The 58,115-nt window shown below is 39.0% G+C and overlaps 3 protein-coding genes and 1 long non-coding RNA gene across 6 annotated transcripts; 2 read left to right on the plus strand and 2 right to left on the minus strand.

Moving 5' to 3' along the window:
* Positions 1–428: 428 nt before the first annotated feature.
* Positions 429–23,405, plus strand: DYNC2LI1 (dynein cytoplasmic 2 light intermediate chain 1). 3 transcript variants are annotated; one of them, XR_006165054.1, is made up of 14 exons: positions 429–738; positions 1,432–1,549; positions 2,825–2,859; positions 3,249–3,318; positions 4,290–4,390; positions 6,568–6,754; positions 9,333–9,401; positions 10,795–10,872; positions 12,144–12,220; positions 12,571–12,641; positions 13,093–13,190; positions 14,909–15,001; positions 22,006–22,156; positions 22,793–22,870. XR_006165054.1 is itself a non-coding variant. In XM_042789764.1 (13 exons), the coding sequence occupies exons 1-13, from the start codon at positions 725–727 to the stop codon at positions 22,865–22,867; spliced, it is 1,086 nt and encodes a 361-aa protein (XP_042645698.1). In that variant the 5' UTR covers positions 429–724; the 3' UTR covers positions 22,868–23,405. The 3 variants fall into 3 exon arrangements, 2 of the variants coding, with proteins under 2 accessions (XP_042645698.1, XP_042645699.1); XM_042789764.1 differs by lacking the exon at positions 22,006–22,156 and having other exon boundaries at positions 22,793–23,405; XM_042789765.1 differs by lacking the exon at positions 22,006–22,156 and having other exon boundaries at positions 4,302–4,390; positions 22,793–23,405.
* Positions 10,569–13,072, minus strand: LOC122153190. Its single transcript, XR_006165055.1, has 3 exons — positions 12,923–13,072; positions 11,628–11,720; positions 10,569–10,588 (listed from the first exon to the last, which is right to left on the minus strand). It is a non-coding gene; the product is annotated as an uncharacterized LOC122153190 (long non-coding RNA).
* Positions 23,406–25,083: 1,678 nt separating the features above from the next.
* Positions 25,084–41,822, minus strand: ABCG5 (ATP binding cassette subfamily G member 5). The gene is made up of 13 exons (XM_009969228.3): positions 41,664–41,822; positions 40,882–41,003; positions 40,312–40,448; positions 39,996–40,094; positions 38,898–39,030; positions 37,375–37,514; positions 36,099–36,228; positions 33,206–33,419; positions 32,815–33,020; positions 31,789–31,927; positions 28,233–28,418; positions 26,430–26,542; positions 25,084–25,280 (listed from the first exon to the last, which is right to left on the minus strand). The coding sequence occupies exons 1-13, from the start codon at positions 41,783–41,785 to the stop codon at positions 25,084–25,086; spliced, it is 1,938 nt and encodes a 645-aa protein (XP_009967530.3). The 5' UTR covers positions 41,786–41,822.
* A 424-nt stretch (positions 41,823–42,246) lies between these two features.
* Positions 42,247–55,920, plus strand: ABCG8 (ATP binding cassette subfamily G member 8). The gene is made up of 13 exons (XM_032989434.2): positions 42,247–42,318; positions 43,746–43,844; positions 44,603–44,759; positions 46,686–46,924; positions 47,335–47,467; positions 49,191–49,460; positions 51,379–51,544; positions 51,631–51,723; positions 52,585–52,784; positions 52,911–52,987; positions 54,342–54,609; positions 55,180–55,307; positions 55,783–55,920. The coding sequence occupies exons 1-13, from the start codon at positions 42,247–42,249 to the stop codon at positions 55,918–55,920; spliced, it is 2,040 nt and encodes a 679-aa protein (XP_032845325.2).
* The last annotated feature ends 2,195 nt before the right edge of the window (positions 55,921–58,115 follow it).

Raw genomic sequence — 58,115 nt, forward strand, 5'->3', positions numbered from 1 at the left:
CAGGCCCCGTCTTCTGTTTGTTACAGCATCTTACTTTTAGTTACATTTAGAATAGTTGATTTGTATGCCCAAGTAGCTACCAAATAATTACACTTACTTTTTTATGCAGTTCACTTGTCAGGGGGTGGGAACTACCTCAGGTCTTCTGTCACTCCCTCTGCTCTTAACAAAGCTACCTTGGGGCCCATGAGCTTGAGCTTATGTTTAAGTGCAATTAAGCCTCTGTACCAATGCTTAAGGCTGAGATGAAATAAAAGACTCCTGCCATTTATGACTTGTTTATTCATCCCTGGCTTTCTCCACAGCTGAAGTATTTTGTCTCCTCACAAGGGCTACAGTCGAGGTCCTCCAAGGACCCAGCAACTCCATCACCCCCTCACATCAGCCCCTCTCACTCTGCTAAAAAGGCGGGGCGCCATTTTCAGCACCCGAAACAACAGAGGCAGCTACGGGTCCCACGAACAACTCCGGGTTCCCGCGGGCGGCCGCGGGGCTTTACCTCAGGGGCGCCGTGGCCCCCGAGGCAGCGGGGCCCGCCGCAGCACGGAGAACCGGCGGGGCCGCTCCGGCCCGCAGGGCGCGCTGAGGCGAGCACGGCGCCGGGCGGGGAGGCGGGACGAAGCCGCCGCCGTCCTCTCCGCCACCCCCCGCGGAACTACACCGCCCAGCGCGCCCTGCGCGGTTCCCGTGGCGACGGGGAGCCAGGCCTGGGCCCCGAGGAGCGATGCCCAAGGCCAGGTAATGGGGAGCCCTGCCCGGGCTCGGGGAGGGCGCTTTGTCCCCGCTGCTGTGGGGGGAAGGAGCCGGCGGGCGGGGAGGACAGCGTGGGGGGGGGGATGGGAGAAAGGCCTAAAAGGGGCCGTTTCGGCCTCCGTCCTCTAAAACGAGCGAGGATGGCGGTGCGAGGGGCCGGCTGCTCCTGTTAGGGAGCCCGTAGAAAGGGGGAGGCCCGAGCCACTTCCGCCGCCCCGCAGGTGCCCATGGGGGGAGCCGGGGACGGGGCAGCCCTCGTTGCCCCGAGCAGTGGCTTCCCCGGGACGCCGAGGGCAGGACCTGAGCCCTCCCCAGCCCGCCGACCCCTCACCGGTGCCGGCGTCCGGGAGCTCCCCACGCCCGAGACTGCCAGCCTGAGCGGCAGGGTCCCGTGGGAAGCCTTCATCGTTAGAAAACCTTTGAAAGGTCCCCTAAACGTACGCAGAAGAAAGCCTCCCGCCACACAGGTGTTTCCTCACAAACAGCTGTTGGGGTTACCGGAGTTATTTTACTTAACCTGGTTTTGTTAGAAGTACTTCGACAAGCAGAGGGAATGTGATCTGAAATAATAATAAACCACGATACCCTTCATTTATCCATGTGGGTATTTTCAGGAATTACGGTGTAGGGTTCACTGTTTTTCTCTAATAACACTCCTATTTTGGTTTTCCTAACTAGTGATACTTTATGGGATCTTGCTATAGCTGAAGTGGAGAAGAGAGAAAACCCTGATGACGATGGCAAGCGTGTGGAAGTTTGGGAAAAATCAGTATTATTTATGGGAAGCAAAACTGGGGTAACGCTAAATATTGTACAATTCTGTGTTTTTCAAACATTGGGAAAATATCTGATATTTTCTGATACTAAGGTCTACTTAATTTTTCTAAAGACAAAAATATGTCATGTTCTGATTTCACAGAGTGGGCGTTCTGGAGTGTGGACCAGTTAGACATTAGTACAATTCAGAAGTTCAAGTTTATGGTTTGGAGAGTTGAAACTTCAACCATTGTTATCAATGATGTGCTAATTCTTTGAGGTTTGGCTTCATTATTTTTTGGAAAAAAAACACAAAAAAACAAAACCCAACCAACCAAACAAACAAAAAAAAACCAAACACAAACAAAAAACACCTCATGGAAATAATTGTTTGACATGCCAAATTTCCCTTTGTAAAGGTTTAACTGATAACAGTACAATTTAAGTGCACTGATACCAGTTTTGTTGTAGCTAGAGGCCTTGACATCCTGCTATGAATTGTGTCTCTGTTATGTCAGACCTGTTTGAACATGCCTTATCAGTGATTGCAAACTCATGATTCCAAATGCCTAAGGTTGTTTTAACTCATTGCCCACAAAGTCTGGTCACTAGTAATTTCATATTTTTCTTCTGTTAGCATTTATTTGTAAAGTAAATAAAGAAATACTTGCCTCTCTGACCAATTAAGTCACATATTTAAGAATACAATTTTTATTTTAGAAGGATTGGTATATGTGCATTCTCTTAGCAATTTTAAAAATACCTTTTTCAGAGAAAATACAGTGGCTTTTCAGGTTTACCTGTAATTCACTGATTTTTGAGATAGGAAAGGACACAGGAGTAAGCTGTAGAAGTGTTAGCTCCTCTACTGTGGTATGGTACTCAGTGTCTGACTTTCAGCAGTGTAAAGACATACTTTTTGCATGTTTGTTTGTATTTTAAGCATTCTTTTTATGTTATCAGTAATAATTAATTCCAGCAGAACCCAAGTATTACATAAATGGATTATTAATAATTAAAAATGTTAAATAGTTTGAGCTGTTCACGTTGATCAGTAATGACTAATTTTAAGCACACTATTAATATTACTGTATTTGCCATCTCTATTAGTTCATAATTATAATAACGGTAGTGTAACTTGATTCTGACAGAAAGTTGGCAGTTAAGTTTCCACTATAAAGCTACAAACAATTATGTGAGTTTACACTTTTCTAGGACTTTAATATTGTAATGATAAATGAGTGAGTTTCATTTCATGATACAACTTTTATGCTTTAATGACAGTACAGTAGGGTTCTTTGTTTTTAATTTCCAGGGAAAGACCACTATTATACTGAGATGTCTTGACAGGTACGTGTTAAATTTTTAAAAGTAGTTTTCATCTGTGGATTAGAATCTTACATAAATAGTTAAATTGTGTGATAATTCATAATATAGGTATAAAGATGTTGTATTCTGTGACCAGTTGATCATTTATGGATAAACTTATTTCCCTTCATTATTACCTGTCCCTGGACCCCTTCAGTTCTTCTCCAGTATTAGAGAGCTTAAATGCCCACCTATCCAGATTGGTGCTTCTCCTGTCTTCAGCAGCTGAGGCCTGTTGTTTTAAAGTGTCCTCTCTGCACTGCTGTTTCTAAACCAGATTCTCAACTGACTGATAAATACAATTTAGTAAGTGTAGAATTACCTTTCCATATTTAGAGGATCTTGACAAAATTATTTTTTTCCTTGCATAGGGAAGAGATTGCAAAGCCAACGTTAGCCTTGGAATATACTTTTGGAAGAAAGGCAAGGAGACACAATGCAGTAAGTATCTGGGAAGTGTAGTTTACTATATCTTTATATATGTGTATACACACACATAAAAATGTGTTTTATTTTTATGTATAAAAATCTTATTTTTTTAGCGTATTGTTTGTGAAACAAAAATAATTTTTATTATAATTTTATTTAAATTAGCTTTATTTTTAATTTGAATCTGTAATATGTTTTTCCCTCTCACTAAAGCACAGTAGATCAGAGATAACACAAAGCAGTCAAGATTCATCTATTAAAAACTACTTTCTTTGTTGTGTTTGAGTGTTCTTGGTTTCACATTGTAACATAGTATGTATGCCTTTAGCTTTGTCTTTAAATGCAAAATTACTACAAACTGGTGAAGATACTTTACAGCCAGTTTTGTGAGAGAAGCAGTCATCTCAGAGGATGTGAAATCATAATTAAATTTTTGGGTTATGTGTCCACATCACTAAATTTTGCACTGCAGATTATGCTAACAGAAATATTGAACCCATTCCTATTGCAGCACACCACTGCCCAGCAGCAGCAGTAACTACTGCTGCAGTTAACTGCTGTTTCTATTACCAAAGCAGGGAGTGGAAAATCTGAAAGATAAAAATCACTTAAAACTTTTCCCAGAAACTAAATACAAAGGTAGAGATTCATTACTTCTCCAGTTGCAAACGTAAAAAGCCTTAGTCTTGAACTGCAATAAACAAAAAGGGAAGAGAACATGATTTTTCTTGTTTATCATTAATCATGCTGCTTCCTGACTTTTTCACTTTACCATAGTCATTTATCAAGACAGTTATAGGCATGCCAGGAGTCTTTAAGTGTTGCATGGGATTTCTTGAACATGGGGAGGTTTTTTATTTGGTTTTGTTTTTCAGAAAATACTAGTGAAATAATATATGTTCTTCTGAGTCACATGCATGAGAAACAGTTTACCAGATAAAGATCTTTTCTTGGTGTTGCCTGGAAGTACACGTTTCTAACAGACTCTTTTACAGCCTAAAGATATAGCTCATTTTTGGGAACTAGGTGGTGGAACTTCATTACTGGAACTGATTCGAATACCAATCACTAGCAACAACATAAGGTAAGTGACTAATATCACAATTCTGAAGTTAATTTCAGCTTTCCTTCAAACATAACTGTATCTCTAGACCTTTTATTGTGGAAAACTCTTTCAAAATAGAAGATAGAACATTTACGATTTTTTTTTTTCTTAAAAAGTCATTGTAATACCACTGATACTTTGCCTTGACCTTCCTTTTCATAGTTTTCATGGTTCTCTTCTAATAAGCCAAGTTCTTGACAATCTCCAACAAGAGAAGGTGTTAACACGAAGGAAACAGGTTGGCCTTAAGTAGGTAGAACAAGGAATACAGAAAAAGAGAAGACATAGTATCTTCATGCTTACTGAAAGAACAAAAAAAGCAACTTGGGAGCATACGAAAAATAAAATGGTGCTTCCCACTTCTGTATGCAAATATAGTGCAAACATAGATGCTGTCTCTGTGAGGGCAGTATTTTAGGGTGAAAAGACAAAAAAACTGAAAAAAATCTCTGGATTTTTTGGGACGTGAAGTGACCATCTGATGAGAAGAAGATCATACAAGAGAGATGATGTTTCTGAGAGGAACTAAAACTATTGAAATGATTTGAAGACAAAAGGAAACAGGAATTTAGACATAATTAAGAGAATGTAGTGAGAAAAATCTATAAAAGTGATGGAATAGCATAGGAAAAAGAAATGCATGAAGAAATGAGAGGATGATAGAGGGTGTGTTTTATGTTTTTTTTTTCTGGTAGGGAAGGTGGAGTTGAAAGTAGAAAAGGATCAAAAGATAGGTTTTATGTTATGATGCATTGCTTTATTTCTTTGGTAGTGAGCTTTAACTTCTGTGGAAAAAAAGAAATTGAAAAAGGAGGGATACAGTTTTTATCATGTACATTTGCTACTGCTTTGGCTATTGAGATATTGCCATTATTTAGTGAGAGGCTAAGAAGGAATAACAAAACCCCCACCTCTGGCATTTGAAGCTTTTTGCTTCTATAAGAGCTTGGGGGGCGGGGTGGAAATCAACTATAATTTTTCAGCTATTGTCTAAATGAACTTAACTGAGCTTCACCTCCATCAGTCTTTTCTCCCCTTTTTACTGATAAGGAATCTTCTGATTTGGATGACCCTAAGATTCTCTGATGGGACAGCAACATTGCTCTGTAAGAACACTTCTGTTCATAAGGCAGTATTTTAACATGCTAGTCAAAAATCCTATCATTTCAACTTAAGTGCAAGTGCTTTTCACTGGTTTTCTCATCTGTCTGTAGTCAAGCAATTTGCTTATTTAAAAGTTCCATGAACTATATCTTTCACTAAGACTTTTCACCGTATTTTTTTCACCACGACATTTTGAAGTGAAATTGGACGTTCCCTTTGCTTTGTTGTCTTTCTAATACCACTCTGTTCTGGAATCCCTTTTTTCAAGTCAAGATGGAATATGAAGGAGTGACTGCATCCATTCAAATGGCTGCTTTTGCAATGTTCTTTACAGTTGCACTTCAATGCAGTTAGAGTTTTGGGAGGCAGGGTTTTGGAAGGGAGAGGATTTTGTGTAAAACATATCTCATCATAATCCACCTTTAAAACCTGGTAATTGCTAAGTATGTGTTAAGTACTCTCACTTCCATTATTCTTTCAGAAGACTTTCTTATACACCCATTTGAGGTTCCAGCTCATTGGCACAGCCCATGGCACAGAATATCAACCTTAACCATTTTTTTTCCATTTCATATTACAAAAGAAGAATGAAGGTATAGAACTTTCTAATACATTAACATTAGAAAAGATCCTAACCATTTGCTAACATTGCTTCATCAGGGATTGTAAAGTTATAAGATGGCAGGGGTACATAATTGTAGAAGTGCCCAGTAATAAAGAAAGAAGGAGCTAAATGGGCTCAGGATATTTGCATATTTTACTGCTTTGAAACAAAGTCTCCAGAAACAAAGTTTGATGTCCACAGTCTGTCCAAAATCTCCAGCGGAAAGTTGCCAAAGTAATAGTTCTGAACGAGAGACATGGGAAGGGTTTCTTCAGAGCTGAGAGTATTCCTTAAAGCCATCTTCTTTTGCTGTCACATTTAATTCTATCTTAGCATTTGTATTTTCACATTTGTTGATTTCAGCATTTGTACTACAAGTATGGTTGTATAAGAAAATGTCGATTGTCTCATGTGCTAAAGATCTGACCAAATAATGCCTTTTTAATAGGTCATTCGCTGTAGTTCTTGTACTGGATCTCTCCAGACCTAATGAACTCTGGACTACTATGGAGAAGCTTTTGCAGGTCACCAGGAACCACGTGAACAAAATTTTAACCAAACTTGAAAAGACAAATCCTGAAGTAGCTACTGAAATTAAACAGAGGATACAGAAGAGTCTGCAGAGGGATCATCCAGTAAGTTACTTCTAATATTTTCTCCAGATGTCACAGGCCTCTATACAGTTAAAGATAATGCTTTTGAAAATCATAAACAACTCTTTTAGATTTTTATGCATGACTGAAAATCCATTTGATGTAGATGAACCTGTTCACTGGAAAATTATAGCAATTTAATAAAAATTCAATAAGAGCAGAAACAAGGAAAGAAGGTTTCTTATATCTTTTTGTTAGATATCTAATGTGATTGTTATGGCATGTTACACCAATCAAAAGAAATAGTTTTAGAGTAGCAGTTTGCTTTTTTCCCCCCCTCATCTTTTTAAAATGAAGATGAAAACTAGAATGTACAAAAGTCATCTAGCAAGAGACTAGCTGAAGGTACAAATTTAAGCAAAGAATATAGTTATAACAGCCATCAACATGACTGTATACTTTGCATTTATTTAAATGTCTATCACAAACTCAATACCTTTTGATAATCTGACAACTAATTAAATTACAAAGTTTCAGAAATGTTAACATCAGTCCTTTAAACATAATTGCTAACTAAATCTCTGGCAAAGCTAAACTAGATTATGCACAATAGAAATGAAAAGTCATTGTGCGTTAAACCTCTACAAATGTTGTGTGTATATAATGCATAAATAAGTATTCAACAATCCAAAGACTTGGCACTTAAATCTAGTTACTGTAACTTCTGTAAAATGCCGCAATACAGCAAATAATGCTGTAGTTCAAAAATTTAAAAGCAGAATTTAAGAGAAAGCAACACATGTAACACTTGGTAGATTTAGAGTATAGGGTTTGAGATCTGCTGGATTATGATTTTGTTTTTTACTTTGAGAAGGTAATTCACAAAAAGAAAATGCCTACAAGCCCACTTGGCAATAAATCATGACCACAGTGTCAAGTTTACATGTAGGGCTTACATATCAGAAAACTGCAAGCTTTTCTCAATAAGTAAAAAGAATAATGCCATTAATTGTTAAGACAGGAAGGCTCGTTATACTTGCCCTGTAGGGAACACAGTTATACCTTCTAAACTAGAATTTCTATTCAGCTTTCATTATCAAAACCAGAAAGGATGCAAACAAAATGTTATGTTACTCCTTGGTTCTCTTTTTACTTTCATCATTGCTGAAGAAAAAATTACATCAGTTTTGTGAGAGGAAATACTATCTTTTATAATCAGTGACAGGTTATGTAGATTTTTATTTCTCTCCATAGCTAAACATATTTGTATGATAAACAGGAATTGATGAGGTTGGGTTTTTTTTGTTTTGTTTTGGGTTTGTTTTTTTTTTTAGGGATTCAATATATTCCATTGATCTGGATAAAGAATTACTGGCTATGATGTTAAAGCATGAGTATATCAGTTTGCAGACTTTGTTTAAAAAGGCTGGATGCACCTCAAGTAGTCCATAGTAAAAACTTAATTCCATAGTCAAAAGATGAATAGGGTTCAGTATGCCAGTTTTAATGTTTCTGATGTTATCCTGAATTATTTTAGTTAAGAAACTAAAACTGATTTTTTCAGTTCTGTATTCTATACACCCGGTTTTAAGTTACGATCTTGCTCAAAGCTTTCACCTTCACAGAGTATGAGTGAAGCCATTTTTTTCATCTCAAAGTAGAGGATTTTCTGTATGTGCAGCTTCCTGCTAATATACTGACTGTCATTTAACCTGTATGTGAAATAACTGTTCCCTTCTAATACTGGTTAAGTCAAACTCTGCTACAACACTTCTCTTTTCCACTCCGCTGCAACCGAAGCAGCTTGACTAAGTAATTGCGTGAACACAGGGGGATTGTCTCATTTCATATGGACTAGAGGAAAACCTTCCCAATAACTTGAGAATTACTGAAATGTACTTAGTAAAACTTTTATCAGAAGTTAGCTATCTAACAGTTAAATCTACAGCCCCAGAGCCATTTTTATCCATTGGTATTGATTTGCATTTTCATGGTGGTTAGGTGACGCTTCCTCTTTCTGCTGATATCAAATATGTGAAAATCACATTAAATATTTTTTAAGAGTGTGAAAAATGTGATGTGCAGAGGAGAAATGTGTGACACAAGCAAATCATTCAGCTTAATTTTCTTGAGCTTTTGTCTGTATTACTTTAGATATGATGCAAGGAGGGGAAATGTGCTAAAAAGCCAGTGCTACTAATCCAGTCTGGCGGTTGTTCTGTGGATATATGAGGTTTTTCCTCCCTTCCCTTCCCATCTAATGTTGGAGCTGGAGTGTATAGTGCAAGAACCCTTTTATGCCAGTTAGTGTTCTGACTGCTCAGAGGGATTATTTCCTGACCATTTATGAAGAAAATGAGAAAACTGTAGAATACGGCATGGTATTCTCATCCGAAATCTGAAACACAGCACTATGACAGCTGTCGGGGAGAAATTTAACTCTATCCCAGTCAAAACCAGGATAATATTGCATTAAAGTATATCCATCTAACTTAAGGTTTTGAAAAAACAGAGCCTGTCGCCTGTGACTAAATTTTAACCCCTTTCACTTGAAACCCCTTCAGTTGAAATCTTCTATAATTTCCTTATATTGCTTAACTGTCATGTATCTGTTTAACAGGATTATGAGTTAATTGATCCTTTTCCAATACCCCTGGTGATAATTGGAAGCAAATACGATATTTTTCATGTAAGTAATACTTAATTATTTTTTCTTAACAATTAAAAGATTCCTGGTAGAGATTCTATATACTAAAATCTTGGTAATCTAATAGTAAACATTTGAACAAAAGTATAGCCAGTCAACCTTCTACCAAAAAGAAACCTTTCCATCCAGTAGCATTATGGAGGGCATACTGGCATTCCTTCACAAAACACTCCCAAACTGATGATTTTTGAGATGTGATTGGAAAATGTTGAGATATAAGTTGCTGCAGACCAGCGATGAAAGCAAGAAAACATGACATTGATGTCTGTCTTTTATAACGAGACAAACCCTGCTACATGCATCCCTTCTGACAGCAGCTGTAAGTTTATGGCAGTGAGAGGGGGACATCTCAAGTCAGTTGGTCAGATTTTTTGATAGCTGTGGCAGCATGATCAGTAAACTATCATTTCAGTCTGGAACTTTTTTGCAAAGTGCTTCTTACTCGTCTACAAAAACTTAATTGTATCTTTTAGGGGGGAGAGGAAAGAAATGTCATAGTACTGCTGGATTCTTTCCTAGGACATTAAAAATCCAAGCAAATGTTTAGTCGTTTTTCAAGCAGCACTTGATCGTGAGAAACTAGAACAATATGTTTGATTTTTAGCTGCCATGGTGGCAGCCTGTGCCTCTCTGGATGACTACATAGTGCACTGATACTTGGCTGACTCTTAGTTACTTAATTTAATTAATTCTTAGTTACTTAATTCTTTATTAATAAGGTACTGTGCTTTCTTTCATAACAAGGCTTTATGCTGAGCCACGACTTCTTTAAAAATCAGTGACTCTCGTGCAATGAGCACAGAATAACAGCCTAATTCCTTTGAGGTCTATGGACAGACTCCTTCAGGCTTCACTGGGACCAGGTTTTCATCCACCTTATCCAGGGAAGGCCATCTGTATGATGTTATATTAAAGAAACATTGATGAGAAGGTATTTTTATGCACCTTTCAAATCTTTCAGGCATTAGAGTTCAGAGAGCGTATACCCAAAGGTTTACTGAAAGGTAAATATTTTCACAAAAAGAAAAGAAATCCTTATTCCTCTAGTAAGCAATATTTCTACTTCTAAAAATTTAAACCAAAATGAAACAAGTTAATTGAAAATTGAATACACATTCCCAATTAAGAAACTTTTTCTGGACTAATGTATTTCCCGAATTAGGCTCCATCTGTAAAAAAGAAACAAAAGAGAAATTGTGACATTTCAGAGTAGGCTGTTACTGATTCTGTCTTAAGATATAATTATGCTGACAGCTGAAAGCCTCATATATTGTAGCCTAAGTTCATTGCAGCTTATACAAAAAATGAAGAATTCTAGTTGTAATATTTTGGTTTTTGTTTCTTATGTATATGTTCCAACATCCTTTTTTTTCAGGAGTTTGACTCTGAAATGAGGAAAGTAATAAGCAAGACACTTCGATTTGTTTCACATTATTATGGAGCATCATTAGTGGTGTGTATATTCACTTTCTAACTAAGGATAGAGATGATGAACAATATTTGTGTTACAAAAGAATATTGTTTAAAAAAATAGAAATGTAAAATTCCTGGAGGAAATGGGTTTTAATTAGTTTTACAGTCGCTTTCTTCATGAGCTAACTTGTCAGCTGGGTTACAGGTATTGGCAGGGGATGAATGGATATACCTTGTGAACAAACAAACTACATAATTCCCAGTATCAGCAAAAACTAAATAAAAATAGTTACCTGTTGGCCCACTCAGTTCCCACATTCAGTTCACTGTGTGTCTGGCAAATTTTTTTTTGTACAAAGAAGGAGGACAGTCAAAAGTGATTGCCCTAGATAGAATTAGGGAACTGCCTTTTTGGTAGAAGCATGAATTTAGGTCTAGTGACCTGGATTTAGTAGATTTAAAAACTTAGATCCAAGGGCTCATCTTCACAGTAGTTTAAGTACACCAGATTACCACACTTACAGTGGGGAAGAATAAAGGCTGGCATTTTTTTACAGTAATGAGTAGGAACTGCCAATCATGAGGACAGTGAAGTATTTATGTGGGTATATAAATTGCTTTGAGTTTGGCAGATCATCTTCTGATTAAAGGCAGAAACATGCATTCTCAGGTTCACAGCCCAAAAAAGCTGCCTCTTGGGTTCTCTCTACATCACATGGTTCTAATTGTATCAACCCTCATTTATGTAATAAATATTATTAAATAGTATCTTATTTTGATTACCAAACAACTTACGTTTGCTTTAAATTGTTATAATCACGAGTCCTTTTGCATCCATGTAAAATTGTACAGCCTCGATACTTTGACATGATGATTCACCTTCTGTAACTGAGAATACAGATGCCTTAATTAAAAAAAAAACCAAAACAAAAAAACCTCAAACCACTATTTAAGCATTATTGTAATTAAAAATGAAAAACTAGGAGCCTAAAACTCTTTGGCTGCTAAATCCTGATTGCCATGGAAATGTGTGGGGGGAAACTTAATTTCCCTCAGTGCGGATTTGGCTTATTTCTCAAAGACATGAATCTGTTACGATACAAAAATCTTTCTTGATACATATATTCACTGACAAACACATTCATGTTTTGGAGGGGGAGATTTTTATTCTAAAAAATTCCGTGAAGATATACCAAATTTACTGAGGTCAGGAATTAGCTAGGCTCTAGCTGAAATCCTCTATATAGATGACATAATGTAATATTTCTGTGATGGAAGATCATAATGTATATTTTTTTCTGATTCATTTAGTTTACTAGTAAATCTGAGGCTCTCCTGCTGAAAGCCCGTGCTCTCATTAATCACTTGGCATTTGGCTGTGATAAAAGGTAACATAATTATTGTCCAACTATTAAATATCTTGTGTAGAGTCTAAAAGTACTTAAAATATTTTCATCACCAAAACATTTTTTTTTTTCTTAAATATCATCTCTGAAAGATTCTTGTTCAAGGTTGACTCCTGTGTCTCCGCTGCCTATCTCTGCACAGGACAGTGATAACTCCTTGGTTCTGATCCCAAAACTGATGACTTAGAAACAGTCAGCACCAGAATGGAGTAGATTTTTATTTACATGTATTTGTATGCAAAGCCCAGTAAGAGTGTAGTCTTGGATAGAATAATGCCATTTTTCATTGATTGCTAAATGTTCACTTGATACATTTTATTTTTTCTATTTAGCAAGTCTATATCGGTGGATCACAGCAAACCTCTATTTGTACCAGCAGGCCTGGATTCGCTGAGCCAAATAGGTTAGGACATTTCCTGTCCATTCTGTTTGTTGCTTACTTGTTTTTGAAAACGAGAAAATTTTAAGCAAACAAAACATAAAGTGAAATTATAGCACATCAGCATCTGTTTTAACAGATTGTTGAAGGAAGTGGCTTTGAAAGTTTAAAATTATGATTCAATATTTATGTTATTAAGAATTACTTGTGCAGGTTTGTTAGATAGTTTAATGAAGTATTGGGACTACTTCAAGTAGTAAAGTACCAGCAAGCTTAGATCTGAAAGAAAATATAATATACAATACCACTCAGCCCGTTTCATGGTAGGAGATCAATGTTTTTTCAAACTTGTTGCAGCTTGTCACTGTAGAAGATAAAATACTAAATTAGATGGAACGTTATCCAAAATTATTTGATAATTTCTGTTGCTATGACAACATACTTGTATCACTTTGTGCTGTGCTGTAACCCTTAGGACCACCACCTGCCTCTGATAGCGATATTGGAAAGATGCGTGCAAACACACCTTTGGAACTGTGGAAAAAAATATTTGAGAAGACCTTTCCTCCCAAGGTAGGTATCGATGTGTTTGCTGCACAGTTTCTTTTCTCATAGAATAGTAGTAATATCACTATTAATTTTTGTCTTATAAGTCCAGTGACTAGAATTTCAGTCTCACTTGGCAGTTCTGTTTCTTCCAACCTCTTTAGTGCATACATTTTTAGAAGATCCAGATACGTATGTAGTGGTGCTTTGATTATTAGCTTCTACATCTTCAGTCACCTTCCTAAATTTAGTAATGAAACTACTGACGTAACCCTCTGTGTTTTCCAAAGTTACAACATTGTCTTTCCTTATATTGAGAGACAAGCTATACTCAATGATTTTGGAATTTTAAATGTGACATATCCCTGATACCTAAACCAAATGACAAGAGGAGAGCTCTTCCTGGCTGCAGCAAGCTGCTGATCCTTGTTCTCCCAGGGCAGGAGGCTGTGAATGCGGCCAGTCATGAGTTCGTTGCCAAAGTCTGTCATTTTGCTATGGGAAGTGTTTGGATTTGCAAGGTAATGGGAATCCCTTGGCACCTATGTCATGATAAATATGTACATTTCAGAAGTTTCTGGTCCCAAAGAGGCAAACCCCCTAACACTACTTTTCAATAAAAGGAATTGCTCTTATTGGGAAATCAAAATTATTTTCTGTTTGACCTGAGAAAATACAGGCTGCTGCTTTCTCCTTTTTGTAGTCTTCAGTCTATGGATCTCCATTCTTGGTGACGAGGAGTCTGAATTCACCCTTTTGCACTCGACTGCTACATATCAAAGCCTACAAATTATTTCAGGTGGTTTGTAACCAAAATAAATTATCACTAAGATGCTGTTCTCAGTACGTTATGCCCCAACATGATAAAGACTAAACCTTACTTTCCAGAAACGATACAGAACTGTTACTTTCCCCTCACAGCCTTTTAAACCACAAACATTCCCCACCCACCAACTCCTGAACTCCCTCTGAAACAACTAGAGAAATGAATACGTTTCTCATCTTGCAAGCTCCATCAGTGTTCTAAGGTATCGGTCCAATTAAAAGAGATTTAATGAAGATTGTCAAGTAGATACCCAGTCTTCTGGTTTGGTTCCAAAATAGGCTTTAAACTTTAAAGCTGTTTTCATGCGTTGTAAATTTCTTTCTGCATTGCTTCATCTAATAAGTATAATTCTGCTTTATTTTATGCCATCGCTTGTACAATTGCCTTCTTGCTGCTTTCCATTTGTTACGAGTAAGGAGAAATGTGCAGGACAACATTTTTTTTTTTTTTTTTAAATTACTTATTTAGTAATGATTCTTTCTATTAGTGTATTTGTGTCTGTGGAGTTAATGCTATAGCTCCCTCAAGGTTAGTAAATGAGAGTTTGGGTATTTGGCAAACAGATAGTGAATTATTGTCTTGAGTACTAAGTGCTCTAGCAAGAGCAACCTTAATTATGCCCGAATGTCATGAGCCAGAAAGGATATTTTATTTTTGCGGAGAGAAAAATAAACAACTTCCAAATAAGAATATTTTCTTTCCTTTAAGATCTAACTGCACTATTACTTTTTCATCATTTTACCAATGTAAGATTATTTTTATATAATCTGTATCTTATAGCACAAAATTCTTCCATAAATGCAAGATTCTAATACATTTGTATTAAAAGCAAATAATTCCATTAGATCTACAGTGTGGCATTTTCTTGTTAACAGAAGATAAACTTTATCATTTGGGATATTATAATTTCTTCTTTTAGAGTTTCTGTGATTTACAAGATACCAAGGACCCTGCACAGGATTTACAGTACGCCGAGTATGAAGTCGATGTCATGAGAGCTCAGAAAAACCAGGTGTGTGGTAGTTCTCCAGGTGCTGTTCATAGTCAGGTATTCCAGAACCACCAGCACTGCTGAATTAATTGTAGAATATACTCATAATCCCCTTTTTGCCTCTAAATAACTTCAGCTTTGGTTTTCAGTTTATTAGTTGGGGTTATTTTCCATTGGTAGACTTTAAGCCAGTAGAGCATTGTTACATCTCAAAGTTCTGGCTCTGTAGTTTACCTAGAGGCAAAATTTGAATTAATCACTTCTAACTCTCTTCAAGATCTCACTAAAATAATACTGAAGCAAAGATGTGAAGATTTCTTGGCAGTAATTTCCTAATTTCTGCACCCTCTGCTCTCGTTTAGTTGTTGACTAGCAGAAACTCTAGGAAGCGATATCGAGGTTTGGTGTGGGGGTGGTTTAGGTGTTTTTTTTTTGTTTTGTTTTGTTTTGTTTTGTTTTGTTTTGTGTGTGTGTTTTTTTTGTTTGTTTGTTTGTTTTCATTTTTGTTTTTCTCCTTCAAAACTTTTTATTTAAACGGGAAAGGTACTGAGATTGTAACATTCATGACTTGAGTTCACAGGCTTTTTACATTTTACCTTAAACAGAGTGAACAGAATTATTCCACATAGTGATATTTGGCTTAATCTCTGAATTCCAGGAAAGACCTTTAGTTTGGGGAACGGACCTTTTATTTTTTCTGATTAATTTTGAAGTTTTTCTGCATGTCCCTATATTTGTGGTGAATGAATTTTCTAGAAAATATCTGTGGCAAACTAGACAAAGGTTAGAACGTTGCCTTATATATACTGGTGTATAACATCGCGTCAGTAGAAATACCGCGTATAGTCTTCATCGATATCATAGGTATGGGCCTGCTAAAATCAACCCAAGATTTGTGTATTTTTCTTTGTTTGGAAGAGGTATCACAGAGAGAGTTTCCCGACGCAGCATTTCATACAGATTCATTTGTTTCACACAGAGTTTTTTGCTAGAATGACTGAGAAACATTCCGCTCTGGTCTGACAGCCGATACGTGGGTTATTTGTACACCACTTAACTTCTTTGTGGACCCAGTTACTGCTGTTAAAGGAGGTTTTTCTAACAGCGCTTTAAGATGATGGATTGTACCAGTCTAGATCTCGCATGATTATACAGATCCCTGCTCTTAAGATGAAAGGCAGTGTTATTGAATTGCACCGCAGTTAATCTCAACGAACCCTAAAATACCATGGCAAATTTCATCTTTTTGCATGCTTGTAAAAGAAAGCCAAAGGATTAGATTATTACTGCCATCATGTTTTTGTAGAGTTTAGTTAGATTGCATAAGGCAGTAAACCCATAGTTGCCTGATCCAAAGAAATACATGAATAATGTAAAAGAATAAAGCAATTTCAAGAATCCCCTGCAGTCTTTGAACTTGCACATTACCTGTAATATCCTGTTAATGTAGGCATCAGTTCTGAATTTGTTACATCAAGAGCAGCCCTAGAAATCATTAAAATTTGTAAAGCACATTGCTTTTGGAATTTATAATGTAATCTCATACTCAGTATATCTGTATATCTCAAAATAACTATGTGGTGTACTAGGTTTGTTATTTTTAGACAATAATTATGTCTTGCAAAAGAAGATACTGGTACATGTTGATTAAATCATACAGGAAGTTATTAATTTTCTGTTTTTAAACAAAAGAGACAGGCTTTTAGAATCTTAATCTGTTCAAGGGCATTTCAAACAAGTGTAGCTTCTTTTAGTTCGACTACTATGAGTAATTTAGGCATTAAAGAGAAAATTACTTTTGTTATCTGCAGCTATTTCCTAAACTTCTCTATCATGAAGTTCACTTTTTCCAAGATTATTTGCATATTAAAATATTTTATTTTCCAATAATTTAATTCCATTTGAAATGCATCAAGATAGCAGCAATATGCATCTAAAAGGAAAGAACTGTGTAGTTGCAGTGATTCTTGATGTGTCTTTGGATTTCCCAATTACATGAAAAGTGACACAAAAATGCTATTTTTAAAACAACGTTTTAAATGCATGGTAAATCTGACATTCTTTATAGGGTCTCATGATACCCACTGTGTAGGAAGAACAGTATATAAACATGCTTAATATACAACGTGTTGCTAATGAAATCATGGGACATGATGCAAAATCAAAGTTACGTATGACAACAGTGTATATTTTAAAATCATTTAAGTGCATGTTATAATTTTTCTCGGTTACTTTCGGTTAATTAATATGCCACTTTGGACTCTAGGTGATAACCAGATTGCATTTTTATCTCAAAGATAAGCTTTAAAGGAAAAACAAACCCAAGAACATAGTGATAAAAAAAAATACAGCCCCTGTCACTGAGTGTGATAGAGCTAGCATAGCTGACTGACTCAGCCTTGGTCAGGACTGCTCAATAATACTGTAATAGATTTATAGATAACTGGCAATACAAAGTTTAATTCAATCAATTCCAACTTTGTAACCTTGGTTAAAGTGTTTGTCTGCAGCTAGGGTTTGTATGCTCCAGCAAAGTAAAAGGTTAAATTCTCAAGTATAAAATTAGAAAATGGGTTTGGGTTTTTTTTTTTTTTTTAAAAAAAAAAAGTACAGAAAGGAGAGAGTACCTGGCACACTCCCATGTACTAACTAGCTGTCAACTAGTATTACCTGAGATGCTTTTTGGCAGTAAAAGTTAAGAGTCCAGCTCATCAGCATTCTGCCACAAGAGTGTTTTTTTCTGGACCAGATTATTTTGCCTCCTTAATATTTTCAGAGTTAACTGTGAGACATACCACTGTATCTCTAGGCCCTTTTGCTCAGGAAAGCTCTCTGAGGGCATCTTTTCCTCACTGTGCCTTTGTTCAAGATAGAGCACATCCCTTTTTCTCAACTATGTTTTTTCAGAGTTCCTTTCTTCATTCTTACCCCACAGACACACAACCTGCAGGTTTATATGAAGTAGTGCTGTTGCAATTGTTTACTGCTTTTTGGTTCTCTGGAGTTAAGCTCAGAGAGAGAGAATACAGCACCAGGGACCTTTTGGGAATTTACATTTTTAATGCATTTTGTAACTAGCAAATTCTCTCTGGGAATTACTGGAATTTTGTGTTCCAGAAGATTGAAGAAAAACCATTCATTTTGCATATTTATTAGGCCTTAAACATGTAGCTTGCTGTTAAGTCTTCATAAAACATAAACAACATGGTAAACGTGTCATCTGTTTTTCTGTATTCTCTGCTAGTTTTTGGCTTCTGATGCGTTAAGGTCACCTTAATTTTGGTTTAGGTACACATGTGAGATCTTTTAAAAATAATATTGTCTATGAGAGCTACACGTACAGCCCTTGCATCTGGGAGCACCTGTGAGTGCCCGAAAGTCATGTTCCTTCGCTCCTAAATGTTTGTGGCAGTAAGGTGGGACATGGGGGTGTCTGCTCTGTTTCCCATAGAAACACTCTGCTACAGGGATAAGTACTCAAAGATGTTTTTTTGAAGGTTTTTGTTTGTTTGAGGTCTTAGCTATCCTGTTCTGTCTTGTATTGCTAATATTCAAACTAGGTGCTCGGACCTTTTCCACCTGGACATTTGACCACAGCTTCATTCATTGAAGCAAATGATAAAGCTAACCTTGAGCCCAAAGAATTGCACAGCCTCCCAGTCAGGTACTGCAGAGGTCAGTGTCACGCAAGGCCAAAGTTCACACTGACTGGTCCTTGTTACACAAAGGTAATACTTCAGGGATTGGTGCCAGTTTTAGCTGAAGCCTAATGCCATAAAGTATACTGAAAAAAAAAAAAATATAGATGCCTGGTGCCATTTGGTGTCAGCTAAGAAGCAGTAACGGAAGCAGGTATCAACAAACAGGACTGTAACTGTTAAGACTTTAATAAGTCATAAATAGAAGAAGGGGAGGTTCTGTAACATCTCACAAGGAAGCATAGTCCTGTTTTCCCTAAAATAGGAGTGACCTAATTAACCATGGCATTCATAACTGAAAGTCATTTTGGTGTCAGATCTGCAGCTGTCTGTTTGAGATGTTCTGTTGGCCAACACCGTCCCCGAGTGCCATATTTTTTCAGCATATTTCACTGACATCACTGTATTGCAGAACTTCAGGAGACCATTTCAGTCTCATTCAACAAAATAAAAGATTGCATATTGTGCTATGAATCCTCCTTGGTCAGACCAGGGTTACTGGGCAGAGAAGTGTGACAGGCACCTTAACATGGGTAACACAGCCAGTAGCATCTTTCATTTCCTCCAGAGGAGGGGAAGTGCTGGTCTTCATATTGCGGAGAAAAAGTTGTTTAGGATGTGTACTCAGCTGCCAACAATAAGCATTCTCGTTTCCACATCAAAGTACGTCCAAATGGCTACAAAACTTTTTTTCTTAAATAGCTTAAAGAGCGTTATTAGAGCACTGTTACTAAATTTCCTACTGAATTTTAGGTGCTTCAGATTTTTAATCCTTGTTTCAGTACTTAGTTCTTTTCACTGTGTTCCAGATTGAGGGCACTTTCAGTAAGAAACTGCATGCAAAAGTTTAAGTCCTATCGGTCCCTCAGAACTGAGGAAATGGCAACAATTAAGGCTTTTCCTACAATCTTAATTTTTCCTCCTTGTTTGTAGACATTATTGTCTTTAATTACATGATCATATACTGTTTTGCTAACGTCTCAATTCAATTGTTCAGTATTTCTTTTCATCTTCCTTATTCTTTGTGTACCTTATTTCTCCACCTGCCATTCAGACACTTCAATGATCACAAAAGTATTAATTTTTTTTCTTTTAGAATGTGTGGTAATGTTATCTTATCTGAATGCCTCACAAACATCAGTTAAGTCTTTCTTCCCAATCCCTTTATGAAATTAGGTGTGATCTTCCCCATTTGACAGATGAAGAATTTATAGAAACGTAGAAGTACAGAAGCATTCAAGTTTAAAATAAAAATTAAAATCTGCTTTATGCCAGTGTTTGAGCATTTAGGACAAGTTGCTAGCACTAGTATGTTTGAAGCACTCAAAGCACATTGAAAGTATATTTAAATTGCAATTGTTACTTCTTTGTAAATCTGATCTGTGCCCCTTACACTTGGTACCCAGGAAGCAAAGAAGGCATTACCCTAGTGTGAACATTCTGGTGTACTTTGAGATACGATCTTTTGTAGGATCTTCTTTCAGTTTGGAGAGAGGGTCTCTTAGCTGATTGCATTGTTACAGTGTATTCTAGAATTTTGCTTATGTTTGTAGTGTAGGACTTTACGAGCAGGAGGGTATCCTCTTTCAAAAGGGTCTCTGGAGTGATCTTTAAGATGTATTTAACAGATTTTTCTGTTGTTTCTGACTTAAGGGGTTTTATTTTGCTTTCTATTTTATATTAAAAGTAAGGAAGTATACTTTCCTGACAGCATTTTTCCTTCAGAATCACTGAATTTGTTAAAGACTCTTTTTTGTAAATATCCTGCCCTTTAATTCTTTTTTTCTCTCATCTCATTGTTTAAATGTTAGTCTTATGTAGCTATGTCTCCAAAAGAAATATTTATCATTGTGTTCTGTACTTTTGTGTGTAGCGGAATAGCCATACAGTTTTAATATACGCTGTGGGTTTGATACTTGGCATTTCTGTATTGTTTTGAATTGCTTTTACACTGATTTGCCTTCTGGCTAGCTAAAATTGCAGCAAAGCAGATTCTGCTGAAGTACCTGCCTCTCTGCTGAAACAGTTTAGTCGGATGATAAATACGTAAGGCTAATTATTTAGGCAACACCTGTAGCCATGACCCCCAGACAGCATTGTCCTTATAAGTAAAACTACATTGACTAATTTTACCTCTCCCTGTAGCCTTTGAGAAAGTTGTTAGAATTGAAATAATTTACTTAGCATAAATCAGGTTACATGTGATCCTTAAAATATCACAGTATTCTTTCTATTCCTAACGGCTGGCAAGTTTCCAACAGTTCAGTATGTTCCAACATCATAATTACTTTATATTAATAATGGAGTGAAAATACTGAGTAAAGACTGGCTTAGAGACAGAACAGTTCAGTAGTACTAGAGTTGTATTTAATAATGCAATTTACTGGATTTAGACTAGACACATTATATCCTGTGTCAGTCATCTGTGAGTTACTTAACTGAAAAACTAGGCTCTGCAAGCATCGTGAAGAATATGCACTAATTAAAAACCCTCTTACTGCTTACAAATCTGTGGTGCTTTCTGAAGTTTTTCCACTACTGACAAAGCTGCTGAAGTTATTTATTGAGAGAAAATTCCATTTATTATTTCCATACAATTTTCAGATGATGATTTCTTTGTTGCTCTGCCCTTAATTTTTTTTCTTCCTTCCTCTGTGTCTGGACTGAGAATTAATACTTGTTAAGTTAACCAAGTGTGATTTTTTTGTTATTTTTGTCAGTTCTGGTATCTGTATACCTACATTGAAACCTCCCTTGCTCTGTTAAGTCCATTCTATTAAAATCAGAATAGCAACCATATAAAACACATGCCCATGCACTAATCACTGGTTTATGTCCACCTCTTTTCCTGATCTAAGTAAGATACGATGACTCTTTTTGTATTGCAAGCAGTACAGGGCTAGGCCTAACAGTACCTCATTAGAGCATGATCTTTCTGCAAATACATTGGAAGCCTTCTTAAATGAACGAAAAGCAAATATAGTGCTTTATATACTAATTTTTGATGAAAACAAATCTTCAGAAATAATTCCTGAGAGTATGCTCCACTACATAATATTCAGAAGATGAAACTGTTGTTTGGTAATGTTGCTAGAACCTTTTATTATAGGCTTCAAACTTCCCAGTAGCACTTCTGACTGAAACGAGGTCATTTGTCTGCCTCGCTAGTACGCAGCTGATGTCAAGTATAGCGTAACGTACACTGCCTCAGCTTCATTTATAGCTCCACAATTTGAGCCTCTGTTTGCTTTTAATAATCTAATTACTATCTAGAAGACGCATAATTTTAATTACCACACTGAGTTTGCATTTTATTTTTACATGCAGATGCTAACCTTTCAACCTAATTGAAGAACAAAACAAACAAACAAAAGAATGGCATCATTGTCTATCTTGAGTAATACACTTCCTGAAAAACCTCAAGCAATGATGAATAATATTTCCACAAATATCCAGTACCATTGATTAAATAGATATGGTATGTCTATTTCCTAAACACTCACTGCATTCCTCTAAAACATAGTTCTGCTTACTGCTTTCTGGGCAAGTCTGTGTTCTGCGGGGCTTTCTAAAGTCCACTGGTAGCGCTCTTAAGTTATCACCACTGGTGACATATAAGCTTACGGAAGTTCAGTTCAGTCCCATGCTTAAAAAAAAAAAAAAGTAAGTAGGTTTTGTTCTTCTAGTTTCTGTTCTGTAATCTTAAGGAATTACCAATCCACTTTGCTTCTTGAAAGGCCCTGTCTTCAAGGGTGTGAAACTGTAGTTTCTGTGGGGTAATTCTGGTTTCTGTTTTTAAAACACATGTAGTGTTACATTTCTGTATGTTCATAAGGAGCTTGGTTTCTCAAACTGAATGTCCAAGAAAAGACACAAAATCTCTTCTTCCCTATAAAGTATCTAGGTCGAATAAAAACTAGATCCCTATATGACAGCAAATGTGGCAAAATTTATAGCACTTTTAATTCTGTTAAAGATAAAAATATGTATAGTATGTTTCCTGCAGTGAAAAATGTTTGTACATGCTTTAAATGTTCAAGTGGCTAATATATGTATTTTATAACTTCTAGTAATGAGGAGATTGGATTAATATGTATGTCTGTTTCTGTTTCAGGAACTTGAACAATACAAGAGAAATGCCTCTAAATCCTGGAAAGAAATGGATCTTGACTCTGATGAACTGCTATAGGTGTATTCAATTTAACATTTACAAAGTTACTTTAATCATTTTAACATTACAATAGCAATTTCATCTGATGCAGTTGAAAATATGCAATATCAAACTACAAAATGCATATTTGTTAAGCATTCCTGTTAGTATTTTTAATAAAAAGAGCTATTTATTTATTCACTCCAAATGTAAGTATATCTTAGTACTGACCCGGAGTTTTAAAAAGTGGGAAAAAAAGGAATTCTAAATTGTTCAGAGATAGGTTTGAATATGAAGACTGGCATTAGTCAGTACTGCCTATTTTATAACACATTGTTGGGTTTATTTTTGAATGCTTCTGCCCTAAACTTGTATTCAAACATAAACAAGTTTTCACACCCCAAATACAAAACTGCACAGTAAAGTGTGCTAGGCATCTTTTTTCCTAGTTCTTTGCATATGTAATTCAAAAGCAAAGCTTAAGAATATATTTGCATCTTTGTTTGATGTATTTGAATAGGATAGGTCCACAAAAACTGGCAGAATAAAGTGGAATTAAAACCATGTTTAACCTGAATTCAGAAGTTTGCTTTATCTCTGTTTCAGTGTAATATAGTTCAATACAGGAATTATTTCTTCCAGTGTATAATGTCGTAATAACTTTGCACAGACGTTTGAAGACAAACATTTCTGTTAAATAATCAAACGCCAGGAGGTCCTTCTAAACAATTTAACAGATATTTGGCTAGTGGTGGAAGTGTAATTGATTCACATTCAGCCTAAGTTGGTAAAACGCTAGCCTCAACTACAAACAACTTCTTGTCCATGGACATCCTCACTAGTGTGAGATGGACTGAGTATTTTGAGACTATGCAAGATAAGATCTAGATTAAAGCCAGAGGTGTCTCTTGAGAGCGGAGACTTGTCAGAGAGTAAATGTCTGAACAATCACTTGGCAGACCAGAGCGTAAGTGTTCCCTGATGAGCAACCCTCTATGTACATAAAAATGGGAAAGACAAACCCATGTGGTGTCTTTCCCGCTCTTTAAAGTTATTTGGTATTTTTAACATACTTGTCCACCAAATGTTTTTCTGATAGAACTTTTGTATTTTGGAATATTATAAATAAAACTATTTATTAGAAAAAAAATCTTGGCCTCACACTTCAGTTAAGAACTGTCATTAACTTGAGGACTTAAAATTCTTCATCACAAAGTGCATTGTCTCAAAACTATCAAGTTAAACTAATTATATTATTATGGAATATCAAGATATACTTACCTCCTTGAAGAAATCTCTAGCTATCCCTCTGTAATAAATAATTTCTTCACTCTACATGAAAAATAAGTTATAAAAATTTAAGAATTCTGTGTCTGTTTTCAATTTCTGTGTCTGGCTTTCAATGTTGAGAGGTACTTATATTTCTTAAATAGATATACTAGACTCTGGGATGTTAGTGAGCCCATGAGAGTAATTTCCAAAGATGCAAACTACATTGCTTCCAAGAACTGGCAAACAACTTTTATTTTTTTTCCCCTAGTTAAATTGACATTTTATTAACAAACAAAAATTTGTTCTAGTAATTCACAAACTACTTCCAAACCAAGATGTAGAACTTGATAATGAAAAGGAAGGAAGATATAAATAACATAACTGTCTTCTGATTTACCATCATTGACAAGACAAAAACATGTTAGGTGACTTTCATATTGCTTAAAGATCCTGTACTCCTTGGTTGTATATTATGCATAAAATCAAAGTGGAGTGATTTCTTGAGTCTGCCTTTACATGTACTTGGCTTGTTCCCTTTCTAGAAATCCCAAAAATGCTATCAGAACAAAGCATAGGACTTAAAATACATTTCTAGAAATGACATTTACTAGTAATTGTACCCTTCTGCTTATTGGTAATGGTTAAAAAACAAAATAGTGGAGGGAAAAACTAGAGCACCATTGCTACACTGTTAAAAATTGACAGCACTAGCTGACTAAATTAATTTCCGAAAGTCCTTTAAAACATGTAATACTGTTGATTAGGGCTGATTTGGGAGCAGGGTGGGAATACCAATAGCAAGAAGCCATTAACACTCTTAAGAGAACGTTGTTTTTCAAGATGGAAAACATCCACTTAGACATAAGAAGATGAATGTATTTATATAAAATCATTTAAATTCTATGTAAAATCCAACAACTTTAGCCTTCAACTATAATAAAGTTAAAAGTGTAGTATCACACATTGTTAGAGCTGCTGCTTTTTTACTGCTTGCCGGTAATTCTCTCTCTTATTTTGAAGCTCAGAATTGCTACAATGGCAAGTCCTGGTAGAAAAGCATAGAGTACTAGGAAATTGATTGTGAACCGGGACACTGCACCAGGGAAGTTTTTTTCAATGAACTGAATGCCATGAGAGAAAATACACGTAGCATTAATTGCAGTGGAACTGTTGGCTCCACCTGTCAAAAGAAAAAAATTAATTTCTTTAGTAGGTGAATTGGTGAAGTTAAAACTGAGGCTTCAGTGCAGATGTAACATGCCTAGCCCTAGCATTACTTAATGATGAACTATACCCACAGCAGTATTTCTCATCATTTTGGAATAAGAACAGAAAAGCCCTGTGTTTCTGCAGTTAATCTATGCCATATTTTTTGAAGAGAAGAATAAAGGGTCACTAGGAGCTTTCTGGTTTGTACATGTCAAACAAAGGAAGATTTCTGGCTTTTCAGACACATTACTTGGAGGGGCCTCAAGAAGCGAGTTGCCCAGTGTGGTAGACATACAGTACTCAGACTTGTTGAGTGCTTCCAAAATTCAAGAAATGGAGACTGTCCGAAGGGTACTTTAAAAATCATCTGTTTATTATTACTACTGAAGTCACTGATTCCTTTTCTAGCAGTTGCCACCTGTGCTCTTGTACTAAAGAGGGACAGGAGGGATTAATGGAGAAAGAATATATAACCTTGGAGAGGAGCACAGACACCTGGCTACAAAGCCCAAAACATCTTCGGGTAGGTGCAAAGCTGTAAGTTTTACCCCCATGGATGGATGGCAGTTACTAACCCTGCCTACCTGACTGATTCTGATGTTCTGGTGGTTACCTTGCTCACAACCAGCAGAGCACAGCCTGACAGATCCAGGCTGCTCAGTGTGTGCCGTGGTAACATAGCTGAACTGAGGCCTCACGAGCATTAGAAGAAACATCTGGTGAGGTGTTATGTGTCAGTGCTCCCTGCACTGATGTTTGATCTTATATTGGGCAATTCTATTTGTGTAACACTGCTCCGATAAGCTCATAACAGACTGCAAAGCTTAGCTTCCAAAATGCCCCCAAAGAGGGAGTAAAAACAGGTGAGGAAGAAAAAGATGAAAAACTGAAAGAATGAGAAATGGTTGGGAAAAAAAACAAAAACATACCAATAAACATTTTTGTCTAGCTTGCTGATACAGTGTTATAGTCTCTACTATAAGCTTTTTTTAACAACTCACAAGTTACCTTTATCAGAATACTTCTATTGTATGTAGAAGGAAAATAAGCATCTACATATCATTAAAATTATTTACAATGGACTTAAAGAAAAAAAAGTAGCCTTTTTTTTAACACTTACCACATGTGAAGTTTAAGCCATAAAATTCATTGACTATAAGAACTTCACTGCTGTATTTTTGAAAGGTAAGATAACTGAGTATTTTAAAAAGCGTCGGCATTTCTTCGATGGTCCTTAAAGAAACAGAGAAGTTAAACTGGCTTTCGCTACATTCCAAGAGCCAATTCCACCCCAAATTAAAGCAAGCTCTCATCTTTGGTGGTAGCCTGTTACAGAAACAGTTCTTGGCTGTACCTGTAAGGTCTTCAAACATAAAGTCCATTTTACTGATAAATGGGGAGACAACCATGAAAGCTGTCTCTGGCTTTGGTACAGTTTCATAACATTCAGCCCTGACTTGTTCATGGACAGTCACAAGTAATTCTACGGAGTTGTTTGCTATTCACATTGCAGTGATAAACTGAAAATTACAAGAGCCGGTAAGAACCTTAGCTGCAAAACTATGCAGCTTCCACAGTAAGAAACCACCACCTCCTCACTCCATCTTCAAAACCAAAAAAGACAGAATAACATTTCACTGGAACAATAATAACAAAACAAAAATGAAGCAAAAAAAAAAAAAAAAGAGAAGAGAAACAAGAGTATGAAAATTTTGAAATAACATTATTCAACAAGACTGGGCAATTTCTGCACCTAAAATACTGCAAGACTTTATAATTAAACCAACAAATGAACAGAAAAAAACAGCAACCCAAATCTCAATGCTATTTTTAATATCCTTCATTGCCTATGAAGTTTAATCAGAGATGCACAATACTAATTAGCAATATCTCTACTGTAAAATAAGGCTAGAAAACACTCTCATACTTTTTAAAAGTTGTCATTAAGGCATTAGACTATGGTAGAGAGAATAACTGTCTTGTCACTAGGAACATACATCTTCCTGAAATTAGGCAGGGACCAAATAATTAGATATTAACCTAGTTTTATTTGATAAGCAAGTATTAGCTGAGATCTACTTCAAAGAGGTAAAACATCATCAACTTTGTGAAGACTCATATGCTTTTCTCAAGGACAACTTGACATCATCTATTGTTAGGCTTACTTCATTTTCACTGGAAAGATCTCAGGTGAGCATATCATATTTGCTCAACATCCCAAGAAAACTTCTCTTGACAGTAATACATTTATTCTGGTATGTTTCTCAAAAAAACAGTAATTTCAGTATTGACAGGTACCAGGGGAAAACTATTCAAAGTTCATGCAATTTCAGTGCAAAAGCATTTATTTGCACAGTAATAGAGCAAGTGGATCATAATTTTCCCATGTATTTACTACACTACTTCCTTATTTGTTACTTGTATGCAGTTCAGTCTGCAGAGGTAAAAATGTGTCTGAAAAGTTCAATGGCTAAACTGGAGAATAACACTAATAAGCTAGTTGAGAACAACTCAGTGCTTAATGTCTGTTAAGCTCCAGCAGTTACTAAAAGTTGTAGGAACTTTTTTTTGGTAGGCTCCTTTAATGAGCACAGCATTTCACATCATAATGTTGGCATAAGTAAAAGAAGTCAGCTGAGCTGATATTAATTGCTCAGCTTTATCTTCAATTTGTTTGCAAAAAGAAAAAAAAAGTTAGTATCTTTGTTGATATCTAAAGTTATTAAGTATCTGTTCTCTGTGTTTAGTACAAGGGCTAACATGGTTAGGTAGTTCTATCTCTGAAGGATATCTCAGCTGCGCTTTCTTTCCCTTGCTACTTGTGCATTATTGTGCCTCTGCAATACAGACTGTTCGTGAAACTCTTCTTACAGGTAGATTATTTTAACATTAATACCATAATGAAATAAAACTTTTTTCCTACCTTACTAATCCCGTTCCCACTACCACACCTGCCGAATTAAGTAGCACCACTCCGCTTTGGACTATATTTGGGTTTTGAACCACGCCAAGTATAACAAGGGTTAGTAGTTCACCAATTATATGAGATGCTAAGACAACAGCAAAGAAAATTCCAAATCTGGAAGCATCGGGATACAACCCTGCAGTCCTGTACAAAAAGCGAGCAAAAGAATATTTTAAAAAACAGTGTTTGGGTACTTAACTTGGAACTTGGCTTTTATTTTTGTTTTTATTTATTTTTTTGCAATTATAGCTCATTAAGCAAACAGTTTATACCTTAACCCTTAGTATGTTGTTTGGAGCCTTAACATAAAGGACATCAACTTATCATGACATAAGTGCAGATATATTAGTTTTTCTCCATCTAGATTAAAGAGGGTTATGTAAAGATATAGCAGAAATACGTGTTGTTTCAAGATAACCACTGTGGCTTTTTGCAAACCTTCAAACTAACATCTTCCTCCTTTTAAAGCCTGTGCAGTGGGAGTTATGTAAATAAGTCACACATTTAAAGAATGTCTTTATGAAGGTAATTAACAGATGGAATTTTGCACTTCTGATACTGTGCATGCAAATGTAAAAATGGATATACTCAGTGAAATGGAAGGCTAATTGAATTCACCACCCATGTAATACATCCAAATGCAATTTCCTCCATATTCCTGCACTCTAATACAACACACTGTTCCCAGCTTTTCCCTACCTAACCAAAGGAAAAAAAGTCCTCCCAAACTGTACAAAAGATTAAAAAGTTACGAAACACCAGCAATTCCTTGGCAAACTTAATTCAGCTTCACAGTGTATATGACAGATGACAAAACCTTTTATTACGTGGTGACATAATACTCTTCTTCCAAAATACCTCATACCAAAATTGCCTCACGCTAGGCACAGGCTGCATTCTTTGCTCAGCTAACAAGCTGCTATTCAACATTTTACTTTGGTTTTCATTGCACAATGCAAGGCCCTATGTCTTTTTTTTTAATCCACCATGCTCGAACATGGTTTTAAAGTTTTCATTTTCTCACAGGCTTTCCTGTAGCATTTTTCGTAACACCAAAATAGTCTCTATTATAAACATATGGCTGAACATTGACTCTTCCAAGTAGTAAACATTCAACGAGCCAGCAGGTATTCAACAACCTTTAATCATAGATTGGTGCAGAAAAACAGCTTTCCAAAGTCCGAGCATAAGAGTATCACCTCCTACGAGGTGCTCTAATACTTTACACAGAGCTATGCAGATACAAACTAGAGAATCTAGAGTAGGAATGGAAAGAGAAGAAAGCCTAAAAGAGAAGAAAACAAAAACTCAGAAAAGAGAATACTACAGCAGTAGAATGGTAGGATCATATAAACTGTTAGAACACTTCCCAGAGATATCTTTAGTTAGGAAAATCTGCATAAACAGAATATATTTACGTGATTGCAAAAAGTGGCTGCATTTGTTCTCAGCCAGACCTGCCTTGTGTCTGATCAGGGAAGAGTTGGGGTCTGTCTGACCCTACAGACACAAGGTCTGTTAGAAGTGGCTTATAAGAACACATACCAGAGGCTATCAGAGCCTCTCCAAAAGTTAGTCCATCCAGAAAAGTTTAGTCCTGGCCAGGTGCAAGCTCCAAAGAAACTGCTTGCCCTAAGAGGTCTAAGGGCACTATGAAATCACTCTGACACATCACTGATGGCTTCCAAACAGCCACAAGAGCAAAGATATGTGGAGGCTAGGATCTATAAATATTATCCATTAACCAGAACCACACTTTTATTGTTGGTTGTGTCTGAAGCTGCCAAAGCACAAGGGCAAAGTTCCTCTGCACATGACTTGCCTGTTTGTTAAGGCGTGAGCATGACAAACAGTGGCTCATGATCTTCAGGAGCTCCACAAACCTTCCCTCACTGAGCCTGAAAAGGAACTTTCCAGATGGCTGCCTTCTTGGCAACCAGCTCACTAGCAGGCAGAAACAGAAGGGCTCTAGAAGTAAGCACAGCACATCCTCTAAAGGCTTAGTGGGAGGAGTAGTAATTTCTGCTTGCCTGTGAAAAAGGACTTCTCAGGAAGCACTGCCTGAAGCAGACAGCACTGACAGCTTGCAGAAATAAAAGCCCAGGTAGCTAAGGGTACAAAGAGAAAGAGGGCCTTGCTGGAACAAAACTGCTACTATCAGCATCAAACCACGGAAAACCAACCCATGCACCCACGTCCTCACATCTGGAGGAGCAGGAATCTCCCTTTCAGGGCTTTTGTCTTTTCATCTAGGAGCTGACAGATATTGAGATCCCAAGTGGAAAGAATTAGGTAAATGCTGAGCACTTCCCCTCATTACCTACTGCGGACCAGGAGGAAGAAGAAAACAGTGATCTTTCTTCCTGAGTTTTTCTAGATAGGAAAACATCTATTGCAAAATTCCCATGGTAGACTAGCTGCCTGTGCAGAATTTATCATTCAGCAGTCCAAACTATTTGGTGAAGTTTTACTTCATTCATTCCCAAAGTGCCCAAAGGCACCTTACTGCAGAGTAAGAGCACTAACATGCACAGCTACAGCAGAATAGCTCCTGTACTTTGTCTCTTTTACAAGGGTCTATCCACTTACCACTTCTCAACAGCTAACCAGAGAACATGCATCCAAGACACAAACCAAACCTGGTATTCATTTGTACACATTTTACCACAGGCTGCCATCCAATTGCAACTTTACTATCAACTGTCACATGATAACAAAAATTAACTTTACTGCACTACACACCTCTCCTTTCATAATTAGGAAAACAAAACAAAACAAGAACCAGAAAAAGACTGAAGGACAGATATTGGTCCCCATTACTTTGCTGTTAGCTTACATCAGCAGCCAGAGACTATTTAAAGTTTAGAATAAGCAAGTGGAAGGTGATAAATCAATGGAACAGAAACAATGAAGAGCAGACCTATATGATAGATAAGGCAATGAACAGATGAAATATTTCATCAGACCATTCTGAGGTACTACTTCACAATGATGCAAGGAAATCAATGTACTGGGGGCAAAAAGGTAAGCTTCACAATCAAATCCTTTCTCCCATGACCAGAAACCCACTTTAGTGCCTTTCTCTGGAGAGTGGAAGAGAGGGATCCAGATCTGATCACTTCTCTATGCCGTAGATAAACCTCAAATGTCCCATGCAATATGAAGCTTTGTTACTGTTATACCTACTGTTGTCTTCCTCACTTTTTTTTTCTCTTATTTCCCGTCTTTCTAAATGTGATGTAAAATGACACTTCCTGGTTTTGGTATGACACAAGAATGATAAATGTCCCAGGACCTTTAAAACTTCCCAAACTCCCTAGGGAACTGGTAATTTACTCTGACAGTATTTTACCACTGCCTGAGGAGAAGGGCTAAAACTGTGTCATCTTTCCTTAAGGTCTCCCTGTAATCATCCTGAGGCAGGAAGCCATGCCAGGAGGCCTGTTGCTGACATGGGAATTGAAACTGATAACAAAAAGAAAATAACAATCCAATAGATAGTACAAGTGCTTACCAGTATAAAAAGATGCTGAAAATTGCCACGCTGATGACACTGAAGGGCAGGAAATGTACTATATAGGCTAAAAGCATTTGCCACTTCTTATACAAGCCATCTTTACTTTCTTGGTCACTGATAGCACGCAAAGGTGGGACTGGATTAAATATATAAGAATTTAATTAAACCATCATTTCATAATGAGACCAAGACTTTTTGCTAGCAAAAATGACCTGAAGCACAGAGACAACTTTGAGAATATATTAGAAACATTCTGTCTAAACTAGTTTGATCACTTTTTCCCCCACAATCAACGCAAAATATCCTCCCTGCAGACTGCAAAATTTGGTAAATTTAATGAAAGAGGCCTAACTAACAGCATGAAGGACAGCCTTGTATTTTTGCAGATACAAATTAAAGACATGAAAAAACTGCTGTCACTGAGTAATTTCTTGAGGTGCTCCACTCAAGGTATATGCTTCCTACCGGAGCAGAACAGTTTTCAGTGCTGTAAACAGAAACTACTGTTGCCCTTAATATGACAGCTGTAAGAGAAACACCCTCTAGGAAAAATGTAATCATCATAATACTCTTAAATCGGATTATGCTTAACTGTTGTCAAAGCTGTTTTGTACTTCCATCCTTTCTGTGTCTTTGGTTTTGATCTCACTTAAGATGTTAACTGCAGATCTAGACTTTATCCTGCTATCTTTATAATGCTACACACAGGCAAGTTAAGGACTCATGCACATTTGGGAATAAAGCCTCCATAGACAGGCCAGCTGTAAAAGGGAGGGTCAGGGATCGGGGCATACTCCTTCATTAAGTGCAGGGAACCTGGAGCCCCTGTGATGGGCTAATCTCTTCCTATGATGTGAAGCTTCCTGTTGATTCACATTTAATTTCATGCTTCTGTATCAGCTCTGACATTACCTAAAACTGTTAGGAACCTTTAAATTACTTTATTTGAAAAATACTTCTTCCTATTTAGAAAATAGTGGCAGCAATACCTGCTGCTGCATGTAATACAGGAGAGAAACTCACAAAAGGCAGCAGCATTGAGCATCCCTGTGTAGGGGGGGGCACTCACGCACTGGTAGACAAGCCCCACACGGTCCTGCACAGCTCCTTTTACCAGGTCATTCTTTAGTCTAAGAAGGAAAAATGCCACAAACAAGCCGAACAACAGATTCTGGAGGAGGCGCATGATGATGCCCATCTTATCTCTGGAGAAGTTTCTTGTTGTCCTCCTGATAAACAAAACAGTAACTATACACTTGTTAGATATGACTGACCACATGTTAGTAAGGTATTTAGGTTTCAACAAATCTTACATACACAGTGCCCAAGAAACTGCATTTATACTTGGGGGTTGAAAACCCCTAAAGATTAGTGATTAAGATTTTCCTTAAAAACAGGGAGGGGGAAGTCTTACCGTAAAAGAATCCATAATTTGTAAAAGGCACTGGGTGAGTCTTTGTTTTTGAACGGTATTGGTGGCAGCTCTTTCATACACTTTGTTCTTTCAATGGCTGCCAGTACTTTGCTGAAGATGTCTGAGTTTCTGTAGGCTGATACAATCACCTGAACCCTACTGTAGGTTTCAAGTTCACGTTCCTTGCTTTGGGTGTCCACAGATGTCAGATCCACTGTAAATTTACAAAGTGTTTACTATATATACACATCACTTTCCCTCCATATTTCTTTCCCCCTTGCAACTAACCTTTCCTTCTCTCTTTTCTAAAATCTGCAAAGGAGAAAAGGTCCATTGAAAGTAGTCAAGGTTTCTTTTATGCCTCCCTTCTGTTAGAAGCAGCATGAATGAATAACTGTGCAGTCACCACAAATCTCTGGGTTTTGTGGCCTCTGTAGGACCCTGAAGTTCAAGTCCTGTATCTGGAACTGCAAGGACTGAGCAGTGTGCTGGTCAGACCTCGAGCATTCTCCTTGCGCAATACAGAGCTGTGCCACCGGTGACGCGCTACTACTGCCAGGAGCAAGGCAGAGCACCAGCTAAGGATGAACATCCATGAGGATGAAAAGGTGACTTCCTGGTCATGTATTTCTCAGGTTTTCAAGCAAATGCTCAGACACTGATCCCTGATTCCCCCTTGTCCTCTGTCTGCTCCTCTATAACCACGGAGCTTTATTTTTCAGTTAGTCTGAGCTTGTGCTGCAGACACTGCTCTTCTCTACTTAAGCTGTTACTGCATTGTTGCACTGGGTTTCACCTACCTACTGCTCAGACATACTTCTGTTTTAATGTGAAGTTAAAGGATGTTCCACAGGCCAGATTCCCCTAGCAGGCTCAGTCCAAACTGAAGAAAAGACTACTTACTGCTGTGGAACTTATGAAAGGTAAGTACTTCAGAGAGTTAATATTCCTTTCTAACAAATCCACCTATACCTGTTCCTGACACCAGCAATTCTTTTATTGGCACATGGAAACTTTCTGTGTGTTATTTGTAAAAGTCATACAGATTCAGCAATAGTGTTAAAATGCATTAGAAATTTCTCTTTTCCCTAATAGCCAGGAATTATCTGTGGTTTCAAAAATGTTGTTCTCAGGAATAGCTGTTCCTGCAGATTTTTCTATTACTCTCCTACATCTGATAAGACATCTATATCAATTATTTATTCCTAAGGTTCTTAGCATCCGTAGATTTCAGTTTTACAGTGGTATGCTCAACTTAAAATACAAATTGAACAAGAGAAAAAGAGGCCTTGTCCAAGATTCTTATTTTGTCCTCAAAACCTGAATTAACCTGCCCTGGTGTTCTGAAAGCTGGAATTCAACAAAATTGCCCTTAATGGTAAACATACCCAAAAATTAAGTCTTCAGTTTTGTAACTATGAACATCTGAAACGGAGACACACTTTTTAAAACTCGGCCAGTGTGACTTGCTGGAAGTAACACAGGAAATAAATGTCAACCAGGTGTGTTTTAAAAAAATGGTAACACCAACTAGTGCCTAGATCAAATAGCTAATGCCTACCATGCATTTGTTTAATATTTTTTACCATGCATATTTTTTTAATAACTACAACATGTGACATTTCAATAATATAATCCACACTCAATACATAGGGTCTATTTTCCTCTGATGTTGGTGTAAATGATATCAGAATCTGTCCCTTCATTCACATCACTAAAACATACAAAAAATGTAAACTACCAATTTTCCAAAGACTAAATATTCTGATAATTCTTTGCTCTAAACTGTATTTTTTCCTTTTCTTGTCACATTCAAAGGTTGACATCTGAAGAATGCAGCACTCTCTTTACTGAGATTTTTTTTAAAGTGGGTCTAAATCTCAAATCATCTATGCTTTTCAAGACTATTCAAATTCATGAAGGCAAAATTATCCTCACTGTCACACCAGTATTTTCAGCCTCATCCCATTCCAGCTGCATGTCAACAACCATCCTCTCTTCTCTCGGAGCTTAGGATGCCATCTAGACAATAGGAAAACACTGCCTCCTCTCAGTGCAGCTTTTTGGATTGGTCAAAATCCCTGGTTAATGCTCAGCTAGTATCATCAGAAATCAGCCTACATACTAGATTATATATAGAGAGATATATACATGTATGTATATGTATACACATACATGCACACATACAAACACATACACATTCTCTTCAAATATATAACTGCATGGGTCAGGTACACAGATGCCCTGCAGCAAAGCAAAGCCTCATTTCCTAAGTGTCATGCTGACACTTCTTTTCATCCTGAATTGGTAAAACAGTACTCTTCAGCTTTTGCCAACAGCTTGCTGTCATCATCTCCTGAAGCATCTGTATGTTCTGCTCCAATAACTCACCTCGGTATTATCAACTCCCAAAACTTTCAGAAACCTCAAACTCAGAATCTCTGGAAATTGATGCCTTGGGTCATCCCATATTTATTCTACATCCTTCCCTCCGGACAACAACTGGTTTCAGTTACTTGGCATCACAGAGTCTGTAAGAGCATGGGACTTCACAGTGTTTTGGGACCAAATTAATTTTCCAACACCCAGTGGACAGCCATAGGGAGATGCCACCAGGAATCCACAGGTCTCATGAAGCTGAGATTCCTTTTATTCTTGGTAGTTTACTCCTTTCTGCTGTGTTTCAGACCCACTGCAAACCTTTGCTGTTTTATGGAGTCAGTGGAGGTTACATGGGTCCAGCCTTCCCCCTCCTCTGAGCTAAGAACAATTACAAAGTTGGGGAAGAATTCAAACACATTTCTAACTCTGGAAAAAACTAATGTGGGGAAGAAAACAACTTGTTTGTCTAAAGAAAACCCATATTTTATCAAAACAACTTAGACAAACTTACCATAGAAGTCAAAAGGATTTGATTGCTCAGGACAAGAATAGCCACAGTCACTAAAAAACGTGATCATTTCCATAGGATTCCCACAGAAAACCATTTCTCCAAAGCTCATGATGGCTATTTTATCAAATAACTGCAGAGGGAAAATTAATATATTAGCAGTATGTACTGAGAAGTAGTGCAGTAATTCTTGAGTACAGCTACTGTTTCGATAATAAAAATACTTTGACAGGAAGAACAGTTTTGACACATTCAGACTTCCTTAGTATATTTCTCTCAAAGGAAGTTTGTCCTTTCTTTCACTCTTCTCGGTGGTTATGCAAGATGTCAAATCTTTAAGCTCTTTAAACTACTGGTTCTCAAAACTGTCAGTGACAGCAGCATACAGAGGAAATCCACAAGCAAAAATGGGAGCTGTAGACTTCTAACTTCACTTCTAATGCACCTTCACTTACTGACTGACCTCCTTTGGAGCTTAATAGCCCCAGTCTGTAAAATCCCCAAATTGTTGGGAAGATTATCCTAAGGTGCTTAAGGACTTTAACAGCATTGCTCTTCAGGTGAAGATTTGCCAGGGCAGGGTTCCCACCAGCTATGATCAATCCATATTCCCACGGCACCAGGACTGCTTTCAGTCCAGAAAAGCAATGTCACTCCCCTCTGGCTTCGTGAGCACTTACACTCAATTCAGTCAGCCAGGGAAGAGGTGCCTTGATTTCACATGGTGGGTGGTGGATGTGTCAGAAGAGCAAAGAGCAAAACAGTAATGGGAAGGGAGAAATGCTCTGTCCTGCACAAGGCCTGCACAGCTGGCTTGCCCCACCGCATGGCCAAGGTGTACCCACATCACAGGACACAAAGAAGATTTATTTTAGTTTCCTTTCCATTCCAAGTCATGGCTTCATCTGTCTCAAGTTGCAAGTGATACTGAAATATGAACATGTAAAGATAAATAAAGTGTTAGTTTTTACAGTGCCTGCACACATAGGGAATTTACATGGCTTCTCCCAGTGTTTTTGATTTGGGTAACTGCATGACAGAAAGATTAGCCACGCAGTCAGAGCGCACACTATTTTAACAAGGCAGTGTGTCCCCCAAAGTGCCTTCTGACTGGCAGAAGGCCAAAGCTGTAAAGTTCAAGACAAGCCTGTATTATGCAGGGGGAAAGGAAGAGAGCCTTTGAAGGCAACTGTACTGGATCTTGTACTTTTATCCTGAAAAGAACCTAGACACAAAAAAGCCTGGTAAAAAATGTAAATAGAGAGCAGATATCATTTACCCTAAAGAGTTCAGAGCGAGGCTGATGAATTGTAATAATCACAATTCTGTCTCTGTGCGCAAGCTCTGAGAGAAGCGAGACAATCTGGTTTGCAGTCAGGCAGTCCAGCCCTGTAGTTGGTTCATCAAGTAGCATGACCTCTGTGAAATGACACGGAATAGCATTAAAATTCACGTAACTGGGGAGCAAATATTATAGCTTCTGCTTTGGAAGCTAATTTGGCAAACAGTATAGAAATTACTTCACAAGTGAAATTCCACATATAAAGCAGAGTATGCATAGGTATTGCCATGATGTGACCTTTCAGTTTTAGTTAGCTTCAGGGGTTCAGTTTCAATGACTAGGAATAAAGACATAAAAAACTACTGCAGGATCAGAGCATAATCATTTTTTTCTAATTTCAGGTGAAATCTGAAAATTACCAAAATAGATTTGATGTATACATCTACTTCTAAGAACAATAATGGTAAATTTCAGCATATATACACATGTAAATATAACTGACATAATTAGCTAGAAGTTATAATCTGAATTAAATCCATATATACACACAGAATTTGTTATGAACAAACTAGGAGTTGTTAAAATATATCACATAGAATTCCATTGGGGAATTTTTACTGCATTTTCTTCATTATTTTATTGCACATGGAAGGGTAAAAGTTACAGTCAAATCCATTATTTTTACACAGATGAGACACGGCACAGAATAGGGCAGTTCAACCTTGATCAGGATAAGGGGAGAGGAGAGCTTTCTCTATAGGTTTATTTACACAGAATTACTATAGTGTTTACTATAGAGTTCAGTGAACTTACTGAGCAACAACTACACCCAATGAACTCTCCTGGAGTCACCAGTAGCAATACTATACCTCGCTTTGCTATTTAAATGCTCCTTCCTGCCTGGTATGCAGACATAGCACACTTGCACTGTTACGAGGACTCCAGAATCCAATAAATGCGTGCTATACATTCACTCCAAAAGATTCTGGCACCTTTAAGAAACTATCTCAAAACTGACAAATTTTACAGTGCTGTTTCCCATGGCTAATTCTTCTAGTTACTCTGCTTTGATTTTCATTCTCTGGAATTTTTTTGGTTCTGGAACATACATAGCTCTCACGCATACATGGCTCAATGGCAGCAACTCCACTACAAGGCTCAGTGCTTGCATAGGTATGGCTCTAATGTGCTCAAAAACTATAAATTGTATAAAATGTGCCACAATTAACATTTTATACACGGGAAGGGCGAGTCCAGAAAGATTTAAAATGGATAAACACAAGTCTAAACCTATGTTCAGTTCCTAAGATTTTATAATTGTTTACTTTCCAAGATCAACCAATAGATTAATGGCAAAGCTGCGTTTCTGCTCATCCTTTGCTGTCATTACTAGAACAGCTTTTGCTGTATTACAGAATATAAATGCTTTTGTATTTTAAAGTGGTTTATGGAGACCCATGGTATCAACACAAAGTGACACTGCTTTGTTTTATTTTGAAAATCCATGCAGTGGTACTTACTAGGATCTTGTAATAGCTGGGCTGCAACAGAAACACGACGCCTCTCGCCCGCAGAAATTCCTACAAAAATCCGGCTTCCAATTATTTTGTCAGCAATGTGGCTGAGACTCAGCTCAGCCATAACTGCATCTACCTGAAAAATAATTACAATTTAGAAAGACTAAATACAGTCCGTCCTACTCAGATACCTGTGTGCAAAATAAAAATAATTAAAGACTTAATTTTAAGCTATGGCTTTCTCAATATGCTGCTTGCATTCATTCTAGTTGGAAGGTACCTGGCCTCATTTCCATTTAATTATTTTTAATATATTATTTCAATCATTATTTTTAAAATTTTATTTTCGTATATTCTGAAATGAGTAGAATTTTAGCTTTAGTTGGCATTAAGAGATGAAGAGTTCAGAGGTGGGACTAGAATTTAATGTATGATGCATAATGTGCTGGTCTGGCTTCCAAAATAAGGGAGCAGAAAGGTACATCTATTCTGGGGAAGTGTAAACTACTGAGTAGAAGACAGATGAAGAGAGAACACATAGAGCAAGAGCCTTTGGTCAGGAATATCTGATCTTTACTCTCAACGGAGGCCAAAAAGAGTCCTTTAATAGATCTGAAACACACCTATTTTGTCAAGAAAGCAGCTTGTAGGGGGCTTATCAGACCAGTGCTTTTTGGAACTGCTCTGGTCAGTTAGAGACATGCTACAGGAACCAGAGTACTTTCAAAGTCACCTCTGCTGTCCATGAAACTTGCCAGCACACAGGGCCCTAAACACCCCAGAGAAGTGGGTTTCTCAGCTGAGGAAGGGGAGTCGACATCTATACCAACAGCAGCAGCTCCTGCTGCAGCTTTAGGTGGGAGAGTTTTGTCCCAGAACAGTGGTAATTCCCTGGGGCACCAGCACAAGCCCCTTGCAGAGGCAGGGAGCACTAGAGAACTTATGTCTTACTCCTCAGGAGGAGGATTTCTCCCCACTTGCAGAATGAGGATTACAAAACCTTATAAATGTAAAACACAGCCACGGATGGAAAGTGCTGCTGGTGAAAGCGTTACATGACATCATGTCTGCCTTTCTGGTGAAAGACAATAAAATACAGACCTTCTTTTTGATGAAGTCGTTGGAGCATTTCTGAAGAGTTAATAAAGCAGTGTAGGTCAGAGACTCTTGTATGGTGAGGAAGGTTAACAAAGTGTCACTCTGGAAAAAAAAAGTGAAGAAGAAGAAGCAATTAGCCCTGTAGCAATTAAGACCTCGCCCCTGATCACACAACCTTCCTTCATTCATACAATTTATTAACTGCTTTGTGCTAAGCTTACTAGTAAAATCACAGATTACATTACTCTATTACACTAGAAAGTTTACTTTCTTTACATGAGAGGAAGCACAGTGCACAAAAATAAATGCAGTAATCAACCTGTGGCACGTAAGAGAAGCAATCTCTAAACTGCTCCTTCTTCAGCTGACACCCATTCACGTACACTTCACCAAAGAAGTTGTCTTTATGTCCCAGTCTTCCTGATATTGCATCCAGAAGTGTTGTTTTTCCAGATCCTTTCAAACAAAACAAATCATTCATGTGATGAGATGAATTTTATGATTTCAAGAGCAGTAGTCTCACTTGGATGGAGATGTATGAAAAAAGTACTCTTTTTCTCAATAACATTAAAATAATAGGTCCTGAAGATGCAGCTAATTAAGGGGAAGTAAACGGGAAACCTACAATGTGTGTAAATTAGCATTTAACTCATACAAATTCACACTTCATAGTGAAACATTTGGGTTTAGAAGTAACGTTATCTTTTATTGAAGTTAAAATTCTTAGTTCGATGACATAAAATTGAACTCTGAAAACCAAGCACCACAGTTTTACAAAGCAGAGGTTAAAACCAGCTGCAATTTAACTATTTAAAACACAGACCTCGGTCACATTCATACCACTGTGGAAGTCTGATCTTATTTCTTTTAAATTACTGGAACAACTTACCAGAGTTTCCTAAAATCCCCATAATTTGGCCACTCTCTATGTGAAATGAAACATCTTTAAGTATTTGCCGGGTCCATTTTTTATGATACAAAGAAACATTCCACCACGGGCCAACACGTTCTCTTGGAAAACAAGCATCAAAAAAGATTAAATAGAGTTAAAAATTTTGTGTAAAGCAATTGAATGGTTTATAGCTATTTGCATGTGGGATGGAAGCCTGCAAGAATCTTTAAATATTGGGGAAAAAAAAAAATTAAAATAAATATCTTCCCTCAAACCCTCAGGCTTTAAATTTTTAATATCAGCATTATCTGGAAGGTAAAATGAAGTCTGAACCGATTTTTCAGAATGACTGCTAGCATGCTTTCAGATTACAACCAAAAGGGGAAACTTGAACTGAGGCTTTAGCTGTTGACAATGTTTGCTGGCCATTAATTCACTTGACCGTTTTCTTAGAGCCTCATGTTATCCTTCTGGCATCGGTAAGAAAGGCAGTGGGAAAGGGCACAATCTTTGGAAAACTCCTCCAGAGGATCTCCTTCAGAGACATGTGAAGAAGAACTGGTGAACTCTCCGGAGGACAGACAGGCTCTGCCTCCCCCAGGCCGCGTACTCTACCCCTGCGGTGGGCAGCCCAGCGCCATGAGGCAAGCAGCCTGGCACCGTCCCTCCTCCTTTACCGGGCTGAAGCCCACCGGTCCCAGTCCCTCTCCCCTTGGTCCCTGGGGTCAGAGCAGCTCATGGCGGGCAGGGACTCACCACGCTGCCCTCCCTGGCCCTACCTGACGGTGTAGGAGACGCCCCGGACACTGATGCTGTCAGAGGGCTGCGCCACGGCCTTCGCCTCGCCTGTCTGCCCGCCGCTGCCGCTCCCCTCCGGGGCGGGAGACACTCTGCCCGACATCCTGCGGTGCTGGGGCCCTGCAGGCTTCTTCCCTCACGCCGCTGGCCAGGTGCCCAACTCTACCACCACCATGTCTCCCCTGGCACCGAGCAGGGGCAGCTCCCCGCCGTCCCTGGGTTGGAGCAGACTGCTGCCCCCAGCGCTCACCACCCGGGGAAGCGCCTGAAAGAAGACAGAGGGGTGCTCAGTTCTTTGTTTTTTCCTGAGAACAACTGGCAGGAGGTTAGCCGAAGCCACTATCTGATGTACCTTTAGCCCAAGCTGTTACTGTCCCAGAGGAGGGGAATATTTCCCTGTCCATGGGATCATGCCAGCTGCAGAGACGCAGCGCGCCAGGAGAAATGGTGCTGCAGTGAAGGCACCTAGCAAGGGCTGAGCTCAAAACCAAGAGAAGGGTTCCCACAGCTTTCAGAGAGCCGACAGTCAAACCACCGCAGGGAACGAGACCTTGCACCACCAGCATGAAGGAAGCCACTGAAAATGTCTCTCTGGACGGCGCAAGCTGGAGCCAGGTGGCATGCGGGAGCTCGCCGGTGAGTGAGACCTGTGGGGAGCGGGGAGGGACCCGATGGGCTCAGCCATCCCACGGCTACAGCGCCCGCACGGGTGCTGGGAGAGGCGGGCAGCCGGCCTGCTGGCTGGGCTCCACAGGCAGTGAGCCCTTCCCTCCCCCAGCGCTGAAACGAGGAGCAGAAAGCATCCTCACCCCCCACAAGAGCACACTGAGGGTGACGCCACGCAAACCACGCTCGGGTGCCACCGTGGTGGAGCTGAGGGAGGGGATCTTCAAATACATGGATGGAGCAGAAGGTCCTTGAGCATGGCCTGGATTGGCTTTCCCAGGACATTCCTTTGGGCTGTAAAACCCGCTCCCCACTTTTGCTGGGGAGCATCTGTTTGTTTGTTTTTTGTTTTGTTTTTTTTTTTTTTTTTAATTAAGTTCAACATAAGCAAGAAAGCAGAGTGCTTTGGCAGTGAGGGGAACTTGGAGGGCTTTAATGTGGCTTTTCGGGCTGCTTGGTGTCACGTTGCTTTCTGCTGCATATCTAGACTGAAAAGATTAATTAGCCTTGTTTGCTGTGAGGGTAGGAGGTGCACACAAAGACTGTGGTCACCATCTGCCAAAGATACCACAGGCAGGGCTAGGGTCTGCTGCACAGGGAACAGGTACGTTTGCCTTGGCTAGGATATGAGTCTGACTCGTAGGAAAGGCACAGGGCTGTGGGAGAGATATCGCTGTCTGCGGTAAAAACTACAGGCATGCATACAGAATTAAACCCAAATCCAGAAAGCTGTCTAAGCAACGACTTCTTAATTGTGGCTATATGCAAAAGGTTAACAAAGCCAAGCAGAGACTCTGTTATTTGAACTGGTATCTTGGAACACTAAGTTCCAGTTGACAAACTGTGAATTTAAAAGACAAAGCAGGAGAAAAAGAGACTGTACTCATGTTTGCACACCTACTTGTTTGTAAAGCCTCCGAGTTAACAAGTCTCCATGGAATTCAATAACAAACGTACTTCCAGTGAACATTAATTTTTAGCTGCCATAATTTATGAATTTCAATATGCACCATTTGGATCCAGTAGACTAACATTGCTGAAGCAGTACACATTTTCCTCAAAAACAGAAATAGAGTCCAGTGTCTTTATAGTAGCTTGACATCTATCTCCATTTTGAAAGTTAACCTTTTTAAACTGAAAGCAAATAGAAGAGCATAGCACAGCATGTTTGGCCCTCATACATGCTGCTAGAACAAAGTACGTTTCACACTGATTAACAGATAACTCACTTCAACTCTTCAGACTTCCACACCACAGTAACTCATCAACAATATTGTTACATCCCATAAAATATATTTCCCTTTTTGCTTCGCCTTTTCTGAACTAGAATGTTAACAACAGCACTTTAGGTATTGTAATTAACCATTATAATAACCTAATAACTCTTACAGACCAAGGCCCAGGATACTATTTTTTGCACTGAAGAAGATAACAGTCTGTATTTCACATACAGTGGAAAATCAAACATTCTTGAGGTCAAAGAACTCAACTACCAGGTAAAAGTTGTAATTTATATACTTCCCTTCAGCAGGGAGCATATCCAACAATGCTTATTTCTATTTGCAAGCCATTTTAAAGGCCAAACAAAGTTGAAGTTCACAACACAAAGTTCACATAACTGATGCACGGCCAAATGCAGTTTTGTGAGCAGAAACATGCTCTTGGCTGCAATATTGACATCAGGCTAAACCCTCCATTGTAAATGTATCTAGTAAAGCTAGGGGAGAAGACAGGAAGAGGGGTCTGTTTCTAGGCTTTGCTTTTTCTCAGTCTTGAGCCAAATTACTCCTCTGAGGTCTGGGGTAGAGGGACTTTCTGTCCAGCTAGGGATGGTGGGGGCCCTTGCTGGCAAGAATGAGTATGCAGGAGACAAAAAAAGGAAGACCAACAAAGAGGATTTCAGAGAACCAGTGAAATTTTCCATCTCCCTTTGTGCCACCATGGCATCTGAAGTAGATTTCACAATTTTCAGTTTTGCATACTTTCAAATTATATTAAAAATTTTAAACACTTAAAATTTACAATAGCAATAAATCACCAGAGTAACAGAAGACAGAGATAGCTTTAGTGAATACTAGAATAAGAAGCAAAGTATGAAAAGCATACTTGGCTGTAAAAGAACTTTCTTCTATGTATTTCTGAAGAATAACATTATTTTAATATATTGCTTGTTTCTAACATCATAACTTTGAAGGTATTTATTGCTAAATAACCTATTGTTTGAATTGAAGGTACTTGTTTCTTTCTTTGTTAGGTTAACACGACATCCCAGATTCCCTGGTATGAAAACCTCGCGCAGATGAAAATGCCCTGGACCTGGAAATCAGATCCCCGTTCTCACGTGTCAATAATCCAGAATCTGAATTTAAAAGTTCAAAGTGGCCAGATGCTAGCTGTTATAGGAAGCACTGGTAAGGGCAAACAATTTTCATGATTTGACCAGCTCTCAGATAAAACGTATGCAGCCAAGAGCAATACTTTTGAATGGCAATATCTAGTTGAGAAACAACTGTTGGACATGTGACACTTAAATACATTCTTTAAAACGTATGAGGAAACAAAGAATGATACTGGGAAGGAAAAAAAAGGTTTAAAATTTATTCTGAAAACTGATTTTGTTATGGCTTGTACACATTTGCTATTTGTTTCCTGAAGTGTAGTGGGGTATTGATGTAACTATGGCCTGCAGTCCCAGCTCTGCTGGACATGAATCAGCTCCATGGCTCAAATTCAAAACAAGCCAATTGCAGACCTTACTCAGTAACATAGCAGACAAATGAGGCCAGACCCTGTAAGAAAGATCAGTGGCAATTTGCACAGCCATAAGCAGGAATTCCCTTCATACTGAAACAATTCTAACAGGATAAAATATTGCATTTGGATTAATTAAGAGAAACTTACGGAGAAGAAAAGACAGTTCCTCTTCTGTTTGGCTCTAAAATGGGTCTTTGCTTTCTTACATCTTTTTTTTTATTTGTTTCATTTTCTGGTGGGGCTGGTTTCATCTTCTCCAGGGTGAGGTTGACTAATGGAGATGGCGTTTACCCCATGTGGTTAGCTGAGTCCAAGCTCGTCTACTTCTTATCCCCCTAGATATGTGACCTGTTAAACTGAAGTAAAAAGTACCCATACTTTGGAGGTAAAAAACCCCCATGCTGTGTCTCCACTAGACTCATCAGATGCTCTCTCTCAAAGGCAAGGCATATTTGCCAAAGAAGTTTCGACTTTATTTCTACAAAAGTTTTTTCTTTCCCATTGCCATGGGACTGTTTTCTTAGCATATATCTTTAATGTAATTGAAATTGTACCTTAGAGATTCTCCCGATAATAAAAGGGAAAGCTTGTGATGAAACAAGATACTGAGTTATAGATATAGCACCTTTGTAAGGTAACGTACACTGAGCACAAACCCCTTTCAGCAAACTAGTCAAACTATTTTTAAAAGCTGTTTATCATCTATTTCATCAAATGCCTTAGTAAAATGGATTAAACTGCTGATGAGTTTCACACTGTCAATGGCAATCAATATGTCACTCTCAAATAGAGCAATACGTGGTTTACAGATGGATAGGTTCCTTTTTAAAAATGTATATATTAAGAAACAAGTGTGGAGTTAATCTTTCAACAGGCAGACTAGAAATAAATGACATCTAATCATAATAAGAGAGCTCTATGTGTTTACATACAATATCATACTTCAAAAAGGAAAAATTCATTTGCTGTTTAATTCCAAATCAGGTTTTGTTTTCATTGTTTTACTTTTCTTACCTCTGAGTATGAGCCAGCTTTTCTTAATTATTTAAATGACTTTTTGTCTTATTTAAGTCATACTAATTTTTGTTTCAATCATGACTAAGATTCTTATTGTCTGTATAATCATTCGGTGCCTCAGTCATTCAGCTGTTCCAGCAGTTGTTTCTGAATTCACAATTCCCTGAACACCGCAAGCTCTTGCCGAGCATTTAGGTCCCAGCCCTGCAGCCAGCGTGGGACACCACCTTTCACCTGTGTTTCAAAAGTGAAAGAGAGGTAACAAGAGGACAAAGAGATCTCACTTCTTGAGTTCATAGAGCTATCCTCAGTGCCCAAGTACCCAACCCTGCTAAGAAATGTTAAAGCTATGTACTCCATTCCAGAGGAGAGAGATCTCCTGAACATGAGCTTATAATTGGTATTTTCTTTCAAGACCATTCTGACTCTGGGGCTTTGGAAAAGCTTCAGGAAGGGTTGGGGAAAACACATTAAGGAACAAAAAATTCTATCCTCTGTCTGTCACTAAATCACTTTTCAAAGTCATCCCTGGAAATGAATTTAATTTTCAATTCTGATTTTTCTAGCTGGTGGAAAGACATCCTTGCTTGATGTGATAACCTGCCGGGATCATGGAGGCAAAATCAAATCTGGTCAAATCATGATCAATAACAAACCCAGCACTCCCCAGCTTGTTAAGAAATGCATAGCACATGTGCGGCAGGATGACCGACTGCTCCCTCACCTGACTGTCAGAGAAACACTATTGTTCGTCGCCAAACTGCGCCTTCCAAAGTTTTTTTCAGACTCACAAAGGAAAAAAAGGGTAATTAAGCTGTTGGGAAAAAAATAAAGTTGTCAAAAATGTGTCTGACAGGAATTATCCAAGATATCTGGTGTGTTTGGAGTCAGAACAGCTAATCTAGCATTTTTTTATGTAGATTATGAATTATAAACCTTTTTCTTCTTTCAAGATAGAAACCAGCAATTGTTCCAAAGCTCATAAAAAATTACAAGAGAAAGCATTAGAGAGGCTGAAAGAACTAAATTGCTGATCACTGAGTCTTTTTTAATGTTATCTCGAAAATCAAGAGTTGTTTTCAAGTGTCTTTTGATCAGATAGCACTGAAATATCCAGATGAATTTTAACCACATTAATTGTATTTTCAGCTTTATCTACGCACGAATGTGCAAATAAACTCTTGCTTTATCTCTGTTACCCTTCGGATGGCCTAGGTAGAAGATGTTATAGCAGAACTACGCTTGCGTCACTGTGCAAACACCAGGGTAGGGAACGAGTACCTCCGTGGCGTTTCGGGAGGCGAGAGGCGGAGAGTGAGTATCGGTGTGCAGCTGCTCTGGAACCCGGGTGAGTAAAACCCTGACACCTTCCCTCTGCCCACCACAGACCACTGGGGGAAATGGGGCAGTAAGTGAAGACAGGAGCTTTCAGGGAAGCGTCGTACACACAGTTGACCCCGGGGCAGCTTGAGGAGTTCATACCCAGGACACCTACCAGGTCTCGCACCACCCTCTGCCAGAGGTTACCTCTCCATAGCAAAGTCAGACACAGCGACTGGGTGCTGGTCCACTTGCTTAAATTGAAATCAGTGCTGATCACTGATAATACTGAAATTATTACAGTAACAATTATTCTGTAAATGGAGTGTTTCAGCAGCCAACTCACTTTCACTTCTGTCACCTTTGCCAGTGGAAAAGCAGTGACAGAGCCAGGCAGAGCCCCCCCGGGAGCCTTCACCCACTGCCCTCTAAAACCACCATCATACAGACCACTGAACATTGCCTAAAGTTACCCTCACAGCAGTGCTCTGGTTTGTGCATATCAGTATGAGGTTTGTTTTTTTTTATCTGACCGCATGCCACAAGTTACTTTGAAGGGCTGCTGGCCCATTATAACATCGAGATTGTTTTCCTTTCCTCCAAGCCAGCCTATTTACATGTGCAATGTTAACAGGGAAGGTCATTTTCTTGGCTGTATAGTCAGTCATTGTGGTCTTACACAACTCACTGACGTGGCTGGCTCATGCCACAGGTGAACTAGAAACTTCCATCATCTTCAGTAGAAGCAAAACATGAGGCTAAATCCTCAGTTGATTTTGCAGGATTGAATCCCCTATCTGCTCTTATATATATCAAAAGCACCACTAATCTTGGCTGAGCCTCTTGTTGAGTAGGATTTCCCACCAGCTCATCCACTGGGAAATGGTTCTGAGAATTTTTTGCTTGTATAAAATTATATTTTTGTAATTATGGAGAAGTTCTTTTCTGTAAAAAGTGATGCCAAGGAATAGATGTGATGGTACTGAAGTAAAAAAAATAATTAGTTCTAGCAAAAATAAGTAAAGCTTTCTTTACATTTCAAACGTGTTATACTACTCAGCACAGAAACTATGTCTGTGTACAGACATTGCCTTATGCTGATTGTGGCCATTAAATTCTGTAACAACACAAACCCCTCAAAGTAATAAAACATTTTCAAGTTAGTAACAACCAATTGCAAAACAAACAAAAAATCCAAACATATGCATAGCTCTTCATATATATGTGCGAATAGGTGCAAAATAGAGCACAGATTGGGAGAAGAAGGAGCTATCTAAATTAATACTGTGTGAGTATTTACACATTAATAATGCAAGAGGTTTAAATGTCAAGCATTTAGGATAAAATATTTCACTAGGATAATACAAAACTAGTACTATTTTATTAATTAATATTCATGTACCTGATATTTGTACAGGCAGTGCAAAACTGCAGAGAAGAATACAAATTTAATAAGGAACCTAAACCTGCATCCCAATGAAAAATAAAAAAAAAAATTGTTTCCAGTGGTAGCAAAATAAGATTTAAAATAATTACCTTTGGTCATCGTGTTCAGTAAGATAGGGGAAGAAATTGCCATTGTTGAATATTATGTGATGCTGGTATGAAAGACACTTTGCACTTAAAGAAAAAAAACAAACAAAAAAAGGAACATATCAGTGAGATTTGATGCACTAGCACCATTTCACTTAAAACACATTTTTGAAATCAAACATGCTGCTTTCCACAGTTAAACTTATTGTCTTTGGCAGGAATACTCATACTGGATGAACCCACATCTGGACTGGACAGTTTTACTGCACATAACCTTGTGATAACATTATCCAGACTGGCCAGAGGAAACAGATTAGTTCTTCTTTCACTTCATCAGCCACGGTCAGATATCTTCCAACTGTTTGATTTAGTTCTTCTGATGACTTCTGGACTTACTGTCTATTCTGGAACAGCTAGAGACATGGTCCCATATTTCACAGAACTAGGCTATCCCTGCCCACGGTACAGCAATCCTGCAGATTTCTATGGTTAGTATCAAACACTGTCATAAAAAAAGGTTACCGGAATTCTTTCACTTTCGTAAGCGTATCAGCTAACATTGATTTTTTATTGACCATAACTGTCTTAGAAATGCCTTATAACTGACTCAAATCAATACTGTAACGAGTTCAGGTTTTAATAAGATCCTTATTTGTCAGTACAGGAAACGTAACAAAAACAAGAGGTATGGAGAAAATCAATTTTAAATAATCCTCCTAACCCTGCCAGCTGTAGCAACTCTTCCCCATGTTTAGCACACTTATTTCCATGTTCTAGCTGGACAAAACTTTTACCCTCACTGAGAAAGACATGGATGAACTGACCAATTGCTTTCTGTAGGCAGTTCTCTGACTTCTGAATCGAGAAATGTGGGAAGCTAGTTTCCCAGGGTGAGGAATAATATACACCTGGAGCAGTAAATGGGCAAGAGGAGCGCTGCCCAACAGAGCGCATTGGAAGGGAGAAAAACCAAACCCAGATCAACAATCCTTTTCTTCTCAAAGAAATTGAACTACGTGGTTCCAAATCCATTCCTCTTCTGGTTTTGCAATATGCAAAGGGAGTCTGGCCCTGTTAATCTAAAGGCAGTAGTCTCTTACCACAGAGGTTGGTTCAGTTCCAGCCCTGAGGTCTTTGCACTCAAGTTGGCGAGGAAACATTGTACGAACACAGGCTGCAACGCTCTCCTGTGCCTGTGTGGCAGGGCAGTGTCAGCTGGTATCAGCTGGGCAGAGTTAAACAGAAGTTAACCTCCCTCCATGTCAAGCCCTACGAAAGGACCTTTGTCACCACCACAGTTTGGAGCAGTCCTCCTCAGCCAAGCGCAGCCTCGAGAAAGGCTTGAGCATCCCCTGTGCGGGAATGGGGCCTATGAGGCAGTCCTGGGGAAACCTGTAGCCACAGCCTGTGGCTACAGAGACAAACCCCTGCAACTCGAAGGCAAGGAGGGATGAGAAAGGGAGGTGGAAGGTCATTTAATGGTATGCACAGAGACAGTACCCAGAGGGAGAGAAGAGAAATACGGGCAGCAGGAAAGTGGAAATGGGACAGGATGGTAGAGGATGACACGGCAAGAAGGAACACCTTGCGGAAACACACAAACCCTGGCTGTGTGTCAGATGGAGAAACAAGAGACCATGGCAGAAGGGAAGAGGTAGGGCAGATTGGAATTGCTTTCTGATGCGCTCATGCTGAAGGGTGGCTGAACAGAGATGATCAGCCCAAGGCAAGGAGTTACGAAATGTGCAACAATAGTTCTCTCAGAAAGTGTCTGCAAAACGACAGTCATTAGCAGTCTACGCTGAAGGTCAGCATTGGAAAACACTATTAAAAGTTTAGATTTTAAAAAATAATGTTGTTAAATAAAAAATAGTGATAAGTCAACTATCACTGCTGCTACTGTGTTGTCCCTAGATAATATTCTTCTTGGGCTTTCTCAGTATTGGGTAAAGTTTATGACACCTCTCTAAGATACAAAAAAATATAATAACTATAATTTTGCAGATGGAAAAAAACCATGTGATTTAAGTCAAACTCAGATAGCAGATTGGAAATTCCTACATGCCAGGAAGGAAATTCAAACTGTTTATTCTCAGCACCTCTCTCAAGCCACTATTAAATTTAGAAAAATCTGAAATAGCAGTTTACAATATTATAATAATCAATTATTAAATCTCTTGGTGATTGATTGAATGACTAGATAAGAAACATCTCCCAAGACAAAATACATATTAACAATCTGCTCTTCTCTAATTACTTAAAGTAACTGATAAAGTTTTAACTGTTGTAGCTTAATGCATGCATACAGGTCGTACTGTCAGTTCACGATGGAAACTCTGATTCTAAACACATCATAAAGTTACGCCACCTGTAGCACACGGACTCATGTCAAATAATGTCTTGCAGTTGATTTGACCAGTATCGATAAGCAGACCGCAGAAAAGGAGATGGAAAGCCAAAAAAGAGCAAATACTCTTGCAAAATTGTTCCTAGAGAAAGTCAAAGATTTTGATGACTTCTTATGGAAAGTTACTGAAGGAGACGATGTTGCAACCACATTCAGCAAGCAAAGGTGAAGAAAAGAGTGTCGTACAGCAGATCTGGAATAACGGCTACAGCCTGTGCTAATTTCAACATCTTCTCTTTTCTCTTGGTCAGCTCCCATTTAAATTCAGAAGAGACTATCAAAATGCTTCACCGTTCCAGCGATCAATTACCAGGAGTCTTAAAGCAGTTCACTATATTATTAAGGTAACTTTATCTCCAGCTTAAATAGTTATGCATCAGGCGCCATTTGCATTTTAAAGGTTAAGGAAGAAGCACAAAGTGAGGATTGAGCGCATGCTGGAAGCGCACAGCTAGCCCCAGGCCTGAGCAAGCCATAGGGCTGACCCCAGCCTCCCTGGGCAGGATGGCAGCCCCACCTTTCTGCCCCAGAGCTCCTTCCAGACAGTCACCTCCAGCCCATGGCACTGGGAGCCCACGGCTGTGAGCAGCAGCAGGAGCCTCCAGGCTCAGGGACGCGCAGCCCTGATTTGGGTGCTGCCCCCCCCGGCCCCGATCTCCATGCCGAAGCGTGGTGACTCAACCCACAGCAAGCCCAGGCAGCCACGTGGGAGGCTCGGGCATTGCCATCCTCACACCTCTGCCTCTGATTTGAAGCCAGGAGGCTTCCCTGGATATAGCCAGCATAGATGAGTATTGTATTTGGGTCTCATGCTTGCGTACTCAAAAGAAACGTGATCGACTGGTTTAATACACATAGAATATCACTACCAGTATCAGCTGTTGCCAGCGTACGCTACAGGTCCTTAACAGAGAGACTTCTGCAACTGAAGCGATTGCTCCTGCGTCTCTGAAATCAGCCTGTCCCACCCCCACTGTGTCCTTCAAGCTTTCAGCATTTCAGACTTGAAATACCAGGCAGCTACAGATGCTCAATAGCTTTGATTAGGTAAAATCCTTTACAGAAACTGACAACCTCACTTCTGTCCTACTTGAAGTCAGCAAGTTCCACGAGTCAATTTTAGCAGAGCGTTTGGGGCAACACACCTGAATACAGCCAGCATTAGAAAGTACTATATCTTATGGTCAATGTTGCTGTTTTCCTAGTCGTCAAGTCTCCAATGACTTCAGAGATCTTTCAACGTTATTAATCCATGGACTTGAGGCCCTTCTCATGTCATTATTAATTGGATTTTTGTACTATGGCCATGAGAAAACTGGACTGTCTATTCGTGACACAACAGCACTGTTGTACCTGATAGGTGCACTAATCCCATTCACAGTGATTTTGGATGTTGTTGCCAAATGTAAGTGTCAGTTTTCTTGCAAATGTCACAAGCAATCAAAATCGGAAAATTCCTAAATCAATGAAAAAATTACACTCATTAATGCAACACTAAAATGAAACCAACCTGTTTGTTCCGACCCTGCAGGCCATTCGGAAAGAGCTATGCTTTATCATGACTTGGAAGATGGAATGTACTCTGTTAGCCCGTACTTCTTTGCTAAGGTAATTGGTCTTGCTGCCAGGAAATACAAGCGCTTGGCTTTAACATTAGAAAACACAAACCAACCAAAGCCATGCTGTATAAATGATCACATTCCTACCAGACTTTGTTCTTTTGTGTCTGCCAGCGACGGCTATCGTTCTTGCTTCCTTGGCATTAATGGATTAAACCTCACGCTACTTCAGATCTGTTGCTGTAAGTCATGGCTGAGATCCCACCCCAGAAAAGCCAAAGAAGAATCTCTCACAGGGTTGTTTGGCCAAAATTTGAGAAATCTCAAACTCAAATTTGAGGATTTACAGTTTTACATACCTGCATCTTTAATTTGCTGAAGCATCTTTGAAAGTCTCATTACATACACGTCTTGATCTGTAAAACAAAATATTCGTATTAAATGCTAAAGCAAAGGTAAAACAGAAATTACAAAATGCTAACTCTGACGTTTCCAATAGCTGTTTGGGCCTGTACTGGTCAGAAACAAACAACTGCATTAAGTGCATAAGGAGACAGAATTTCTGGAAATAAATTTACAACTTCTAAAAAATTACATTTTCTTTTTTTCACAAGGGTTTAGAATAATCCCTTCTTTGTGATGTTGCCACTGTTAGATGAGTTCTGCCTGCCATGGCATCTGTAATTTAGGTTTCCATTTCTGCACAGGATTTTAAATGCTTATTAGTGGTTGCCAGAGAAAAATATTCTTTGCATTGTGTCACAAAGATTGTACATTATTCATAGAGAAATCGATGTAATTTGTTACAACCTTAGTATTAGAGGATAGTAGCAACCCTCTTTGGAAAAAGTAATCGTAATACTCTCTATACATATCTTTAGATATTTGAGAAAATCCTATGCATGTTTTTGTTTTACAATGAGTGGAGTAGTTACTAACTGGACTGCCTTTGAGACAAGGTCAGAAGTGACCAACAGCTAAATTCGTCTCAAATTTGAGCTCACACTAGGTTAAACCAAATTTGGACAAAACATACAGGAACAGAAATCAGTAAGTGTATTGCTATTATCACGCACACCAGTTCTCAGGGGAAGTGTCTTAAATTCTTAGAAGCTGCCAAAACTGTTACAAAACAAGACATCTAATCCACTACAAGAATCTTCTCAATTTAACAATTAGTTATAGGAATTGTCACAACTGGAGAAAAAAATCCAGGAGGATTTCAATTTTTGTTGTGGATTGTTTTGTATGTCACTGACAACACCTAACAGGGCAGTGACTGCATTCAAAGGGAGTATTTCCTGTAGTGTTTATACTTTTATATAATGACATACATTGAGCTGCATCTCAGAAGGTTTTGTGATTATCAATGACCTTTTCTTTTTTTTTTCCTTCCTGAACAGATTTTGGGGGAGCTCCCAGAGCACTGCGCATTTGTTATAATTTATGGGGTTCCCATCTACTGGCTGGCAAACCTCACTCCCAAAGCGGAACATTTCCTGCTGCACTTCCTCTTGGTGTGGCTGGCTGTCTACAGCGCCCGCGCCATGGCGCTCTGGGTGGCAGCGCTGCTGCCGACCCTGCAGCTCTCCGCCTTCTTCGGCAACGTCTTTTTCACGTCGTTCTACCTGAGTGGTGGTTTCGTGATAAGCCTGGAAAACCTCTGGACAGGTAAGACAAATTTCCCACCATCCCTCCAAACCGAAACACGGATGGCTTTCATCAGCCACCCGTAGTTGTGAGGCTGTGCGAGCCCTTTGCAGGAAAACTCGGCTTTATTCCTTCTACCTTTGCAATTATCTTCTCGGGTGGTAACAGTGGAATCAGAAAATCCTCTTTACACCAGTGTCTCCACCTGAAAATGAGGTAATGATAAGTTCAGTCAAAAAAAGCACTAGTGAAAGGCTCAATTTTTATGTGGTTGCTAACTTTTTTTCCGTAAAAAGAATTATATTCAGTAGGTGAAGACTGAGGTCCAGTGAGACTCAGTTGACGGTGGGAGTTTGATGGATATGGATATCGGCTCTCTCCTAATTTTCCATCTCCGTGTAACAATATAAAATCCATCTGCCATTTTGTCCGGTAATACAATAATATACTGTTACATGTTTACAGCCCCTGGTTGTCAAGAAATTGGACAAACACGCTGTGTCTGGCAGCAACACAGCCGTTTTTGAGATCTCAAGTTTTGTGTATGTATACCAATTTCTTTTTGCCCTTTTTTCTTTTTTTTTTTTCCAGTTCCGTTTTGGGTTTCTAAAATCTCTTTTCTCAGATGGAATTTTCAAGGCACGATGCAAATTCAGTTCACTAACCACACATACGAAATGAGTGTTGGAAATACTACTTTTCAAATACCTGGGAAACTTGTAAGTCACTAACAAAAATTGTTACAAACGTTTGATAACCCATGAGGACGCTATTTATATGCCCGCCATCTTTAAGTAGCTGCTGTAGGCCTCAAATTTGGCAAGCACTGAATCAAGACACGAAGTCACGTTGCACCTGATATAAATTTGTCCCTATAGATGTCCCTACAGCAGTCACTCCTTTCATGACTTTATTTTTAGTGGAGAAAAAAAAAAAAAAAAAAAAAAAAGAAAAGGCAACTATTTTCAACCCAAGTCCCAGCCCAGTGCTTGCTGAACTGTGCTCCTCGGGGACACGGCAGCCACAGGCCACAGCGCAGCCGTAACCGGCTGCCAAACCCCTGAGCACGTTACTCCCGGGGGGAGAGCGCGGGGACAGGCGGCGGGGGGGCCGGGGCACACGGGAAGCACGCTCCACCCGCCCGGCGTGGAAACTGGGTGTCCGCTCCTCATCTCGGGCTGTCGGTGGTTGCAGGTCACTCAGGCTCTGGACTTGGACTCCCACCCGCTCTACGTAAGCTACCTCGTCCTCACCGGCATCGTCTGCAGCTTCCTGCTTTTGTACTACCTGGCCCTGAGGTTCATCCAGCAGAAGTCGCACCAGGACTGGTAACGGCCGAACCACGCCGCGGAGGCGGGTCATGGCGGCCCGCGTGGGTCAGCGCCGCGGCCGGCCCCGGGGGTGACGCCACGCCAGCGCGGGGGTGACGCCACGCCAGCGCGGGGGTGACGCCACACCAGCCCGGGTGTGACGTGGCGCCAGCCCGGGCGGCCACGGGGTGGCAGCAGAAGCCCAGAAGTCGGGCGGCAAGCGGCGCTGCGCCGCCGGGCCAGCCGCGGAGCGGGACTCCCGGGGGTTGGGGGGGGGGGGGGGGGGGGGGGGGGGGGTTGGCTTGTGTGGCACCGGGTGCTCAGAGGCGACGAGGCGCCCGTGAGCTCGCTACGGCCCCGAGCGAGGGGCCGCCGCTCTGAAACGACCCGTCCCAGGCTGGAACGGCCGATGCTTCGGTCCGCAGCGCCCGGACGCGCAGCGATCGCGCGTTTAACCGGGAGAGCGCGGGGGGGAGCAAGATCAGCGCCCCCCGCAACGCGGCGGGCGGGGGCAGGGGCAACAGCCAGCGGGCGGAACCTCCCGGCGATGCTTCAGAAGAACGTGCAGGGGCTCAAAGCGCAACTGTGAACTATTCTGTGTGGTTTCTAATTCCTTATATACGTAAGGAGCTTCGCCTTTGTGTGCCAGGTCGATGCGGTTGGTGCCCCAAATGGGTATTTACTCACTGTATAGACGATGTCTTGTAACAAATCAAATTATCTTCCCTTCTTCAATTTATTTTTTACTGTAGAAATAACATACCAATTGATTGTTAGTAATTACATCTTTCTCCACGGCAATACAAATCATAGCAATTTGCCAAGTTTGGTTCCTGATCCTCAGGTAGAAATTAACAACCTGCCCCTCCAGTAATTAAAAATCTAATGATGCAATCTATGAAATGCTTGTAATTGTGCACCCAGTTATGCTCAGTCATAAGACACGGTCAGAAAACAAGTAGCAGTAAATAAATGGCTGTAATTCACACAGTCAGGGTAAGTGCACGTGCAAATGAAGTGTACAGTTGTTGTGAGCATAAGATGAGCGTGTTTGATTTTAAATGTTTGCAGGAATATCTCTGTGCTTGTATACAGAGACCCAGAGCGCACAGTCTACTCGACTTTCATTTACATGTTGCATGCAGTGGAAAACTCCTAGTGTAATCAGCTATAATGCCCTGGCTACTGTTATATAAATCCAACACCACCCCACCCCTCCTTTTTTTTTTTTTTTTTAAGAATTAAGAATGGAAGAACATCAATATTATCTTATTCTGTTTGACAATTAGGACTGCCACATTACTTTCCACAGGTTCCATGTGTTAATAAATTCCCAGGAAGACCCTAGGCTGAAGATGTTAAGCAGGTCTGATAAAATAACAGCTTCAGCCCCACGCAGCAGTAGGAATCCGACACAATCCAAGGTTCTTCTAAGGTGAATTCTACCATTTCTTTCTGGTTCTGCTGCATTTGTTGTCAAAAAAACCCCACTTGATCTGATCCTAGTGCCATTTTGGAATTATCAGATTTTCATTGCCTTTTAACAGCAAAGCCAATTCTTTCAGTCCAATTCAGCATCATTAAATTGTCAGAATAGCAGCTTCCTGTTTGATTCTTAATTATTCCTTTTTATTATATTTAAGACACTTAATTTTTTTGAAGTGGTTTACTCTTCTTTGTAATGATCTGTTGTGATTAGAATCTCTTTTATATTACACTGAAGTTTTAAGGGTATATATTGGTACTTCTAGTCTAAACCTCTATTTTCAAGGTATTTAGAGGATTAAATTCTAGGCTGACTCTCTGTTGTGAATTCACTTTGATGTTTAATAAAAAAAAGGAGAGACACAATGGGAGAAATTAAAGACATAAGGGACAGCTCTGAATTTTAGGGGCATATTGTCATGCACAGAAATCTTCAGGCATCTAGATAAGAATATACCATAGCCTTAACTTTGAATTTCCTTCCTTTTGTGAAATTAGTCAGGCTGCTGACATTACTTAAACAGCCTTTTTCAATTTAAAATTCCACCCTCTTACCATTATGCAGCAGGACCAAACGGTGTGAGTGTTTCAGAGGTGGTGTTATGACAAGGGTAGATGTATACATAATGGGGACTTGAGCGGTGAGCCTCGGAACAGCCATCGTATGGAGTGTTCGAAGAGCTATCATAGGATGTGGCCAGGCCTGTGTTTACACAGAAAAAGCTCATATTC

The sequence above is a fragment of the Tyto alba genome, unplaced genomic scaffold, assembly GCF_018691265.1.
Source record: "Tyto alba isolate M040663 unplaced genomic scaffold, T.alba_DEE_v4.0 Super-Scaffold_16, whole genome shotgun sequence".
NCBI classification, from domain to species: domain Eukaryota; kingdom Metazoa; phylum Chordata; class Aves; order Strigiformes; family Tytonidae; genus Tyto; species Tyto alba.

Excerpts from the sequence above, each read along its gene's own strand:
- DYNC2LI1 (XM_042789764.1), top strand. Across the intron at positions 13,191-14,908 it reads AGAAGACCTTTCCTCCCAAG|AGTTTCTGTGATTTACAAGA; the intron begins GTAGGTATCGAT and ends TTCTTCTTTTAG. Across the intron at positions 15,002-22,792 it reads TGAGAGCTCAGAAAAACCAG|GAACTTGAACAATACAAGAG; the intron begins GTGTGTGGTAGT and ends TTTCTGTTTCAG.
- ABCG5 (XM_009969228.3), bottom strand. The coding sequence starts at position 41,785 with ATGTCGGGCAGAGTGTCTCCCGCCCCGGAGGGGAGCGGCAGCGGCGGG. Across the intron at positions 39,031-39,995 it reads ACGACTTCATCAAAAAGAAG|GTAGATGCAGTTATGGCTGA; the intron begins GTCTGTATTTTA and ends ATTATTTTTCAG. Across the intron at positions 28,419-31,788 it reads TTCAGCATCTTTTTATACTG|GACTGCAGGGTTGTATCCCG; the intron begins GTAAGCACTTGT and ends CTTTTTGTACAG.
- ABCG8 (XM_032989434.2), top strand. The coding sequence starts at position 42,247 with ATGAAGGAAGCCACTGAAAATGTCTCTCTGGACGGCGCAAGCTGGAGC. Across the intron at positions 49,461-51,378 it reads CAATCCTGCAGATTTCTATG|TTGATTTGACCAGTATCGAT; the intron begins GTTAGTATCAAA and ends AATGTCTTGCAG. Across the intron at positions 51,724-52,584 it reads CAGTTCACTATATTATTAAG|TCGTCAAGTCTCCAATGACT; the intron begins GTAACTTTATCT and ends CTGTTTTCCTAG.